The sequence below is a fragment of the Erpetoichthys calabaricus genome, chromosome 11, assembly GCF_900747795.2.
Source record: "Erpetoichthys calabaricus chromosome 11, fErpCal1.3, whole genome shotgun sequence".
Lineage (NCBI taxonomy): Eukaryota > Metazoa > Chordata > Cladistia > Polypteriformes > Polypteridae > Erpetoichthys > Erpetoichthys calabaricus.
Window position 1 is genome coordinate 11117298 of NC_041404.2, and position 61191 is coordinate 11178488.

At 39.2% G+C, this 61191-nt stretch overlaps 1 protein-coding gene across 2 annotated transcripts; it reads right to left on the minus strand.

The window, feature by feature from the left end:
• Positions 1 to 39158: 39158 nt before the first annotated feature.
• LOC114660158 (proteinase-activated receptor 3-like) lies at positions 39159 to 60335 on the minus strand. 2 transcript variants are annotated; one of them, XM_028812662.2, is made up of 3 exons: positions 60153 to 60333; positions 58067 to 58126; positions 39159 to 41609 (listed from the first exon to the last, which is right to left on the minus strand). In XM_028812662.2, the coding sequence occupies exons 1-3, from the start codon at positions 60241 to 60243 to the stop codon at positions 40573 to 40575; spliced, it is 1188 nt and encodes a 395-aa protein (XP_028668495.1). In that variant the 5' UTR covers positions 60244 to 60333; the 3' UTR covers positions 39159 to 40572. The 2 variants fall into 2 exon arrangements, with proteins under 2 accessions (XP_028668495.1, XP_028668497.1); XM_028812664.2 differs by lacking the exon at positions 58067 to 58126 and having other exon boundaries at positions 60153 to 60335.
• Positions 60336 to 61191: the final 856 nt, after the last annotated feature.

Consider the following 61191-nt stretch of genomic DNA (forward strand, 5'->3'; position numbering starts at 1 on the left):
ACTAGCTCAGGCTCCTTCCCCTTCAGAGAGGTGACATTCCACGTCCCAAGAGCCAGCTTCTGTAGCCGAGGATCGGACCGCCAAGGTCCCCGCCTTCGGCCACCACCCAACTCACACTGCACCCGACCTCCTTGGCCCCTCCCATAGGTGGTGAGCCCATGGGAAGGGGGACCCACGTTGCCTCTTCGGGCTGTGCCCGGCCGAGCCCCATGGGTGCAGGCCCGGCCACCAGGCACTCGCCATCGAGCCCCACCTCCAGGCCTGGCTCCAGAGTGGGGCCCCGGTGACCCGCGTCCGGGCAAGGGAAAACGGCGTCCAAAGTTTTCATTCATCATAGAAGGTTTGAACCGCTCTTTGTCTCATCCCTCACCTAGGACCAGTTTGCCTTGGGTGGCCCTACCAGGGGCATAAAGCCCCGGACAACAGAGCTCCTAGGATCATTGGGACACGCAAACCCCTCCACCACGATAAGGTGGCGGTTAAAGGAGGGGATATACATATCTACATATACACATATCTACATATACATATATATACATATATACATATATATATACATATACACATCCTCATATACTGTATATACATATATATATATATATATATATATATATATATATATATATATATATACACATACATATACACACATACATACACACACACATATACATATACACATAAATACATACACATACATATATATATATACACACATACATACATACATACACACACATATATATATATATATATATATATATACATATAGACACATATATATACATATACATATTTACATATCTACATATATATATACATATCTACATATATATATATACACATATATATATATATATATATATAGAGAGAGAGAGAGAGAGAGAGATATACATATATACATACATACATTCACATATATATAATAGCCAAATCCCCGCGCTTCGCAGCGGCGAAGTACTGCTTTTAAATTTTTATTAAGAAGAAAAGAAAACCTTTTTAAATTGAGGGAAAATATACCAATAATAATTTGTTACGGATCTGTTTTTTTGTGAAGCTGCCTTTACACAGCCTCTCCGCTGTTTTATAAACGAACGCCATATAAGGCCGTCCTTTCTCCTTGCTTAGCGGTTCTGTATTGTTTTAATGTTCGTTTATTACGATTGTTATAGTTATTGTGTAGCTATTTGAGACTCACTTTTCTGTTCAGGTACCCATTTCCTTTATGTAGTCTGCGGATTCTCCGCTATTTTCTGTTCGTTTATTACGATTATAGTTATTTATTGATTCCCTTCTTTAGCTGACTGCCTGCTCATATAAGGCGCTCTGCTGTTTTTTTTGTGAAGCAGACTTTACACAGCTTCTCCGCTGTTTTATAAACAAACGCCATATAAGGTCATCCTTTTTCCTTGCTTTGCCAAGGAAGCAGCCTTTTTATTTAATCCACGGGTTCTCCGCTGTTTTATTGTTCGTTTATCACGATTGTTATAGTTCTGTTTGTATACCACGTTGTTAGTTCAGCACTCCGGTTGTAATATGACCAAGCCATGCAAGCTTACTGTTGAGAATGCAATGTATAGTTGTACAGGAGAAAAGCAATCTTGCCTTAAATAAATGGCAACCTTTTGTAGGTCTATGAACTATTTAATGTTAGCTAACACCCGGCACTTAAAAGTTTCTCGCTACAGCAATTTTAACTCCGTTACAAAGTGATCCAAAGTCTCGTTTATACCTCATGTCTTCTCATTAAACTTGTATGTCGCGAATATGATATTGCAAACGGCAGCGGGAGAGTTTCTATAAACTTAATTTAAACTTACGGTTTACACCGTGCTTTGTTTCTGCAGTAGCTGCACTTATGAATATGCTTGTATGTGTCACTCGCTCGCTTCTTATTGTTTCGCTGCTTTCTCAATTGTGTAATGAATGTTTTCTTCAGCGCTCTTTGGGGCTCTTCCTTGTTTTGTACGTACTGCGTTCACAGTCAGTTCATGTGATTACATGGGAGGCGTGATGACGCGATACGCAACTCCGCCTCCCACGGCCATTGAGCTGCACTCTATTACAGTATATGGACAAAAAAGAGGTTCCAGTAATGACCATTACGCGTAGAATTTCGAAATGAAACCTGCCTAACTTTTGTAAGTAAACTGTAAGGAATGAGCCTGCCAAATTTCAACCTTCCACCTACATGGGAAGTTGGACAATTAGTGATGAGTGAGTCAGTCAGTTAGTCAGTGAGTGAGTGAGTCAGTGAGGGCTTTGCCTTTTATTAGTATAGATATATATATTTATATATATAATATTGTGGCACGCAGCTGGGGGTGGTACCCAGCCGGGACAACCAAGAGGACCGGAGGAGGGCTTGTGGGACTTGTGCCCCTCCAGACAATGAACGGGCGACCGCCTTGGTTGCTTTGGGGACCACAGGTACAGAGCTGTGCCCACTGTAGGGGCCCGTGGTCACGCCAGGGGGCGCCCCAATGCCTTTGGAGCCCTGGACCTCAGCACTTCCGCTAACCCGGACGTGCTGGGGGGAAGAGGATCAGGGACACCCGGAGTGCTTCGGGGTACACAGCTGGCACTTCCGCCACACTGGGGCACCTGGAGCACATCTGGGTGATTATAAAAGAGGCCACCTCCCTTCATTCAAGGCTGGAGTTGGGTGAGGAGAAGGACGAGGTCTGGGAGGAGGCAAGGAGGCGGCCTGAAGAGAGAGAAAAGGCATAGTGTGAGGCCTAGACTTTGGGGGAGTCTTGGGGGGTTTGTGTGTGCACTTATTGTAAATAGAACTGTAAAATAAACGTGTGGTGGTGCTTAAATACCATGTCTACCAGTCTGTGTCCGGGGCTCGTTCCACAATATATATATATCTGCATTGCATCGCAGATAGATAACTCCTATAGCCACAATAAATGCCTTTATTGAATAGACAAACCAGGGGTGAAGAAGTTCCTTTCTACTGCAGCTACAGCCCGCGACACACAAAAAAACATCAATAATAACCCATAACCTTGCCAATATTATTTAGGAAAATCGCAACATTTTACTCACCAAAAATTCAGATTATTTGTAAACAAAATCCATCCTCCTCTGTTTCCTCAAAAACAGTTCAATTACTCTGTCGTACAGATTATCCGTGCGCTTCTGTTCCATCACAAAGTCCCTTTCTATCGCCATCGAAGCTAATGCTGAAAGTCAAACCTGCCCAGTCATATTCTGGCATAAGTTTTAATTCGCTTTAGGGCTGAAAATGTCCGCGCTCGACAGAAGCAGTGGACACCGGGAATGCTCACCGCCAAACATACCAATGTGTACAGCTGCCCCATGATGCTCTCATTCAGATTTTTATATTACACCATCCTATCCAATCAACAGGTCTGAATACGGTGATGTTGCTGTACGCCTGCTAGAGGGCCCTAGTGAAACCAACTCAAAATCTGATTGGTTGAAGCAACGGTTTAATCGACATCTATTTTGTGTTAGAGGGCCTGCAGAACAGATTTTGAAGGCCTCCTGGCAGACTTCTTTGACTTTGACCCTGCCTGGCAACAAATGATGGCTGAAATGTGCTTGGTTAAATGCTTTAATACGAAAATACATGTCTGGAAGCAGCACAGCCATCAGAAAAGCTATGAAAGGAAGCGGACAGACTATTTGGAATTATTTAATAAGTATTCATGGACAAAATATGATTAACATCAGTTTGTGATTCAGATATTTTTTTAGGCCAGCAGAGAAGGCCTTGACGGCCCGCCACTGATATATATAATATATATATATATATATATATATATATATATATATATATATATATATACTGTATATATATATATATAGTAAAATCCATAACTTCATTCACATATGCAGTATATTCATTTATTAATGAATTTATGAATTATAAGTACATTTAAAAGTAACTCAAACTTTGCATGCTGTGCAGCAAGAAAGGCAACTCCATCTATTTTCAATGTTTATTATTGTTCATTGTTAATATTGCAATTAAAACACACAGCTTAATTTGGAAGTACCTAGCCAGGGTCTGAAAATAAACAAAGAAATGCATTCATACATTATATGGGTATTACGCTCTGGGAAATATCATCAAACTACGTCTTTGACAGAGGGATTTTGGCACAGGCTATTTAAAAGGAGGATGGAACTGTGTGTAGAGGAGTGTCTGTCCCTTTCAGTTTAAGGTGATCTCCATTTTCAGACTGGCTGAGCACTTCTACATTAAACGTGTATCTTCTTCATTATGCATACTTTAATATGCTTTTTGGTAGACAATTCTATAGATGTTCACAGAAATCCCACTACATATCATGCATGTTCATGCCTCACAGCATATGAACCTTGGTTTATGTCTTATACCACCTCAAGTGCATTGTGATAAGGGAATGTTTGGCTTTTGTGTGCATATTGCTTTACCAGTTAAGGTTATTGGAGAATTGATGTTATTGATAGGGTGTGGTAAAATGCCTCTGGGATGTCATCTTTCTATTCTGTAACTTACTGATTGGGTATATGATAAAAATTACAGTTTCTGCTTTATCTTTAATATGCTGTAGAAACATTTGATATTAAATATATATTACATGGGTCTTCATAATGTAACTCAGAAAAAATTGTTTTAATTGTGAGCCGTCATTTTTAGTTGCTTTCACAATACAAAATATAATTATAATGTTTCTGTTAAGTCACCTTAAAGTACAAACTTAAGAAATGTAATAAAATTACACAAGTTATTTATGTATACAGCATTGTTCTAAATCAATTTAATATGAAAATGTTTAGCCAAGGGGCGGCACGGTGGCGCAGTGGGTAGTGCTGCTGCCTTGCAGTTGGGAGACCTGGGAACCTGGGTTTGCTTCCCGGGTCCTCCCTGCGTGGAGTTTGCATGTTCTCCCCGTGTCTGCATGGGTTTCCTCTGGACACTCCCGGTTTCCTCCCACAGTCCAAAGACATGCAGGTTAGGTGGATTGGCGATTCTAAATTGGCCCTAGTGTGTGCTTGGTGTGTGGGTGTGTTTGTGTGTGTTCCTGCGGTGGGTTGGCACCTTGCCCGGGATTGGTTCCTGCCCTTGTGCCCTGTGTTGGCTGGGATTGGCTCCAGCAGACCCCTGTGTTCAGATTCAGCGGGTTGGATAATGGATGGATGTTTAGCCAATCTAATATTTTTAAACACATATGTAAAGAAAACAGTACATGTTTACTGAGTTACATATAACATATCTAGTTTTTTTGTTTTTTTTAAATATCCAAAAGTTTGTTTACTGGCCCGTCCTTTGTACTGTTTTTCTATTATGTTCCTATGAATCATCTAGCAGTAGTCTGCCATCAGACTAACATCCCGTCTCTGGTACCTCCTTTCCATGTCCTTGATATTCTGCAAGATTTTCGGGAAAGAAATTCCAAATATGAATCCAAAAAGTGAACTTTGACACTCGCGTTGCAACTCTATTCTTTAAACTTGACTTATATATCTTTGACAATTTCTTTATAACTTGGATATTTTTTGTTACTTAAAAACTTAAAAATTACTACTTTAAATGATTTACCCTCAGGCAAACCCAAAAAGGTTCGGCAGAAACACATCAAACAGGCTGCAGCTTTTGATAGTGCTTTGACAAACCTCTTTATTAAACCAAGCTTAAAATGAAGGGGTCAGGGAGGAGAATTATATATGGAACCACCAAAGGTCTGATAATGTTTTTAGCATCAAGCGGTATCTTTTTTCTAGCTGGCTATTAATTCCGAACCCAATGTAAATCCTTGGCTCTGCTCTGCTACTCACAGAGAAAATGTGGGAATGTTGAAGGCTCTGACTGCTTACCCAGTAAGACATACACAGAACTTACACATCCCCATACAGTATATGAACCACCTGTGCTATTTTATATAATTTTTGTGAGAAGGTTTTTAACAGAGATTTTTAATATTAAAAATATAAAATTTAAACAAATCATCCGGAAAAAGGTTGGAGTGCCCTCTCAGGGTTGGTAGCGAGATCCTGCCCCAAGTGGAGGAGTTCAAGTATCTCGGGGTCTTGTTCACGAGTGAGGGAAGAATGGAGCGTGAGATCGCCAGGCGGATCGGTGCAGCATCCGCAGTAATGCGGGCGCTGCATCGGTCTGTCGTGGTGAAAAAGCGGCTCAGCTCTCAATTTACCAGTCGATCTATGTTCCTACCCTCACCTATGGTCATGAGCTATGGGTAGTGACCGAAAGAACGAGATCGCGAATACAAGCGGCTGAAATCAGTTTCCTCCGTAGGGTGTCTGGGCTGTCCCTTAAAGATAGGGTGAGAAGCTCAGTCATCCGGGAGGGGCTCAGAGTAGAGCCGCTGCTCCTCCGCATCGAGAGGAGTCAGATGAGGTGGCTCGGGCATCTGATCAGGATGCCTCCTGGACGCCTCCCTGGAGAGGTGTTCCGGGCACGTCTAACCGGGAGGAGGCCCCGGGGAAGACCCAGGACATGCTGGAGGGACTATGTCTCTCGACTGGCCTGGGAACGCCTCGGGATTCTCTCGGAAGAGCTAGAAGAAGTGGCCGGGGAGAGGGAAGTCTGGGCATCTCTGCTCAAGCTGCTGCCCCCGCGACCCGACCTCGGATAAGCGGGAGACAATGGATGGATGGATGGCATTATTAAAATAAAATATTAATATTAAATATTTATTGTGATAAAACAATAAATAAAATGTAATTGACAGCTAAAAAATGTGTTTTGTGAAAAAATGTTACATAATGGTGAAACGTGTTTTTTATTTTTTAGTTCAGCACCCAACAATATATAAAAATCACATGAAATGATTAAAACAATTTGTTCACTGTATTCCTGTATTATGCATTAAGGTGTAGCCTATACTGTGATAATTTACTAGAACCCAAGTAGCGGGCTTTTTAGACAAAAAGTAAAAACAAGTCACCAGACAAAAGAGAATGGTTAGCCCAGTAATCCCAGTACCACGCATGTCAGAGTTACTTGCAGAGAGCAACAGTGCCAATGAATGTACATACTGTAGTGCCTCGGAGAACTGGGCAGAGCACAATCAGGGTCATACTGGAGTTCTTAAGGAAGACTGAGCTACACTAATTAAGGCAGTGGGCGGTTGAATTGACTTCCAGTAAGAAGGCAGTGGGGATCTGAAGTCCACTGATGGGGACATTCCAATCTAAAATAACCCCAGGTTTACCCGTAGGTAACCCCTAGGCTTATAATGGGATCTCGGAGTTAAAGAGATGGTATATGGATGCTATCATTTGTCAAAGGGTGTTGTCATCTGTGGAAGACTATTTTAGATTCTCTAGTTAGAAAGCCAGAAAAAATATGAAGGGAAAAATTTTGAAAAAGAGTTGAGAGTGAACCCCCCCCCCCCCCCCCCCCCCCCCCCCCCACACCCCCCCCACCCCCCCCCCCCCCCCCCCCCCCCCCCCCCCCCAACCACCATCTCTAGTCAGAGCTATTGAGTTCTGAATTAAAGTGACAAAAGGCAACTCCATGACAAAGAGGAAATGTAGTTAGGAATTAATGGAGAGGGAGCGAAGGGGAAGGATAAGGAGTAAAGGAAGGAGGGATGCAAAATGACAGATTTACAAAATATAAGTGGAAAGTAAACCAATCCTGCTCAGTTAGAAAGTGTCCAGAAAATGGAAGTTGATAATTTAAAAAAAGAATGTAAGGAGAAAGCAGACAAGCTCCCCTACTGTTAGAATGTAGATGTGCCACATGCTCAGTTAAGACCTGTGCTGGGCTTGTTGGTGTGCTGTTTATTTTAGTAAATCTTTACTTTGTGTTCTGTCTTAATACTCCCTTATTATGTTGGTTTTAATGGAAGATGCTACTATGATCCCATTACACCACTTGCTTTTTCCTTTTCAAATTAACAGGGCTGGTTGAAATTACCTTAATATAATTTACTTCACTGCTTTGTTTCCGCTTAATAATTATTTGGCAACACTAAGCAAAGAATTGCAAAGAAGAAAGGTGCAGAGTTTAATAAAGTGATATCTGATATTTCTGCCAAAAGAGAACAAAAAATCAAAGCTGGAGTGTGTTCTGCTTGCTGATGGGCAAACAGAAACAGCAAGGGTCAAAGACATTTACTGCAGCACATTAAAAGCTAATGGCTCTTGTGTTTGTTTTCTTTCTTGGGCAGTTTGATTAATATTACAGTCACCAATCATTTAAGTGCAATTAAGGCTTTAATGGATATGCAAGACTTGTTCAGTATTTCAAAGTGCATCATCTCACCTTTATTATGAAAAGTACATCTATTAAAATTAAATCAAAGTGTAATAAACAGAAAAACCACTGAATACTGATGAATTACTTAGATTCACTTTCTCATTCTTTGACATGGGGGTTAGGAAGGCCAAGAAACACACTGGGTCATTTATTTTTTTGGTTAGGTATGTTTTTAATAATATTTAAAAGTAAATACTTTTGTGCATTCTCTTTAGTCTGGTTGCCAAGCAGTTTCTAGGTAAGGACAATCGATACTGAGCAGCGTACGACAAGGTCAAGAGCATAAAGTTCTGCATTGTGCACTTCCTGGTTTGTCCATATTTGAGAATACCCGGCCAGGATGCCTCGATAACGGAAGAACCAGGGGAGAGAGAGCTTATTTTGGACATTATCTCCCCCAGAATGTTAGAAGGCAGCCCCCCCTGGCTTGCAGCGGGGTCACGGGTATAGAGCATAAAAGCTCAACCCTGCTGGGGCCTGTATCTACTGTCAAGGGACATTTACTGAGCCCTATTTGGCAACACTTCCACCACATCCGGAAGTGCTGCCAGAAGAAGCTCATTGGACACCTGAAGTGCTTCCAGGTGTCCTATAAAAGGAGCCAGCTACCACTACTGCGAGGAACCAGAGTCGGGATGAGGTGGACAAAGTTTGCTGGGAGAGGAGTAGAGGTGGAAGAAGAGAAGAAAAGGGCTGGGCTTTGGTGCTGTTTATGTGTTGTGCTGCTGTGGAGAGCAAGAAATGTGCTTCCCCACAAGAATAAATGTGTGCTGTGTGGCAAACTCGTGTCTCTGCCTGTCTGTGTCGAGGTTAGGGCAGCTGCAGTGCCCCTGGGCTTCACAACCTGTAAATTCAATTTTGACATTTGATTTTTGTTAGAAGGTTTCCTTTAGAAGTTGTTTTTTTGCCGTTTTGTTTTGACTTAGGCACTGTTACTTTGTAGCGCTAACAATTTCTGTTGTTGTAATAATATTTCCATATAACTCTTGAAATGTGCAGCTTGTGACATCATCATACACAACCTTTTAAATGCATTCCCAGATCATGTGAGATTGACATATGTTTAGTATTTAAGTGAGATTCTTTCTGCAAGTGCTGGTTCTAGTACCTTGCTTTTCAATCAAGGAACTTTGATTTTTAGTTTAGTGATTTTGGTTAGTTGGAAGATTTGATCAATTTTCTGGTTACAAACTTAGCTTGAACTTGACCATGTCTTGTCTTTCGGTCCCTCTCACACAAAATTTTACTGCCTCATTTTACCATTTTGTCTGTCTGGTCACTATGATTCTGTGGTGTTGCTAATGACATTTTGGTGGTCATGATGTATAAGACTGCTGCCCACACTGATCAAGTTTCCAAACCTTGTTAAGACGTAGGGAGGGGGAGAGTGTGTTGAGCAGATGGAAAGAGTACTTTGAGAGGCTGATGAATGAAGAGAACGAGAGAGAGAAGAGGTTGGATGATGTGGAGATAGTGAATCAGGAAGTGCAATGGATTAGCAAGGAGGAAGTAAGGACAGCTATGAAAAGGATGAAAAATGGAAAGGCCGTTGGTACAGATGACATACCTTTGGAAGCATGGAGGTGTTTAGGAGAGATGGCAGTGGAGTTTTTTACCAGATTGTTTAATGGAATCTTGGAAAGTGAGAGGATGCCTGAGGAGTGGAGAAGAAGTGTACTGGTGCCAATATTTAAGAATAAGGGGGATGTGCAGGACTGTAGTAACTACAGGGGAATAAAATTGATGAGCCACAGCATGAAGTTATGGGAAACAGTAGTGGAAGCTAGGTTAAGAAGTGAGGTGATGATTAGTGAGCAGCAGTATTGTTTCATGCCAAGAAAGAACACCACAGATGTGATGTTAGCTCTGAGGATGTTAATGGATAAGTTTAGAGAAGGCCAGAAGGAGTTGCATTGCGTCTTTTGTGGACCTGGAGAAAGCATATGACAGGGTGCCTCAAGAGGAGCTGTGGTATTGTATGAGGAAGTCAGGAGTGGCAGAGAAGTATGTGAGAGCTGTACAGGATATGTACGAGGAAAGTGTGACAATGGTGAGGTCTGTGGTAGGAGTGACGGATGCATTCAAAAGACAGAGCTGGAGGTAGCAGAGTTAAAGATGCTAAGATTCGCACTGGGTGTGATGAGGATGGATAGGATTAGAAATGAGTACATTAGAGGGTCAGCTCAAGTTGGACGGTTGGGAGACAAAGTCAGAGAGGCGAGATTGCGTTGGTTTGGACATGTGCAGAGGAGAGATGCTGAGTATATTGGAAAAAGGATGTTAAAGGTAGAGCTGCCAGGCTACAGAAAAAGAGGAAGGCCTAAGAGAAAGTTTATGGATGTGGTGAGAGAGGACATGCAGTCCTCTCAGATGGGTGTAAGAGAACAGGATGCAGAGGACAGAAAGATATGGAAGAAGATGACCTGCTGTGGCAACCCCTAACGGGAGCAGCCAAAAGAAGAAGAAGAAGAAGTTAAGACGTAGGGAAGACTTGTATGAGAACAACATTCAGGCAAAATAAGAAAAACTATCTAGGAATTTCTTGTTTTGTTTCTTGTCTAGATCTGCATTTACCTAAATGTCATCTGTGAAATTCACAAGTTTAGTAATTATAAAACAATGTATGGTTTAAATACAAAACAGAAAATAACAAGGGACAGACCCCTGTGGGACTCACTTGATCTCGCTTCAAGTGGAATATTCACCTATTGTCTGTATTGTTTGTCTCCTGCCAATTAATCAGCTTAAAATCCAGTTTTGTAAAATATCCCAGTGTCATGTCAGAAAGAATAAAAGGACTGGGAGAGAATGATGAGGTAAATTCCAAAATCGAAGTCTGTAAATGTGGAAGTCTCAAAGGGAATCTTGTGATTAAACCTAACTGTGAAGCAAAACTCATATATGAAAAATTAGAAATTCTTAAGCTTAAACAAAAAAATACAATTACAAGTTAACTTTGTATTTCTTTGTGGAATCCAAAAAATCAGATGAGGAAGTGTCCCCAGAGACTGGTCTTTTTAAACCATGACCCCTAAAATCACTGACTTCTGATATTGCTGTTAATAACTGCATAGCAATCATCAAGCAAAGTGCTCAAAATAGCTTCTTTTGAAGAAAACAAAATGGCATTGGTGGAAACTGAAAAAATATTAATATTTTAATTATAATCACAAGATATAAAATGGCCCTCAAAATAGCAAAATAATCTCTCTATTCTAAAAAAAAATCCTGGAGAGAAACAGTTGCCGTCGAGATGTGATCTTTACGTTAAGATCACGGAAGACAGTTAAAAGACCCGCGAGGACCTTAAACTTGAGACATTGTGCCAAGAAATTGACACAGGACCGTCTTGCGATGACGTAGAACATGAGATTCTTGCAAGACACTTACTTAAGATACTTATAACCAATATCAAATAAGACAACGGGGCAGCAAAACATTCAGTCTTGTGAAGGATTTGAGCACACACAGATCCATGGTCTCAGCGCATATAAAGCGTATAAGGACAATACGTTATAAATGAAACGTCGACTAAGCGAAGAAGAAAGCAGCGCGGAGAAAAGAGACTCAAAAGCGTTGGAGAGAAAAAGAGCAAAAAAGAAAAAATAATCTAGGTGCAAATTCAGAAAATAAGGAAAGTAATTATCAGCCTGTAACAAGTGGAATTGAAACAAAGCACGTCCAATCGGGTGCAGAATTAAAAGACAGAGTGAAAGACAAAGTAGAACTTCATAAACACGTTCACAAACGGTGGCGCTATACACATGCAGAACAGATTATGAAAGCAGTGGAATTCGAAAGGCTCAAAAAAAAAAGAAACGTATGCGCGATACAAATGTGGATAAAGTTAAAGAATATGAAAGTAGGAAAATTAGAAAGTATAAAAAAAAAAAAGTAAAGATTGCAGTAGCACAAACAAACGAAAATTATTATTCGAAAAAGGGAAAATAATCACCACGGACCAGGTATTGAAAAAAAGCAGGACAAAGTGAGGTCAGAAATAAAAGACAGAGTAGAAAACAAAGTAAAACATCATAAAGAGGTTACAAAACAAAGGGGCCAAACACATGCAGAGCAGGTTAGAGATAATGAAGACTGGAATTCAAAAGACTCAAAAAAAATGTAGGAGCGAAACACATGCAGAGCAAGATACAGAATATGAAAGCAGAAAAAAACGACAGTGTCAAAAAAAGACAGTAAACATCGCATTAGCGCAAAAAAAGAGAAATTATTACTCAGAGAAATAACTAAAAGGTGAATAGAGATCGAATATATGGACACAGGTGATATGTCAGAAGTATGTAAATATTGTAAGGCTTTGAAGTTTAAGTCAGATAATTTCAAAAAAACGTGTTTTACCTCAAATGCATTTATTGGTTACTTTGCAAAAAAAATTATTAACTGCTGATGATGTAGATCACTTTGTCTGTACTGAAATTCCAAACAGAGAAACCTATCCTGAGTTATGGTACAAAGTCATTAAATACATGTCTCACTGACCTCATTTAAAAGATTCAGCATATTGGAACTCGAAAGATTCCAAATATTGTTTTTACATAAGTACTGAAATAAAAGTGAAACTAATGAAATAGCAACAATTCAAAGAAAAAAAATATCTTAAAAGTGTGTATCCAGAAAACCAAACACGGGGGTTGGCAAGCGAAGCGAGCAGGGGGCAAAGCTCCCTAGTCATCTAAAATTATCTAACTATTTGTTGCACAACAACTAACGTCATGACACCCTGATGCTTATAGCTTTTGGTTTCAGAATCAAACTGCCACGATCCTTCTCTTATTTACAGTATGTATGTTTCTGATTATAGTTTTAATTAGAGTGTATAGCATTGTAATGGCACTGACGTTTGCATTAGTCAGTAAATGCATGAATGAGAATCACATCACTAGTGATTTAGCAATAGGCATTAGCATGAGCTAGAACAACATATTCAGATGAGCAGCTTCAGTACCAGCTGCAGGAGAGCCAGCAAGAAGGGTGAGCCTGCTGTTGTCATATGATCACTATTCTAGTATGGCATAAATAGCAAGCTACCTTAAAGAGCAGTGACAAGAGCAATAATCCATCGGTCAGTGCTATTGACAGCAATGCAGCTCTGTGTTATATATTATAGTCAGTAACTGGTACAGGGATTTATTTTGAACCATTGTTTGGTGTATCTCCTTTAACACAGTATTTGCTATTTCACTAGTATCCTTATAGTGATAAAGTATGTACTAGAAAAAAACTTTACGGTTTAAAAGAAAACTTAACTCTGTAACTTTATAGTTAATATATATTAAGAACTTGTTAGCTTCCTCTCTGCGCACCGCATAACAGATCAGAACCAATTGAAAGAGGAACTTGAGGTTGTCTGAAAAAAAAACAGAAGGCTGCGACTTGACATTAGGCAGATGAGTACAAATAAGAGAAGGTAATATTTGGGTATATAGCTATATAATAACATGAGGAAGAGGGCCACCCCTTACAGCCCCTTTTGTCTGTCTACTCACTCAACCTGGTCAATCTCAGTTCATGATGATCAGATGTCCCAAAAGAGGTTGATGCCCATTGGCTGCAGGCACAGGGCATCACATGCCATTAATTAATTGGTGTGCCTGAAATGTTAACTAAACTGCTATTCTGGTAAATGGAGAATGACATCAAAGATTTTGGGAACCTTAAGATTTGACACACTTAGAATAAAGTAGAAAACCCAGAAGAGGAAGAGTGGCTTGTTAGCCTGTTTACAAGAAATATGACGCTGTCTGACATTAACTGTGACTTTGTCCATTAAAAGATTTATGTTCTGCAAGAATGATTTTGACTGATGTTTTAATAGAATTTATAATAGACTTTATATTTGTGTATGTTCATTGTTTAGATTACTTATTTTACTGTGTGTTTAACATCATTTGAGTGTTGATTCATGCAAATGTTGTATGATTTTGTAGTTTACTGTCATTGCATTATAGAACTGTGCAAAAGTAATTTGAGTGCAGCCTACTTTAGTTTAAAATCTCCCAACAGAAATGCCAATATTTGTGGCACATTAGGATTCCCTATTTAACAATGTCATCACATTTCTATGGTCTGGCAGATGACAGAATGACATCAAAGTCTAGACCAACTGGTTCAGAAACAATGATTACTCTTATCAACAGTTAAAATCATTCTTTTACCTTGACTTATAATCATCAGTACTCTGACTGTGGAATGTTTTATGCATGCTGCACATTGTAACACTGCAGATTGGGTCTGAATCCCAGCTTGGGTGCTGTCTCTGTGCAGTTTCATATCCTCACCATGTTCACATTTTTCCTTCCACATCTGTAAGACAGGCACATTTATTCAACTGGTGATTTTAAATTCCCTGTGTATGAGGGAGTGTAGGTGTGTATGCGAGTGTACCTTATGACTGATCATGTACTTGCCTTCAGCCTTGTGCCCAATGTTGCTGGTTTAGGTTCTGGCTGAGTGTGACCATAAATTGGATTGAATAAATAAGATGGGTGAATTGGTGGACTGTGCATTGTTGCAGTTCCATGTACACTGTTTTCTGGTGAGCATTTCGTATACTCCTCTTTTATTTAATATGCATAAAAGACAAGCCCAATATATTCAGTACTGTGACCCTGAATTTAAACTTAAATCTAAAGTTGCTTAAAATGATTCAGTGATTTTGAAGATTCTCCTTCGTTTTAAACTTTAAAAAAAATAAACTTTACCATCAAACACTCCATCTTTTCATTTCAAGAACTCCTTTTGCCGGTGAGGGTAGTGGTTGTCAGTGAGACATTAGATATCAAATCATTTTGGATGACAAACAGGCTGCAATAGTTTATGAGAGCAAATTGTTTTAAAGACAGACATGCAATTGTTTTAACAGTTTGATTTGGCATTGCACTCAGTGACTCATATCAATCAATCATAATACACAATGCACTGCTTTTCCGTTATCCATCTTTCCATTATCCAACCGGCTATATCCTAACTACAGGGTCACGGGGGTCTGCTGGAGCCCATCCCATCCAACACAGGGCGCAAGGCAGGAAACAAACCCTGGGCAGGGCGCCAGCCTACCGCAGGGCACACACACACACACCAAGCACACACTAGGGACAATTTAGAATCGCCAATGCACCTAACCTGCATGTCTTTGGACTGTGGGAGGAAACCAGAGCACCTGGAGGAAACCCACTCAGACACGGGAGAACATGCAAGCTCCACGCAGGGAGGACCCGGGAAGCGAACCCAGGTCTCCTTACTGCGAGGCAGCAGCGCTACCCACTGCGGCTTTTCCATTATGTTTTGGCCAAATGATAAGATCAGTCAAAAAAACTGGTGGACTACAGTAATAGCAAACATGGGTGGGATAGCAAGTTAGAAGAACAACCAATAAATGCTCATTTGCACCCCTAAGCAGGGTAATAAAATGGATGGGTGGGCAGATGGATATACCACTTTGATTTGTGATTTAAATGATTTATCAGACATATATGCTCTATTTTTGCACTATTTACATGTAAACAATATACTTAGCTCACATTTACAGCATATATCTATATATATAACAAGATTAGTGAAATTGTGCAACATTTTCATGTGGCCTTTCTATACAACACTTATTTTTCTTCAGAACCATACATGATATAATATACCTCTATATATCTTTTTTCATCTTCATTAGGAGAAAACAATAATGACACTGTCATGACAATGCAAGACATTTAATGTGCATACGTAAAAAAAAAAATACATTATGTACATCTGCTCCACAAAAACATTAGGCACATGCTTATAAACTGTAAAACTGAATAAACATTCAATTGCTGGGAAAATTATGAATGGTGATCATGCAGGAGAAGTTGTATTCCATCCACATACTAAGTTAGATACTGGCGATACTTCAGCAATCAGATTACCATTCATCATTCATAGACGACAACTTTCAATAGTTTTATCAGTTGCTATAATTATAAATAAATCTCAGGGCCAGAGTTTTGACCATGTTGGAATATACCCGTAGACCAGCAGTGAGTGAAGCAAGCTTATCGAGTGGGGGATGAGCCGCCATAGATGGCCAGTGGGATACATCCCCTAGTACACAAATATAAAAATAAGAATTTTGTGAAAAGCTGGATCCTATACAAAACAAAATTTCAACTTAAAGTAGTGGATGCCCAACATTAAGCCTGATAAGGTTTTTGCCAAGTAAAACTTCTCCACATTTTATACAAAGGATGACTCACTTTAAGTTTGGGTGGAAGAGCGTAACTGTTACCCCCTTTCTGCCAGCCTTTTCTGAGGTCACTTTAGAATAAGCAGTCTGGGTCTCCATTTAGTCATCACCTATGGCCATCTGCTGATCAGGAGGTCTTGCAAGTTCTTGTTGTCCCTCCCTGGCCTCTATCTCCCTAATTAGGGAGTCTATCACCCCTGTTTTCTTCCAACCAGTATCCTGGGGAGCATGCAGTACTTTAACAAGGTCAATCTCTCTCTCTCTTTCTCATGCTGGCATCACTGCCTATTGTTCTTCCTGGATAATCTTCACACGTAGCAGGCATACCTCCCCTTAGCAGCCTCTTTGTTCCCTAACACTCAGTGTCTTTAACCTTCAAGAATGTATGTGGGAATGTCATTCCCAATACCATTCAGGTGGTGCCTTTATTGCTGGCAACATCTTGCTAACCATGCACCCCTTCACGGATTTCCTCTTCCATGTCCTCCAGTTTCTCAATGTGTGAAACTGAGAAAGTAATTCCACCTGCCGGTGATAAAGTTCTTAAAATATGCAAGCGATTGTATTGCAACTGTAATTTCTAAATTTGAAAATTAAATAAATAAATTAAATTTATGTAGAAATGCTGGTGGCACTGCACTAACAGATACATATCTTAGGACTGACATGAGGCCAACATTTATTCTTCTGAGTGTATCAGGAACATAAAAAATGATAATGAACCACCACTTACATTTGGACTCAGCCTGTTTTGCAAGACAGGCAGATGGTGTTGTTTTGATGTGATAGTGTGACTTGTTCTGTTCCTTTTCATCCCACTGTCTTTTGCTCAATTGATGTAAAAAATATGACTGTGGATGGCATCTGTGCAGTACACTGTACCAGCTAGTGGTTACTGTGTCAATTTATTTCCAGAGAATATTACATCTCATATATATTTCTCTTCTGGTTCGTCCTGCTTCCACTTCAAAACCGGTCCCTCCCACACGCAGCCGACACGGCATTTCTTGATTCCTATTTGTCGTCTTCCATGTCATGCACTATACTGGCCTGCTGAGCGTAATACATCCAACAAGTACTCGAGGTGCTGCCACAATGGTAAAGTAACTTTACCACCTTTGCGGGAGCCACCTGTGTCTTTACAACAGCTTCTTACACAGCAAACATCAGAAGCTAAAAATTATCGTGACACATTTGAGAATACAACTGTTCTCTAGCGTTTGCTTCCATGGGTGCATAGATAACTCAACCTCCTGGCCACGGACCATACTGTTTTAAAATACACGGGCAAATTTATCACCAAATCTCTCCACTATACGCTAACACTTCTACCTCTCCAGGATGTGGACAGTTGTATGTTTTTGACACAGCACAAGCTACTGCAGTACACTTACAAAATAAAGCAAACTCTGCATGCAGCGAAAATGTACTTCTCCAGTTAGATTCCATGCTCAGAACCATCAGCCCCTTCGCTAAATCATACAAACACATGCATGAAATCGCTCAGTCCAATCCAACAGCATCTGTACGAATGGTTTTCAAGGAAAACCCTAGGCAGGATTTATGACGATACAATGCCCCGACATTGCAGCGATTTTTGTTGGAGAAGATGGCGAAATGCCTGCCGAAAGGGACATTTGCATCTATCCCATGCACAACTCCTGTAAACAGATTTCCTCTCTCAATATGAATTGCGATCCTATGGTTTACCCACTTTTATTCCCTTATGGAGACATTGGCTGGCACAAAGATTTACAACATGTTCCCGATAAAAGAACCGCCAAGCAAATAAGGCTTACTCAATGCCAATTTTACGCGTACAGATTAGCAATGAGGAATACATTTAGTATTTTGCACTCCAGTGGCAAACTATTCCATCAGTATGTCATAGATGCGTATGTTAAAACAGAGGGTGTGCTTCTCAACTATCTCAGATTACATCAACAAGATCTGTGCATGGAACAATACAAAGGACTATCAGATGCACTGCAAGCAAATGCTGAAAATAACATCATACGTGTAGGCAAAATGATCATATTACCGTCCACATTTCCAGGAAGTCCAAGATACATGCAACAAAACTATCAGGATGCCATGGCCATAGTGTGTAAATTCGGAAGGCCTGATTTATTTATCACTTTCACATGTAATCCTACTTGGCCGGAAATTCTACATGCACACTGCATCTTTCAAGAAGTATTTATTTATTCTTGATTTCTGAATTCCTTTCTCACCGTTTTCCATTCCTATTCTTACACCGCCATTTGCTACGGCGGGCGTCAGCTATAGTAAATACTTCAAGTTACTTACTCAAGAGTGGTGTAGCACATTCATTGTACTGTTTTTATATCACTTAAAATTCTTCCAGTATATATTTTTGTCTTTGTTTTCTGTGCCTCACACATTGATGACTTCATAATGAAGCACTGTAGGCCTTCTCACTTGGCACCTCAGTGAGTGATACTGCATGGCTGTTTTAAATATAAGCAGATGATTTGCAGTTCTTTATTCTCTGACATTTGCACAACCTAAGGTAAATATTAGTTTTCAGAAAAAATCTTTGAAGTTACTCATTCATCCGTTGCACTGGACTATGAAAATTTTGCTTCCTGAACACTTTTGTGTCAGTCTTAACTGATTTTAGTCTGCTTATCAGAAAATTACTTTACATTTTCCTGTCATGTATTATTTTACTGCATTCAGCTATTTGTGTGATATTTTTGTGATATCCTCTCATAAGTATACATATATAGTACAGCAACTACAAATGGATCATCTGTGGTGGTCTCAAGGTTGTGGCACTGCTACTAGGAATACAGCTCAGATATACCAAATTATGTTTGTTCATTTGTGAATGGGACAGCCATGCTAAAGAGACTTATTACACTAAAAAGAGCTGGCTGCTCCAGTAGCATTTTGTCAAAAGTATGGCATATAATCCACTTATTGACCCAACAAAGATATTTTTGCCTCTCCATCATATTAAACTTGGACTGATGAAAAACCTTTTAAAAGTGATGAACAAGGCATATTGCCATCAGCTTAAACCTTCCTTGGGAATAATATCAGAGTATGAAGATATTATACAGAGCATAGAGCATAATCACCCACTCATATTTATATGAATTAGTTTTCTGTTTCTAATCAAAGCATGTGTCCCCACAATGAAGGCTAAAAAAAGGCCCAAAGATCTTTAATCAGTTTCATTCATTCTAAGAAGGACAGTGTATCCAGCAGAGGGCGCTAGCTCCCTTGTTGGAATGAGTTCTTTTGTGGCGTGTTACATAACCCAAATCTATATACTGTAGATATAATATAAAAAGGTGATACCCCTCCCTTGGTGATATGGCGGTAAGAAATCACATAGGAGAAATAACTTAGCTTTCTTTAATGACAGTTTACTCAGCATAACAGACGAAGGAAGCCATGACAAGAACCCATTTCGGAAGTGGAGGCCCGATGTATAGAGTCTACCATTTTTGTCTTTTGGGTTGGAAGGATTTTCTGGATCGGATGACGTTATTTCCCATCCGTCCGTCAGTTTCAAAAGTGTGCCAGGCAATTTTCCAATGCTTTATACTCTTTCTTCATGTGCAGGCCCCCATTTTGGTGAATCATGCCATTCCAAAAAAGGCAAAAGAGGATACAGTTTCATGCTGAGTTTGACATACAAAAATAGTATACAATGGTCATCAATCTGACTGCCCATTTTGCAGTTGTCCCTAACTTGTCTTGTCTTAAAATGCTGGCCTAGGAGTTCTTATATGGTGAAACCTTGTGCTAAATCTGGCTTTGTTTTAGCTGTGCATGTGAGTAGAAAGAAAAGTAGATTTATAAAATATATTTGCACAGAGCACAGTGACACATTAAACATATACATTTATTACAGACAGGCAAGACACAACTACTTGCTAATGGTCATTACATACATATTGTATAATTATTGTTATCTACCTACTTGACAAAAAGCATTTGTTGGATTTCTTTTTTTATTGTAGTGAGAAATATTTACTATCAATGTGATAAACAATCTTTTGTTAAGATTTTTTAAAAGCCCAATTTTAAAACCAAACGCAATGTCAAATGGAAGTCAATTCTAAATAAATTTTCTTTTACTTTAATTCTGTTTCTTATATTTTGAATCAAAAAGGTAGGCTTATGCTTTACTTCAAAGAAATATGATGCACTTAAATATTAAGTAGCTGCAGGTAACACCACACACTGATGTTCACTGATATTTCTAGGAGAAGCTTATCTGGTGTTGTAACAGTAAGTTCTTGTGCCACTGAAATTTTTCTACCACAGACAATATGCAACAAAATATGTAAAAACTTGGAAAAATTCATATTTACAATTAAAACAGCACAATCCAGCATTCAAATGTCAACACCTAATGGAAGAAAAAAATATTTTCATCAATAAATTATAGACATTAGAACATTGAAAAAATTTAGAAGAGAACAGGTCATTCAGGTTAACAAAACTCATCTGTCCTATCCACTTTGTTCATCCATAAAAACCTCACGTCAAGTTTTGAAGGTCCCTGAAGTCCTGCTGTCTGCCCCACTGTTTAGTAGCTTATTCCATGTGTCTGTGGTTCGCTGTGTGAAGAACAACTTCCTAATGATTGTATGAAATTTACCCTTAACAAATTTCCAACTGTGTCCCCATGTTCTTGTTGAATGTAATTTAAAATAACAGTCTTGATCCAATGTACTAATTCCCTTCATAATTTTAAACACTTCAATCATTTCTCTACTTAATCACCTTCTGCTTAAACTGAAAAGGCTCAGCTCTTTTAATCTTCCTTCATAATTCATCCCCTGTTGCCCTAGAATTAGCCTAGTCAGGGTTCTGTGGACTTTTTCTAGCACCTCTATGTTTTTGTTTGTAGCCCAGGGACCCAAACTGTACAGTAGACCACATGAGGCCTCACCAGTGCATTATAAAGCTTGAGCATAACCTCCTTTGACTTGTACTCTACATATTGTGCTATATAAACTAACATTTTGTTAGCTGTCTTAATGGCTTCTGATAATGATGAGTCCACTACAGCCCCTAAATCGTTCTCATGATGCGTACTTTCAATTTTTAGCTCCCCCCCCCATTGTGTATTCAAATCTAACATTTTTACTTCCCGCATGTACATTTAATTACATTCAATTTCTTCTGCCACAAATCTTCCCAACCCTGTATGCTGTCAAAGTCCCTCTGTAATAATTCAACAGATTTTAGATCATCTTTCACTCCACCTAGCTTGGTCTCATCCTCAAACTTAACCAGCTTGTTAGTTATATTCCTATACAAACCATTTATATATATTAAAAACAGAAGTGACCCTAGCACTGACTCCTGTGGTTCAACAGTCTTAACGTCAGCCAATTCTGGTCGAAATCCTCATACCATCACGCTCTGCTTCCTGTATTTTAGCCAATCTAAATAAATTTTCTTTTACTTTAATTCTGTTTCTTATATTTTGAAGCAAAAAGGTAGGCTTATGCTTCACTTCAAAGAAATATGATGCACTTAAATATTAAGTAGCTGCAGGTAACACCACACACTGATGTTCACTGATATTTCTAGGAGAAGCTTATATGGTGTTGTAACAGCAAGTTCTTGTGCCACTGAAATTTTTCTACCACAGACAATATGCAACAAAATATGTAAAAACTTGGAAAAATTCATATTTACAATTAAAACAGCACAATCCAGCATTCAAATGTCAACACCTAATGGAAGAAAAAAATATTTTCATCAATAAATTATAGACATTAGAACATTGAAAAAATTTAGAAGAGAACAGGTCATTCAGGTTAACAAAACTCATCTGTCCTATCCACTTTGTTCATCCATAAAAACCTCACGTCAAGTTTTGAAGGTCCCTGAAGTCCTGCTGTCTGCCCCACTGTTTAGTAGCTTATTCCATGTGTCTGTGGTTCGCTGTGTGAAGAACAACTTCCTAATGATTGTATGAAATTTACCCTTAACAAATTTCCAACTGTGTCCCCATGTTCTTGTTGAATGTAATTTAAAATAACAGTCTTGATCCAATGTACTAATTCCCTTCATAATTTTAAACACTTCAATCATTTCTCTACTTAATCACCTTCTGCTTAAACTGAAAAGGCTCAGCTCTTTTAATCTTCCTTCATAATTCATCCCCTGTTGCCCTAGAATTAGCCTAGTCAGGGTTCTGTGGACTTTTTCTAGCACCTCTATGTTTTTGTTTGTAGCCCAGGGACCCAAACTGTACAGTAGACCACATGAGGCCTCACCAGTGCATTATAAAGCTTGAGCATAACCTCCTTTGACTTGTACTCTACATATTGTGCTATATAAACTAACATTTTGTTAGCTGTCTTAATGGCTTCTGATAATGATGAGTCCACTACAGCCCCTAAATCGTTCTCATGATGCGTACTTTCAATTTTAGCTCCCCCCCCATTGTGTATTCAAATCTAACATTTTTACTTCCCGCATGTACATTTAATTACATTCAATTTCTTCTGCCACAAATCTTCCCAACCCTGTATGCTGTCAAAGTCCCTCTGTAATAATTCAACAGATTTTAGATCATCTTTCACTCCACCTAGCTTGGTCTCATCCTCAAACTTAACCAGCTTGTTAGTTATATTCCTATACAAACCATTTATATATATTAAAAACAGAAGTGACCCTAGCACTGACTCCTGTGGTTCAACAGTCTTAACGTCAGCCAATTCTGGTCGAAATCCTCATACCATCACGCTCTGCTTCCTGTATTTTAGCCAATCTAAATAAATTTTCTTTTACTTTAATTCTGTTTCTTATATTTTGAAGCAAAAAGGTAGGCTTATGCTTCACTTCAAAGAAATATGATGCACTTAAATATTAAGTAGCTGCAGGTAACACCACACACTGATGTTCACTGATATTTCTAGGAGAAGCTTATATGGTGTTGTAACAGCAAGTTCTTGTGCCACTGAAATTTTTCTACCACAGACAATATGCAACAAAATATGTGTGTAATAATTCAACAGATTCTAGATCATCTTTCACTCCACCTAGTCCAATTCTGCATCCATCTACACACAACACCCTGAACTTTTTTTAGTTTGATGCCCAACCTCTCTGGTGAACCTTATCAAATGCTTTCTGAAAGTCACGATAAATAATATCATGTGCACCAGTTTAATTGTATTCTTTTGTTGCTTTCTCATAGAATTCTAGCATGTTAGTAAAAAACGACCTCCATTGCCTGAACCTAACCGTTGACTGTTCGGTAAAACTTCTTGCCATGTGTTGCTCAATCTTTTCTCTGTTAATTTCTTCCATTAATTTACTTGTGATGCACATTAAGCTTACTGGCCTGTAGTTACTTGGATCTGGCCAAACACCCATCCATCCATCCATCCATCCTCTTCCGCTTATCCAAGATCGGGTTGCGGGGGCAGCAACTTGAGCAGAGATGCCCAGACTTCCCTCTCCCCGGCCACTACTTCTAGCCTCTTTTGGGGGAATCCCGAGGTGTTCCCAGGCCAGCCGGGAGACATAGTCCCTCCAGCGTGTCCTGGGTCTTCTCCGGGGCCTCCTCCCGGTTGGACGTGCCCGGAACACCTCACCAGGGAGGCGTCCAGGAGGCATCCTGATCAGATGCCTGAGCCACCTCATCTGACTCCTCTCGATGCGGAGGAGCAGTGGCTCTACTCTGAGCCCCTCCTGGATGACTGAGCTTCTCACCCTATCTTTAAGGGAAAGCCCAGACACCCTGCAGAGGAAACTCATTTCAGCCTCTTGTATTCGCGATCTCGTTCTTTTGGTCACTACCTATAGCTCATGACCATAAGTGAGGGTAGGAACATAGACCGACTGGTAAATTGAGAAGTTTGCCTTACGACTCAGCTCCTTTTTCACCACGACAGACCGATACAGAGCCCGCATCACTGCGGATGCCGCACTGATCCGCCTGTCGATCTCACGCTTCATTCTTTCCTCACTCGTGAACAAGACCCCAAGATACTTGAACTCCTCCACTTGGGGCAGGATCTCGCTCCCAACCCTGAGAGGGCACTCCACCCTTTTCTGGCTGAGGACCATGGTCTCGGATTTGAAGGTGCTGATTCCCATCCCAGCCGCTTCACACTCAACTGCGAACCGATCCAGAGAGAGCTGAAGATCACGGCCTGATGAAGCAAACAGGACAACATCATCTGCAAAAAGCAGTGACCCAATCCTGAGTCCACCAAACCGGACCCCCTCAACACCCTGGCTGTGCCTAGAAATTCTGTCCATAAAAGTTATGAACAGAATCGGTGACAAAGGGCAGCCCTGATGGAGTCCAACTCTCACTGGAAACAGGTTCGACTTACTGCCGGCAATGCGGACCAAGCTCTGACACCGGTTGTACAGGGACTGAACAGCCCTTATCAAGGGGTTCGGTACCCCAGACTCTCAGAGCACCCCCCACAGGATTCCCCGAGGGACACGGTCAAATGGCTTTTCCAAGTCCACAAAACACATGTAGACTGGTTGGGCAAACTCCCATGCACCCTCCAGGACCCTGCTAAGGGTGTAGAGCTGGTCCACTGTTCCACGACCATGAAGAAAACCACACTGTTCCTCCTGAATTCGAGGTTCGACTATCTGATGGACCCTCCTCTCCAGGAACCCCAAATAGACTTTTCCAGGGAGGCTGAGGAGTGTGATCTCTCATTAGTTGGAACACACTCTCCAGTCCCCCTTCTTAAAGAGTGGGACCACCACACCGGTCTGCCAATCCAGAGGCACTGTCCCCGATGTCCATGCAATGTTGCAGAGACGTGTCAACCAAGACAGCCCTACAACATCCAGAGCCTTGAGGAACCCACCCTCTGCTCTGCCACCAAGGAGTTTTTTGACCACCTCGGTGACCTCAATCCCAGAGATGGGGGAGCCCACCTCATTGGAAGGCATGTTAGTGGGATTGAGGAGGTCTTCGAAGTACTCCCCCACCGACCCACAACGTCCCGAGTCGAGGTCAGCAGCACACCATCCCCACCATATACAGTGTTGAGACTGTACTGCTTCCCCCACTGAGACGCCAGATGGTGGACCAGAATCTCCTCGAAGCCATCCGAAAGTCGTTCTCCATGGCCTCCCCAAACTCCTCCCATGCTCGAGCTTTTGCCTCAGCAACCACCAAAGCCGCATTCCGCTTGGCCTGCCGGTACCTATCAGCTGCCTCCAGAGTCCCACAGGACAAAAGGGTCCCGTAGGACTCCTTCTTCAGCTTGACGGCATCCTTCACCACCGGTGTCCACCGGGGATTGCCGCCACGACAGGCACGACCTTACGGCCACAGCTCCGGTCAGCCACCTCAACAATAGAGGCACAGAACATGGCCCATTCGGACTCAATGTCCCCCACCTCCCTCGGGATGTTGTCGAAGTTCTGCCGGAGGTGGGAGTTGAAGCTACTTCTGACAGGGGACTCTGACAGACGTTCCCAGCAGACCCTCACAACACGTTTGGGCCTACCAGGCCTGACCGGCATCCTCCCCCACCATCGAAGCCAACTTACCACCAGGTGGTGATCAGTTGACAGCTCTGCCCCTCTCTTCACCTGAGTGTCCAAGACATGTGGCCACAAATTTGATGACATCGAACTGAGGCCTAGGGTGTCCTGGTGCCAAGTGCACATATGAACACCCCTCTGCTTGAACATGGTGTTCATTATGGACAATCTGTGATGAGCACAGAAGTCCAATAACAAAACACCGCTCGGGTTCAGATCGGGGGGGCCATTCCTCCCAATCATGCCCTTCCTGGTCTCACTGTCATTGCCCACGTGAGCATTGAAGTCTCCCAGCAGTACGAGGGAGTCCCCAGAAGGTATGCCCTCTAGCACCCCCTCCAGGGACTCCAAAAAGGGTGGGTACTCTGAACTGCTGTTCGGCACCTATGCACAAACAACAGTAAGGACCTGTTCCCCCACCCGAAGGTGGAGGGAGGCTACCCTCTCGTCCACTGGGGTAAACCCCAATGAACAGGCTCCAAGTCGGGGTGCAATAAATATGCCCATACCTGCTCGGCACCTCTCACCGGGGGCAACTCCAGAGTGGTAGAGAGTCCAGCCCCTCTCAAGGAAATTGGTTCCAGAGTCCAACCTGTGCGTCAAGGTGAGCCCGACTATATCTACCCGGAACCTCTTGATCTCGCGCACTAGCTCAGGCTCCTTCCCCTTCAGAGAGGTGACATTCCACGTCCCAAGAGCCAGCTTCTGTAGCCGAGGATCAGGCCGCCAAGGTCCCCGCCTTCGGCCACCACCCAACTCACACTGCACCCGACCTCCTTGGCCCCTCCCAAAGGTGGTGAGCTCATGGGAAGGTGGCATAAACACTCTTTTTTTTTTTTTCAGATTTTTGACACATATTTTAGGAAGTCATTGGGCACTGGGGAAATTCCAAGGGAATGGAAAATCCAAATATCATCTGGTTATATAAAAAATGTCTGAACACCCTTTTTATTTAGTTGAAATGCAAAACATTACCAGCACATAATTGTGTTACATTTCAAACCAAATGTTGAAGATTCTTAGTAAATATTTTGTAACAATCAGCACCAAATAGAACAAAACATTATGTAAAACAAATATAGTAAATTAGAAGTCCTGTCTAACCCTAATTTGTATAGAACCCGTTTACACGGTTTTAAGTTTCTGAAGTCATTGTCTGCAAAAATTCACTTGACACTCCAGTTTCCATTTAAAGGATCCGGATCACAAAACCGTTTGCTCTTTCTTGGTACATAATTCAGCGTAAGTGATTTTTATTCAATATCAGTTTACTAAAATCATGCTCTGTCTCTTTTGCAGTGTAAAGTGCAAAAAAACTTTTGTGATCCATTTTTCACGTAAGTGTCTTTGTGTTCTCCATGATGAATCAAATGCAATCGTCAGATTAGGTCCCCCTTAGTGAATTGAGTGTAATCAGCAGAGCATCCTCCTTTTTGAACTGAGCATGGTGATCTGAGTGGGAGGGAGGATTCTTTTTATTGAACTGAGCGCAATCGGCAAACCAAACGCAGCAAACAGGTCACTACCAACCAATGGCAAACCAAACAATGAAAAGACATTGCCACACATATCAAAGTAAGAAGTTGGCCTGAATATAGATGCATTGAGCAATGTACTGGCAATCTGGCCCATCCACATACAAGACTGAACTCCTGAGACAGACTACATGCACGCTAACATGTCTCCCTGGATACTAACAGATCTTCCACAATTCACCACTCACACCCAATTGTGAACATTGCTTTTAAAGCCCCACTTTAGTGTTTGTTAGATAAACACTTCTTGTGACACTTCTATCAAATATATCCTCATTGTGGGGCACTATTTTTCCTGGAGGAATACAAAAAACTATGTTGCCAAAATGGAAACGTGTTGCTTACTCTGTATGAACCACCACACATTATCACTTCCTAAGGAAGTATAACAAAAAAATTATTGGAACAGATTTGCAGTATCAACAGCTCCTTAGCTTTTCTGTCCATTGAAACATCTATTGATAATTCACCAGGACATAGTGCTTACATGTTCAAAATTCATAATCAGCTTTATCATTATATTTGTGGACTACACCCCTGCAAAGGCCAACCTCCACCATATGCCAATCTTTACATTATAGGCTCTCATGAAACAATTAGACAAAAACTTTACAGACTGGAAAATACACATATCTCTCCTCATTTACTTCAAACACTTCAAGATGTCATCGACGTTAACAATGTTTTTACTCAATCATTTAAAAATAAGACAAGTTGAAGAAAAACATAAAAAACACAAACAACAGGCAAACACATTCAAGAAGTTACAATGTATGTCATAACCGATTTCACACAAGACCACCAACATTGTAATGTTCCAGCATTGAACGAAATTACTGTTGTCTTCATTGCACATAGTAGTCATTTACCAGCACAAAGAGATTTAGTCATTTACACCAAACGACAAAACCAAATGCCTTTCCATTTTGAGTCCTACGTCCAATTGTCTATCCTTTGCTTTTTCGACTCCATTATCACAACTGGAGTTCTCTTATTAAAACAGTAAACAAGTAAAACTTAACAATTGTTTGATTGTATTTGCATCATTTGACCATCAGACAAGACTTTAGTCTCATTCATAGTTCTGGAAAACATTTTTCAACAGTATGTGATGTATGAAATATGCAACAAAACTTTCAAGATATGATAGCAATTGTTCATCAGTTTGAAAACCCAGTATGTTTATTACTTTCACATCTAACTGCTGTGCTAAAGAAATTCAAGGAAACACACACACATACTAAGACGATGTTCATCACCCCGATTTAGTTGTTCAGGTCTTTCATGAAAACTTTCTCCATTTAAGAAGGATGGATATGATGCCATTGAATCTTACACTTACTCTATAGAGTTTCAAAAAAGAAACTGGAGAAACACATGTACAGTATCGTCAGCTCCTTATCTTTGCCATCCATGACAGCCTGTATCGATACTTTTCCAGTACATGGTACCTATGTGATCAAAATTCATATTCAAGATTTTCATTATATTGGTGGACTCCACCCCTTTCAATTCCCTTATATTTGAGGATTGGAGGTCTGTGCGTGCCACTAGTATTTTAATAATTTTATTACGTCAGGGTTTCTTTTCTAATGAGAAAATGTAAAGATGCCACCATGCTGTTGTAGGCAATGGCTCTTCTTAGATAGATAGATAGATAGATAGATAGATAGATAGATAGATAGATAGATAGATAGATAGATAGATAGATAGATAGATAGATAGATAGATAGATAGATAGATAGATAGATAGATAGATAGATAGATAGATACTTTATTAATCCCAATGGGAAATTCACATATTCTTGATCATTAATGTAGTGTGTTTACCCACGCGGTGTTTCTGTGTAGTCAGTCATACCAGTAATGCAATGTGTAGCCAATAATTTTTTTCATTGTACTTAAAAGTTATAAGATTTCAAGCAGTGTGTTAATCAGGCAGGTTATATTACTGTGGTATTAAGGAATACAGAACAAGTTTGCTATGGAGAATGCTATTTCTTTGGATATGGATATCTTGGATGAATTGCATCATACACAAATATGCACTCTGCCAAATAAAAGTCACACCAGGTTGAACTTACGATCATTTAGCACAGCACCATTTTTCATGACACTGCGTGCGAAAGACATCCTCTAATCCTTTCTTCCTGCTGAACGATGACTAACAATGTGCTAAATGGTTTCCTCCCTGCATATGTGCGCTGGCTGCTTGGAATTAAAGTCCTATGGGTGAGCTCTTACACAGATTCACTGCAATAAAGGGCTTGTCATGTGCCACTCAGCTGGACAAGGACCTTGTCTTTACTGCCTTACCCTATTACTTTTCTGTGCTGCTGATTGGCTAATGAAAAGCACATTGACCCGAATCAGGGGACAAGGGAACAATCCTCCCAGGGTGCTGTTAGAAGACACTCCACAGCACATACAGAACACTCTGACTGCCAGTAATTTATAAATTTGGATTCTTTTTGTTTGAAATAAAACAGCCCAATTCCTGACAAAAACAGTGTCAACTTTCTTTGTGTTATGCTTACCCCTGGAAAAACAAGCCAAAAAGGTTGATTTTTTTTCAGTGTAACAGAAGCATGTCAATTCCAAAACATCAACATACTGTAAATACCATAGGAAAGATATCTCTGTTATCCATGACTGCACTAATGCAAATTTAGCACACATCCTTCTTGTGATATGTTTTTGAAGCAATCATCATGGCACAGCCTGATATTGCAATCAGGACAGTAGAAGCATGTTTCTTTGTGAAATTTTTTGTGTTGCTTTTACATGGGAGGGTAAAATGTCAGTGCCTGATCCGCACGATCGATGCTACCCATTGGGTTTATTGTAGGCAACTACAGCTCAAGGCTTAGTGATTTTTACATTTCCCCTGACACAAGCATTGGCAGTCACTGCACTGGGAACAGTGCTTAGGAGGTTAATGTCTTTCTTGTCCTTTGACTTGATTGCATTTATTTTGCCCTTTTACCACATGGAAGCTTCACACAACCAAATTCACCAAGCCTATCGCAATGGTTTGGTTGTACAGTGCTGTATGCATTCACATTGTCATCACTATCGCTTGATTCATCTAATGGTTCAGTTCAGTTTTTTCCAAAACTGGCTTTACAGCTTTTTGCTTAATATCATTACTGTATGTGTATTGGTTAAAGGCTCCACCTAACTCATGAATATTGATAAGTTACCACAGAGTTTCTAAATGCATAGAAATATTCATGATTTTCTTGTAACTAGGTGTTATTTTATCAACTAGATGGCAGTAGAATACTGTCTCATGAAAAAGATCCCCCATGCATTATTCGGGGATTCATGATGTACATTGGATCATAGCAGCTTAACCTGTGTGGTGGGGAGGCACCCTAGCCCCCATAGTCAATGAAATGACACTGCTCTTCCTTGTCTTATAATTAGAGCATGCATGAGGCATAATGTCATCACGTTAATGTTAATGTTATTTGAGATGGCTTAAATGAAAGGCACTTTTAAAAAGAAAAAAACTAAACTAAATTTGCCATTAAATCTATTCTTTAATTTATTGGCTTTTATTTTGATTTCAATTTTGGCTTTGGTGCTAACTCTAAAGATTTTCCCTTTTAATTTGGTTGCATCTCTGCGGTTCTATTCAATAAGGGCACACACAAAAAGGTGAGCTTCAAAAGGGCAAGCTCAATTGGGTGCAGCGAATAAAGGCAAATGCAACAAAATTATTACAGAAAATTTATTAGATAAAGGCAATGATTGAAACTATAAAAAGGCGAAAGCAAGAATATTAAAGCATCCAATTAATTAATGCATGAACTTCTAACGAACTATTTCTAAAGCTCTCTATATTTCGTTGTTTTCTGCTCTTACTCATTGTTGTGTTACACTTGAAGCTGTAGATTATGTGCAATGCCACGTAGATATTTTATTATTATCTACTATTATTATCTATCTATTATTATTTAAATTATCTATGAACGCCTTTATTTGCCGCGCTCAATTGAGGTCGCCCTTTTGAAGCTCGCCTTTTTGTGCGCACCCTTATTGAAGGATACCGTCATCCTTGACACTCTATTGTAGCAAACTTTCTGCATAAATTTTGTGCAGTTGATGAGGAAGAAAAAAAGAAATGAATTAACTGCTTAATCTTCTTAATCTGAAACAGGGGAATAGTTCTTTTAAGGATCTTAAGCATCTTTAAAATCATTAGCAGTAGATATGAACTGGGAAAAGAGAGTACTACTCACTGCATTTGGAAAATGTTTTGAATTAGGGAATTAAAAATGTAATAACCAAATTGGAAGTAGAAAATCATTTAGAGGATGTTACGGTCCTGGTGTCAAGATTGAGAATCTTTGAGGAAAAAGCAAAAAGATTAAAAAAACAAACTGTTAATTTCTTGGAAAACGGGATATGAATCAATGGAAAAGTATTTTTCAAGGGGTTTATATTTGTTTTGTGGAGAGGATGTGCATTTGTTAAGCAGTTGTTATAAATTACTGATGAAGTTAGGAAGGGTTATTGAACCTTTGACATTTAAAATGATTAGTCCAGTTACTATTGACTAGTCAAGTATGTCAGTATTATTCATGCTGAATAATTTAATCCATGATGAAGCACTTATCCACTCCTGGGTAGCCAAACATTTTGATTGTTTTTGATTGATCAGATAGTCAAGCTGACAATACAATTCAAGGTAATAAGTCAGACTGTGGATAGGGAACTAGATGGTTTATGGAGTACACTAACCCACAAATGGAAATGAGTGCTGAGGTTTTTCACAAAGAAAAAAATCTCCATAATAAAATATGATGTGCATGCACTGAAATGGCATAACAAGATATGCAAAGAGTTGGAATGTTTGATCAACTATTGTTGGACAGGTTGCACAAACCCAAACTATTAATTGTATGTATTAGTACATTTCTTGGCCTTAGAGGAAATTATTGTGAATTTGAGTCTTTTTAGTTCACAGGGTTCTTAGAATTACCTGCCAAGCAATTAATCAATTACCTGGAGCCACCGTTAACAAAACGTATAATCTATGCACTTGCTCGTCCCGAATCAAGCACTATGGATAGCTACATAACAGAAAATCTAGCTACTGGATCTATCTGCCTATCATCTAGTCCAGCTGTAGTTGTGTTTTTCTTTGAGATGAAAACATCCATCCATCCATTTTCCAACCTCTGCTGGATCCCAGCCAACACAGGGCACAAGGCAGGAACCAATCCCAGGCAGGGTGCCAACCCACCACAGGACACACACAAACTGGCTCAGCAAATAAAAATCACAGTTAAGAATAACCACACTTCTTTTAAATCAAATAATACAGTATACACAATAATTTTTACTAAGGTCAGTCTAAGAAATGCATATAATCTCACTTGAATTAGAGAAGGACACAAGTGGGAAAATATGCAGTTTTATTATTTAATTTCAATGTGTTTAAATTTGTTCTGCCATGCCCCTTGTACTTTGTGGGTGGAGTCCCAAGAGGCAGGGCCACAAGTTAGTCTCTGTTGAGGGACTCCTTCCAGCCCTATGGAATAAGAAATTCTGTGAATAAATTCTCCTTTTATGAAGATTTTTCATTGCCATGCTCTGTACTAGTCAGAAGTTGACGAACATCTATCTAGGTTTTGTGTGTATTCTCAGACATTTCAGAGTATATTTATGATAAGTGTTAAGTGCATTTTAGCTTGTTGTGGGGCCAAGTCAGCCACTCAAGTAGAAGCTAGGCTGCCTTTTTGTGCATGTCCTTTAGGCACACTGGTGGGATTCAGGTCTGCTTCGATAGCTGTTTTTGATGGCCTCACAGTTCTTTGGCTATTTTGTGTGAGTGGATCCAAACATATTTGGCTCGGTGTGAGTAACAATATGACCTGTGAATGAAAAGTCTCTATGAATGTACCAGTGAAAGAGTTAAGATTTATTGTATTTCTGAGACCTATTAGGATTTGATTTCTGTTAGGGTTCTGGCCTGTTTTCTGTGTTTTTTTTTAAAGGCCTCACCCATTTTGTGTTAGTAGAGTCACAGAATTTAGAGCACAAAGGCTCACATGGTGCAACTAGAGGTGGCAACCACCTGTGTAATGTAATAGAACAAATTAATTTCTGTAGATCTTTAGTGTTTGAAACTCATTTGGGAATGAGTTGTAATTATTTAATTCTTCCCATTTACTATTTACAAATCACGGGTCCATGTGGCTACAGTCATTGTGTCTGTAATATCACCAGAACGGCTGAGGTGCAAGTCGAGATTATGCTTCACCTCTAGTGTTAGTTTCAATTCTAGATAGGAAGTACTACGTTCCTTCAGTTTCAATCTATTATTTCCCTTTAGCTTTGATTTTTGGTTGGCCCCAGTGCTTCAGCTGCTTGATATATTTTTGATCTCCCAGTTTTGACCTTGCCTGGTGCTGACTATGATTCTGGTTCATGTTATTATCTTTTGGTCCTTTCATTGCTCACTGCAAATCCACAGACTATGTCTCATCACACCTAGCCTTTAGAACAGAGTTTTGTGAGCAAGTTGAAAAATGAATTTATCATTGTAGAGACAATCCTAGTAAACCTGTTATTCCCAGTCTTTTCATTAACACTAGTGTAATTTGAGGAATGTACATAAATGTAATTACTAATTAGCAGGAGCGTGGCACAGAATGTTGTCACTTAAGAGTAATTGGAACTCAATTTGAATTTTAGCCTGGCAGTCGTCTTTTAGTTCTTTTTAAATTTCGCAGCTCAGAATGGTACAGTTAGGTTGACTGGCAAATCAAAAATAGCCAAGTGTGTGTAAGCATGGTGAACATTGGACTGGGGTTCCACCAAGTGGGAGTTTTTTTTATATACAGTCATATGAAAAAGTTTGGGAACCCCTCTCAGCCTGCATAATAATTTACTCTACTTTCAACAAAAAAGATAACAGTGGTTTACCTTTCATTTCCTAGGAACATCTGAGTACTGGGATGTTTTCTGAACAAAGATTTTTAGTGAAGCAGTATTTAGTTGTATGAAATTAAATCAAATGTGAAATACTGGCTGTGCAAAAATTTGGGTCCCCTTGTAATTTTGCTGAATTGAATGCATGTCACTGCTCAATACTGATTACTTGCAACACCAAATTGGTTGGATTAGCTCGTTAAGCCTTGAACTTCATAGACAGGTGTGTCCAATCATGAGAAAAGGTATTTAAGGTGGTCAATTGCAAGTTGTGCTTCCCTTTGACTCTCCTCTGAAGAGTGACAGCATGGGATCCTCAAAGCAACTCTCAAAAGATCTGAAAACAAAGATTGTTGAGTCTCATGGTTTAGGGGAAGGCCACAAAAAGCTATCTCAGAGGTTTAAACTGTCAGTTTCAACTGTAAGGAATGTAATCAGGAAATGGAAGGCCACAGACACAGTTGCTATTAAACCCAGGTCTGGCAGGCCAAGAAAAATACAGCAGTTGCATATGCACAGGATTGTGAAAATGGTTACAGACAACCCACAGATCACCTCCAAAGACCTGCAAGAACATCTTGCTGCAGATGGTGTATCTGTACATCGTTCTACAATTCAGTGCAATTTGCACAAAGAACATCTGTATGGCAGGGTGATGAGAAAGACGCCCTTTCTGCACTCACGCCAAAAAAAGAGTCGCTTTTTGTATGCAAATGCTCATTTAGACAAGCCAGATTAATTTTGGAACAAAGTGCTTTGGACTGATGAGACAAAAATTGAGTTATTTGGTCATAACAAAAAGCGCCTTGCATGGTGGAAGAAGAACACCGCATTCCAAGAAAAACTCCTGGTACCTACTGTCAAATTTGGTGGAGGTTCCATCATGCTGTGGGGCTGTGTGGCTAGTTCAGGGACTGGGGCCCTTGTTAAACTCGAGGGTTGGATGAATTCAACCCAATATCAACAAATTCTTCAGGATAATGTTCAAGCATCAGTCACAAAGTTGAAGTTATGCAGGGGTTGGATATTCCAACAAGACAATGACCCAAAAAACAGTTCGAAATCTACAAAGGCATTCGTGCAGAGGGAGAAGTACAATGTTCTGGAATGGCCGTCACAGTCCCGACTTGAATATAATCGAAAATCTGTGGGATGATTTGAAGCAGGCTGTCCATGCTCGGCAACCATAAAAATGAACTAAACTGGAGAGATTTTGTATGGAAGAATGGTCAAAAATACCTCCATCCAGAATCCAGACACTCATCAAAGGCTATAGGAGGCGTCTAGAGGCTGTTATATTTGCAAAAGGAGGCTCAACTAAGTATTGATGTAATATCTCTGTTGGGGGGCCCAAATTTATGCACCGGTCAAATTTTGTTATGATGCATATTGCATATTTTCTGTTAATCCAATAAACTTAATGTCACGGCTGAAATACTACTGTTTCCATAAGGCAGGTCATATATTAAAAGGAAGTTGCTACTTTGAAAGCTCAGGCAATGATAAACAAAAATCCAAAGAATTAAGAGGGGTTCCCAAACTTTTTCACATGACTGTATTTAAGCACCTAAAGATGCTGTAATCTTGGAATGCAGTGGGAAAATGGATAAAATGATAAAAGTCAATGTTTACATAGTTGGGGCCCCAATCCACAAAGCACCATCATTATTCTTGTAGACTTTTCAAAGCTGGCAGTGGTAGGAGCAGATTTGGCCAGAGATATAGTGCATAAAGCTGCCTTTTAGTCTCCAAAAGAAATAAAACATGCTTGGCTCGAGTGTCCAGGGACTAATTAAGTCGAGTTTGTATTATTATAGTGAGCAAACTTTGAAGTTCACCACTCCAGCATTGTAAAACTGAGTAGCTGGTGTCATTCTTTCAGTACATAGCACATTGTAAAGTAAAAACCAAAAAGTCTCCAACGTCATCTATTGCTGGCACTGATGTTACAGTATCTGACAAATTTATTCGTTTATTCCAAGTTTTATTCTGGTTTTGACACAGATGTTTACTAACCTTTTTTTAACTTAATGTTTTTATGCCATCAGTTCCCCTCTATTTGCTGTGTTGCTTTTTCCCATTTGTTTTTATTCCGTTATGTCCTACATGTACAACTTTGGTTACTTTTATAATGTGCTGCACACTGTATAAAAAGTTTGTTACTTTTTAAGATATGGTTGGTCAAATACCTCAACTAATTTAAACTCTGTATTCCCAACACTTGGTAGGAGAACTGAAATGGAGCAGGACTACTTTTGTGAAATGTTTATCCTGTGTTTAGAAAGGGGGATTACTCAAAAATTAAACAATTAACCACCATTCTTGCATCAAGTGGCTAGTAAAAAATAAGCCATCATCTCATGCTATAAATTGCATGTCAATGTTTTTGGATAGCCAGAAAGAAAAATCTACATTTCCTATAGTGATGAAATTAAATGAGGCTAATGCAGAAGCAAATACAGTTGTACATTAATACATATACAACTTTTGCATTGAACTTTATCTGTACTTTATGTCTAATTGTTCGGTGAAGTGTTTTGTGACAGAGTCTGACTATAAAAGATGCTATTTGTGTAATTGTGACAGATGATGTAGGAGCACATAATGTTCTTTTCTTGCTCCTTTTACTGCTCTGAACAACAAAAAATTGTGCATCTGGAAAATAGATAGTAAGCACTGATAGGATGATTAAAAATTATAATCCTTAAATGAAAAATTGGATCAGTTTTAATATAGAAAAAAAAACAATGTCTACCCTTTATTTTATTTTGATTGTGGTGAGGTTTTGCTACTGGCTCATAGATCCAGAAACCTGGATTCAAATCCCCCTCTTGTCATTATAGGTGAGATTTACATTATTTTCATATGTGCCCATATACAGGTATGCTGGATTCTACACAACCTAAAGGGACACTGGATTGGTTAGATGGCAACTCCAAATTAGCCAAATCCCCATACATGACAATATACCCAAAAAGTGGCTTTACACACATCTAAGGCTAATTCTGACCAGATATGCTACAGTATAAATACAGCTCTATATAGGAGTAGATCAAACAATCACTCAGGCCATTTACTCAATTACTGTTATGCTCTTGAGACTTGAGACATCATGCATCAAAAACCTCCTTTGAATAGAAAATGAGACACAAAAAAAGAATTAAATTAAAAGAGCAAGTCTTTTATCAACATAAAGATCAATATCATAGTTCTATAAGAATTAAACCAAGACATGATTTCCTTTTGGAGCCTTTATAATGAAGCAAAGCATTATTATGAGTTATGAGTTAACATATGACTATCTTCAGCAACCAAGCCCACAGGATGTTGACTCATGCATGTACAACACACCAGAAACACACAATATCGCCAGCATCTGAGCCTAACTTGGTGATGGGATTATGTCTTCCAAACAAAACACACTAGCGAGACAGTACTTCCTAAAAATAATAAATAAAAATACAGTACTTCCTAAAAATAATAAATAAAAATAATCCATATCACACAAATACTTGTAATTAGCCTTACAGACCCAAATATTGTCCCAAGAATTTACCATTAAATTGCCAAATGTATGAACAAAGCTGTGTCAAGCACCCCAGGAGAGTCAACCCTTTAATTTTCCAGATCACAAATTACATAAATTGTCACGGTGTTCTCACATATACTGACATACAGTGTATCAAATCAAATCAAAATTGTATCATAAAAGTATTTAAAAAATGACTTCACACAGGGGGCACAAGCAACTTGTTTTTTTTTTGAGATAGAGTCTGTAAAATGAATCTGAAATAAGGCAGCTTCTTGTCATCTACGTCAAGAATAAAACTGGAGGGTCTGGTTGCCATCGGGTATAGGACTCTCCTATCCAACTTCCAGCACGTGATTTCTATTAGTGATGGAAGCAGCTATAATGTGACTGGGGAAAGTGCATTTATTTGAAGTAGATCTTTTTCCAATTTTTCAGAACAGTGAAAACTGTAGAAACCCTACAGTATGTCTTTGAATCATGCTTTTCTCTTAACTCTGCCATTTATCTATTAGCACTTTTTTTAATTAAACAACATTGAAAGAATACAAACATTACAATAACTTACCTTGTCCAGTTTTCCTGTTTACACAATAAAAGTATGAATTTTTAAATTTGTGAAAAAAATCTTGACTACCAAAAATAGGTTTATTAATTTACATTTTTATTAATACACATCAATAAAAAAGAGCCACAGTGAACAATTCGTACAAAACATTTTAACACTGACATTAAACCTTAGGATTTTTTTTAATGAAAACCATTCTAATCACATCAAACTGTGTGTGTGTAACCAAACACTGAAACATACAATTGAACCTTTTGGGGAAATAACAATTTAAAGCAGGTGTTGGTAAATTCCATATCCTCCAACTGCATTACCACCAACACTATGGTATGGTATGCCACTCAGCACGGCCATTGCATTTGCCATTGCCAGGCAACCTCAATTACTTACAGGTCACATTAACTTGTTTTGTTTTGTTTTGTTTTGTTCTGTCTACACTTGTAGTCTAAAGGTTTTTTTTCTTTATAATCTTGGGTTTATGGCCTTTGCTTAGGACTTTCAGATTTGTTATCTGATTAATCTTCTTGCCCTTGGTAAAACACTGTGTTTCTTCAAAACTTGTCAGCCCATTTTATTTTGGAATTAACAGCTACTAACCTTTACTATTATGCCACTATCTCCATATCTTCTAGACACCCATTTCACTAAATCTAAGTTCCTATGTTTAGAGCTTTTCATATACAAATACTGCAAAAAGTACATTATGTTCTAGTCTATGTTCCTTCCATTAAATCTGTTTTATCTTACAGTATGAACCAATCAAAAGTAATAGAAATATAGATAGGAGACAGAAAATAAAAGCTGTTCAGATGTTAATTTGTTTAAGCTAAAACCTGCCAATATCTGTCACTGACAAATGGAAGGCGGTGCAGTGGCTATGATAGAAGAGTAGCATGACAGTCACTCGTCCCGTCTCTGCTGTAATGTTCAGTAAATTCACCCTTTTCTATATTTACTGTATTTCTCTTAATTTAAAGTCCCTTTGAATGACTAGCAGCATAAGCAGGTACAAAATAACTTATTGAAATCTTAACAGTTATCTTTCTTTATCTCGCTTTCTTTCTATTTTTTGACAACACTGAATTTGACTTTACAATACAACATAGAAGAATAATAACAAAGCATTTAAAAATGAGTAACTCTGGATTGTAAATCTAGATAACATTTCTTCTTTAGGCTATCCTAAAGGTCAAATTGACATGACAACACTGAACAACATTTCCATTTATCTTTTTTAGCATCATATTGCTAATAAATACAGTGTTACCTTTTCACCTCTGCAATGTGGGCATACAAAACAGCAGCTAAATAAAGCAGTACACAAACACTAATGATAGACCATTGCATGAGCCCGCTGGTGATGCATATTACCCTTTTTTGTTTCCTCAGTAGACTGGGAGGAAATGAAGAAAGCTGAACAGCATGGTAAACTGAAGATAGCAAGTTAGTTTCACACTTGCTTTTTAGTTCCTATATTTGGTCATAAAGCAAATTAACTGCTAACTGGGAGAATTGCCCTTGTTTTACTCACCATCACTTCTCATAATGCTCTCACCCAATAGGTTATTCTTTTAAAATATACATTAAAAGAACGATTCTGCAGCACGGTATTCTGCTGTGTAAATGAATTAACAACTGAAATTAACCATAAGCTGAATGTTGAATAAATTGTGTTTAGATGAGATCCTTCATTCAGATGAGTTAGGGGGCTGTCATTCCTCTTGAGCTTCTCTTTCTTACAAGTACAGTACTAATAAATTAATATTTCAGTCCATATTCCATTTTTTATTTTTAATGTATATTATTGTTACATCTTCAAAAACTGTCATTTTTATCCTTCTTTACGCACTGAAGACTCCAGTAGTTGACCAACGTCTTGCTTCATCTGCAGGACATCTGTTCGTATCAGTATCCATCACCTATCAAATATGTACACAATCATTTTACAAATGCAGTCAGCTCCTCACCTTAGTACTAACATCCTCAAGCTGGGAATCGCTTGCATGTATCTAAAGATGACACTATGGTTCCTTTAGACTTTAATTGTGATGAGCTGGTAGCTTGGTCTGTTACCTTGTACGACTTTTTGCTACACTTGAAAGCAGATCTAACCCTGGATCTGAACTCCTCTGATATGTAGTAGTAAATAAAAGGATCAAGGCAGCTGTTGAAGGAGCTGACAGCCAGGCTAAGCATATAAATATAGTACAAATAGTCACTGTTTTCATGTTCACTCTTATCTGAATAGTGAAGGATAAGAATAATGTTGCTGGGGGCAAAACACACAACAAACACCACCAGCACTAAAGCTGTAACCTTGGCTGCAAATACATATTTTTTTTGATTCCTGATTAAAGTTTGGAGAACTGAACCATAACAGAACAACATGATACACAAGGGCAGAACAAATCCCACAACAAAAATGCTTATGAAGTAAGGAAGCAAGAACACTTTTCCATTATTTGATAAGGCATCATGACAAGTGGTGATCTTCATATTGGTGATACTGTAGGTCTGTGTTATTATACAAAATGGGATCACAGAACCAATCACAGCAACCCACAGCACAAGGCAGACATAGCCAGCCATTTTCTGGCTTCTGAAAACTTTAGATGCAAATGGATGGACAAGGGCAATGTATCTGTCAATGCTGATGCACGTTAGACAAAGAACTGAAGCATACATGTTTCCATAAAAAGAAGCAGTGACCAGCCGGCACATGAGTTCTCCAAAGATCCAGTTGTTCCCTGAGAAGTGATAAATAATCTTAAATGGCAGCATCAGGATCAGAAGGATGTCAGCAACTGTCAGACTGACCAGGAAAGTGGTCGATGGCATCCTTTTGGTTTTTCTTACTAGGATCCATAGAGCCAAGATGTTGGCAGGCAATCCAGAAATGAAAACGATGAGGTACAGAGAAGGAATTAACACTGTGGTGTATTTCGAAGTCAGAGATTGCACTGTAGTGTTGCCCACAGTTGTATCGTTGCAGTTCTCAGTTACTCTAAAGGTGCGAGCTCCTTAAATGAGAAAGAAGATAAAAAGAAAAGGGTAAGCAAAACAAAAAGTAATATAGCATAGATAAGTTTTTTTAATCAAATAAAGAGCCTCGAGTGGAGTTTTGGCATATTGGCTGAGGTGGGCATCATAAAAAGTAACCATAAAAAAAAATTATATTTTTTTAGAGTCACAACCATACTAGATAGAGCAGAGGGGTGGCTTTGAGGCTGGGGATCTGCACTGGTAATCTGAAGGTTGCCGGTTCAAATCCTGTAAAAATGCCACAAGTGTCTCTACTCCGTTGGGCTATTGAGCAAGGCCCTTAACCTGCAATTGCTTTGTCCTGGGCATGATGTTAATCTGCAAGCAGGTCCTCCAATTTACAGGGAAAAACTTGGGGGTTGGTGGCAGAATCAGCACACCTTCCACTGTATAAACCTTACACTGCTTCGGTTTGGTGCCGAGTTGTCACCCACTGCACTCGGGTCCCAATCCAGGTGGTTCGGTGTGTGGTGGGCATGGCAATGCGCTATCAGCACATGCTCCCAACAACCATACTGCTATATATTTACATCATAATCCCAAGTCAAAAATCAAATTATTTGTAATATGAACTTACAATATAAACTAAATGTTCAAAGACATACAGGTTAGGTGCATTGGTGATTCTAAATTGTCCCTAGTGTGCGCTTGGTGTGTGGGTGTACCCTGCGGTGGGCTTGCGCCCTGCCTGGGATTTGTTCCTGCCTTGCACTCTGTGCTGGCTGGAGCTGTGACCCTGTGTTAGGATTTAGTGGGTTGGACAATGACTGATTGACGTACATTAACACAAAACTTTGAAATTACAAAGAAATACACAATTACTGTGAACAATATTTAAATAATACAAAACTTTGTTTATTTACTTTTTGTATTTGTAGCAAAATGAGTACAGTACTGTCTTATTTTTTAAGCAGAATGTATGCATGGTGTTAACATTTAAGTACATTCTGGAACTGGGTTAATCATTTTGATAGCTGGAACTATCAGCTAACAGTAGGAGTTCAAATGTTTTGGTTTTTAATTTTTTTACAATATCAAAGAGACGGATCTCATTTTTGCTTACTAAATATTTTTTAACAGCGACATGTGCAAGCATGTTTGTACAAGTGGAAAATTTAGTCATAAACCACAGACGCATGCACACTGCCATTTCAATAGCTTGGACTCATTGTTGAGGATCTGTTTTCTGGTGGGAGCTGCTATTGGGTGTATAGAAGAGGAAAACAAAATCTGCAGGGGTTCCAAGCCCCAAGGGTGTCCATCATGCCACCCTAATGTAAAAAATAAGAGCAACTCCCATCAGTTTATAAACGAGCTCAACCATAAGCTGAAACAGATGTCTTGCTTCTAGAAGAGGCAGAAAATTCATCACACTCTTAGCATTACCTGTAATATAATGAGTACAAGGATATTCATTCTATTCTAGGTCAAATTATGAATCAATTGGAAGAGTTCCACAACTTTAGAAATGGCTCTATAAAAATAATTAAGCAGAGCTCTTCTCCTCAAAGCCTGATGTAAGCCGCTTGTATTCTGTAGCTGCAGGCCCACAAGCCAAGAGGAGGTACACATGTAGGAACAAAGCAAGTACATCCACAGTATTTGTCTCCATTTGGAATCCCAAAATACACGAAGGTTTTGAGGTAATAAAAATAAATAGCATTCTGTAATGATATGATCAACCCTGAGGACAGTGGCAAAGTTCTAAGAGGAGATTCCAGTCCCTATATTAAGTAATAAACTAAAGTCAAAATGTAGTATAGTAATCTGTCACTGAGAATTGTGGTCAACATCATATTGTAGGTCCAGCACATGATTACGTGAATCCCACACCTAAGAAAAAAAGGGAGAGGGAGGTCAGGGTCTTCTTTGAGGCAAGGAACTTTTTAACTAGTCGATATCCCCTGTGTGGCTGGGGGATGCTAGGGTACAGTAGTCCCACTTACATAATATGCCTTGTGTGTCCTTTATTCATGGCAACAATAGGCAATAAGAAGCATTTGGTTCTTTAAGTGGAAGCAAGAAACTGTTCAGTCCAAAGAAGGAGTGCTTTGTTAATTTTGAGACCCTTCAAGGGACTTTGGCAAATATTCAAAAGTCAAGCTTAGCCTGAAGTTGGAATATCTGCTCCCTACCAGAAGTAGTGGTTAGCAAGTTTCCATTGAAATGGAAGTTGAGCAGGTAGTCAGGGATTAGAGATAAGTGGGAAAATGGTTTAGACATTTGAGAACAAACTTTGTGCATACATCTATGAGTTGTCAAAGGAGGCTGGGCGTCAGACCCGGCCGGGATGCCTGGAAGGACCAGGTGAGTCGGGTGCAGGAGCAGGACGAAGCTCCTGGAGAGAGAGAAGGAGGCACCTGGAGTTCATCCGGGTGAGGATAAAAGTGGCCGCCTCCCGCCTATCAATGAGCTGGAGTTGGGAGCAGGACGAAGCTCCTGGAGAGAGAGAAGGAGGCCCAGGGACAGTGAGAGAAAGGCCCAGGAGAAAGGTGACTGGAGCTAGTGGCACAGTGTGTTGTGCGGGACAGTGTTGTGTTGGAGAAAAGAGCAGAAAATAAAGCATGTCTTTTATAAAGATGCGGTGTCTATCTGATGGTTTCCGGGCAAATATCACAGAGTCCTCACACACTCAAATGAAAATAAAAATAGTTGTAATGTTTTGGGCCTGGGGAAACATAGTGGACAACACAAACAAAAGTACACCATCCTTTAAGCCATTCAGTTATTTATAAAAACAGAATAGGCTCCAGTTAGATTTGGCCCATTTGAAATGCTATCTTCTTTATACTAAACACATTCAGATTTTGCTTGCACAGTAGTTATTTTTGCTGCCTTTCCCCACTTATTCTGATTTTCTCTTACACCCCAAAGACATGCAGGTTGGGTTGATTATAAACTCCAAATTGGGTGTGAGGATGTCAGTTTGCCTATTGCCCTGATTTCTGCCCAGTGTTAGTGGCACACATTCTGCCCACTTGGGTTTCTATAGTGGGCACGCTGCATATGGAATATATTGTAGATTGGCAGATGGACCAGGCTGAGCCTCTGCCCACTCCACTTTCAGCCATACTGGGATAACGGGCTAAAGAAATGGGTGCAGAAGGTCACTGATGGTGTCTCTCTTGCAGTACGCTACATTACTGACTCATATATCTTCTTCTTTAGATACCTTTAAATGAGGTCACACAGGATATGTAATTGAATGGTAGTCCAGAAGTTACTAAGACTGCATCATTTCTACAGTGACTGGGGTTTGAATACCAGTACAGTCTTCCTGGGCTTTGCATTTTCTTCCCTCCCCATCTGGTTCCCTCCCAGATCACAAATATGTGGATTGAGTACTTTTGTAATTTTACAGTGGACCTTTATTAGTGTGTGTGTGGATTTATGTGCCCTAGGATGGCCTGGTATCTCACCCCGGGATTGGTTCCTGCAATGCATTTCATAATTGAATATGTAGGTTCAGTAAGTCAATGAAGTAATGTTCATGTATTGTACACTGCAACTATATAAACACTATGCTGGCCAGTGCAATCCCTGGTGTCACTTCACACTGATAGTATAGTACACTTAGGTGTCCTCATTCTACCTGTTTTAATCTACCCTGGTCTTGGTATAACCAATTCATTTAATCCTTTCTATCTAGTACTAGCAAAATACACATGCTTTGCAGCAGAGAAATAGTGTGTTAAAGAAGTTATGAAAAAGAAAACATTTTAAAAATAACGTAACATGATTGTCAGTGTAATTGTCGTAGGCTTATTTTAGTATTGAGAGTGAATTTGATGATTGTGAAGAGTTTAATTTATGATTGTAAATGCTGTGTATGAGAAATGCACATTTTAGGATGTAAGGATCTCTTTGTAAAAGACATCTGCAGTTCTTCCCTCAGGCTGTAAAATGACCAAGCTGTCTGCTGAGCTTACTCTTCAGCATGCACAGTTGGCCATGTGAGAAGCCATCTTGTGTCAAGTCAATGTCAACCTTTTTTAGAGTCTGGCCCTGTGACTTATTTATTGTCATAGCGAAGCAGACCGTTACTGGAAATTGGAGGTGCTTGAATTGGAATCAGTATGGGTGAGTTTTAGAGGTAGACTGAAAGAAGAATGAGCAGTCCTTCTACCCTTGAAGCGTTGGAGTAAAGAAGATGGGAGCAGTGAGCACGACGAACAGCTGAGGAAAGTAAGGAAGCGAGTGAGGAGGCACATGAGTGCAGGATGACGTTAATGTATATAGGCCATGTGGTAGGTGAGTGGTCAGCGGCCGTGCAGAAAAAAGGAAGGGGGACCAGGGGCGGCCCTTGTGCGTCTCTGCCGTGAAATAAATCCTCTGTTAATGGAAATAAGGAATGAAACCGCCAAAAGGAGAGAGTTTCAAAAGTTCCTTACGGCATAATGGTGAGAACCGCCAAAAACAAGACGTTATTTTTGAAAGTTTGTTACGGGGCACGGCATGAAATGAAACATACTTAACGTTTGTAAGTACAGTGTAAAGGATGAGCATAGGAAATTTGGGCTTTCCTATGTATATTGGAAGTTGTAGAAATAGTGAGGAGGAGTTTCCCCTATCTATATATACAGATTAGGGGGTACACCCGCTTCCCCCCTTGGGTGTTGCAATAGGACTTGAAACATACCTAACTTTTCTAAGTACACTGCAAGGAATGAGCATGCAAAATTCCAGCTTCCCAACAATATTGAAAGTGGGAGAATTAGTGTATAGATTACTTTTTCCAGGAAAAAGCATCCCATCCAGAAGTCTAGTCTGTTCTGCTCTCTTCATTTCTAGTTATGATCTCTTTCCCAGCTCCTGCAGTAAGACACTTATGGAAGCCTGCAGAACTGATCTGTGCTTACTGCTAATTCCTACAAGTACCATTTTTCCATTTTGAATGTACTTGCTGTCTCATGTTATTATGAGGACCCTCACTGAAGTTCTTCTTTTGGCATGAGATCACTGCCCTTCATTTTACTTTGACTTCTTCGAGATGAATGAGTCACATTATACGTAGCTGGTATGCTGAAAATTGCCTTTTGCTCCAGCGACATGGGAGTGGTCATTAGTCGAATGGTCGTAAGACGCATATATCGTAAGTCAACAACTACCTGATACTTTGGTTCCCTCCCACACACCCAAGACATGCAGGTTAGGTGGGTTGGTAATGCTAAATTAGCACTTGGTATATGCGTGTGTATGTGTGTGCATGTCTGTATCTGTGATGGACTGTCTCCCTGTCCAGTAGTGTGTACTATATGTGTGTGCATGTCTGTATCTGTGATGGACTGTCTCCCTGTCCAGTATTATCTAGGAGGTTTTGCTGGTTAAGAACTGAACTAACAACCATGTAATTTCAAACTTATTATCTCAATTTTTATGCTACAAGTCCTTGAGTGACCACTTTTAGAAGACACACTGAGCAGAAAATGAACAGCAAGTAGGCAACCAAATTGTGCTACATACCTCTGGTATTAATTTATCAAACATTTTCAGCATTCAGCATAATGAGCCAAAGCCACTATGGTGTACATATTTTTTTCATGTGATGCTGATCTGTGGTTGCCATAGGCTTTATTATCTGGTTGCAAGTGGTTGCCATAGGGTTATTATCTGGTTGCAAGTGGCACTTGTTTGATCTTCATCATGCACCTAATGCTACTGATGCTATTTTGAATATTGACCTGCAAGACTGACTGATAATACAAAAAAATTAAATGTTGTTAAAGAGTCAGAACCCAGCCACATTTTTTAACATTATTTTACCAGAACTTAAAGTACAAATGTTCACAAATTGTCTTTAGCGGTGGGTACCAAGAGATTATATTCATAAGAAAAATAAAAAGCAGTGGACATTCTTTCATGGAAAACACGGATGTTGGGAAAACAGGTATTTCTTGACGAGTCTTCAAAAGGTTGCGTACACATGCTGAAGTACACTTCAGATGCCTCATTTCACATAACAAGGTTAATAACCGTAAAAGAGAACTTTTTTTTAGAACTGCTTGGTGCAGCCACTTTCAGATTCTAAAGTGACTCTTTATCTGTTATTACAATGATGACTTCTCCCTGGTCAAGGTTACTGGATGTTGGAATCTTTGGGCATAAAGGCAGAATGTAACTTCATCGAGGCCACTCCCAAACATGTCCACAGACACATGCCCATTTTAGCCAGAACATAGATCTATTCTAATTCAGTGTTATTCTGGCATCATCTGCTATAAGGTACCAACCAACCCTGGATTGGACACACTATTTTAGTTTAAGGATAAAGTAAATTGTCTAGCTTCAATGATGAAATTTCTAACACATGGATGCAGTGTCATCTCAAGAGGATAACGGTACAACGCCATCCATCTCTTAGTGCCTTGCCTTGACTTCTGAGGCAAAAAAGAATGTCATCAATGGATGACCATAAGCTAAAATCTTAGATTTTAAGTAAGTGGACAACAAAAGAAGAGACTGCAGCTTGGTTTAAGTTTGCACTAGGGAGCAGTGAAGTGTTACATGTTCATCGGACATTTTCTGTGCAGAAATTCATTGCTTTTGTAGTTGCACCATCAATATCAATATTGGCTTGAGTGGACAGCTACATGGCTACAGAAGGTGGAAATGTATAAAGACTTGATTAAGAGGGGCATAATGAAAATCAGCTCTCTGCTTCTAGTGCTCCAAAGCAGTAGTCATTTCAGCCAGATTTCATGTGTTCCACAGTGGCTGTTTAAAAACAGCAGTCTAAATTCCACGAGAAATATCAAGAAAGACTGAAAAGTCTTGCAATTCTGTCTATTGAACGGGAGTTTGCACATCAATTGAGTTTTGTGGATGCAATTAATGAATTTGAAACTGAAAGTTAGGATGTTGATTATATAGAATTAAGTGCAGTACCTTAAGTGCAGTTATTAAGTGCAGAACCTGTAATTTCCAATATTTGTTTTACATGCTGTTAAAATGATAATTTTGTTGCATTTGGTTTGCAATGGTACTAAACACAAGCTGATATTCTTTTGGATTTGGCTTGAAATGCAAAAAAATACATAATTTTGCATTTGAGTTGAAATGCTACATGATATGTGTTGGTAACGTATTGCATTTGCTTTGTATTATTATACAGATGTGGACAAATTTGTTGGTACCCTTACAGCTCATTGAAAAAGTGCTACTGTATATGCCTCCTGAAAAGTGATTACATGAAAACCAGTTGTCCCATGTATGCCTACATGCCTCTGATGTCATCAAGTAAAGAAAATAAGTGTGAAAAGGGATAAATTATTGCTTATTCTATAAAATTATCCTAAAATGGTCTGGACACACTTGTTGGTACCCATAGTGATCATAAATAATTGGATTAGAGGGATTTTTCAAACTAGCTGTTTTCTTTAATTATGTGTCTCCATTCGTGCACTCAGTCATTCAGCCTATTTAACACTAGAATCCCTGAACCCTACGAAAAAACTTGCATTCCTGGCCCACCTTAAATTCCTTCACACCTCTCCATCAGCATTTTTTGTTTTGTAAATGTGTCGATCAGCACAAGCAGCAAGCAGCCTGCTCTACCATTCCCCCACCGCAGCAGAAAGGACAAAAATTTCTCCCAGCTCAAGTCATGTTTCTCTGGGAGTGAGGTGCCCTGGAGCTGTATTGGGTAAATAATATATCGATCGTTATTTGGAACACATATATTTCATGTGTGTTCCATGTCTACAATGATCTGTGTAAATGTAAGATGACAGGAAATATTGAACACATAACTAGAATAGAAACTTTTTTCATGTTCTACTAATAATATGCCAGATGCTGATGTGAAGTGTATAATGTGTGAAGGCTGAAGTGCAAATATCAAAAACTTTCATAAAAGACACAGATATAACAAAAGTGTACAGAGCACACATGACATATTATTTACCCTATACAATTCAAGGCACCTGACATCCAGATAAACAGACTTGAGCTGGGAGAAGTTTGTGTACGACTAAAGCTGCATCAGTGGGGGATGGGATAGCAGGCTGCCTACTGCCGGTGCTGATCGACACATTTGCAAAACAAAAGACGCTGATGAGGAGGTGTGAGGGAATTTAAGGTGGCAAGTTTTTTTTTTTTTTTACAAGTTTTTTCGTAGGCTTCAGGGATTCTAGATTTAAATGGAGAAAAGTAGTCCACTGCTGCCTTGTATCACTGTGTCCCACACTCAATACAGTCCAGACAGAATACAAAGGAGAGAGTTGTCTGAGGAATTCAGAAAGAAAATTATAGATAGGCATGTTAAAGGCAAAGGCTATATAAAAGACCATCTCCAAGTAACTTAATGTTTTTGTGACAATTTCAAATATGATTAAGAAGGTCTTCCGGACTGTAGCCAACCTCCCGGGACATGACCACAATAAGGAAAATTGACTCCAGAATGGAAAGAAGGCAGGTTTGACTATGTTTTTGGGCTGCTTTACTGCATCTGGCACGGGGGTTCCATGAGTCTGTGCAAGAAACAATGAAACCTCAAGACTATCAAGACTTTCTGGAGTAAAACATACTGCCCAGTCTTAAAAAGCTCTGCCTCAGTCACATGTCATGGATCCTCCAACAGTAACACACAGCTAAAAGCACTCAAGAATGGCTAAGAACCAAACATTGGATTATTCTGAAATGACCTTCTATGAGCCCTGATTTGAATCCTACCAAACATATATTGAAAAAACTAAAACATGCAGTCTAGAAAAGGTACCCTTCAAACCTGACACAGCTGGAACAGTTTACTTGGGAAGAGTGGGCCGAACTACCTGTTGACAGGTGCAGAAGTCACACTGAGAGTTCCAGGAATCGCTTGTTTGCAGTGATTGCCTCGTAAGATTGTGCAACAAAGTATTTAGGTTAAGGGTCCAATCATTTTGTTCATGCCATTTTCATTTGTGTTAATGATTTGAAATATTCTGTTGAATCTAAACTGTAAAGCAAAGTCTGATTTTTGTTAAAAACAGAATACACAATGATGGATACCAATTACTTTTGTCAGTTTCAAGTTGTTTTAGAGATAATTGTGGGTTCTTCTTTTTTCATGGAGAGGTAACTGCAAATTTGACAACGTCTGTAAAATCTATGTTAGTAATGGTGTTGTTAAATGGCTAATATGTTATGAGACAGAGGCTGAGGCTGAGAAGGGGACCATTACTCCAGTTCTGTACTGAGCCCTGACCATATAATGGCACCCATGCTGGAACTACTAATATTATTAATGGACTTGACATGGAAAACAAAAAACTCTATAAACTAGAGATGTGCTTGTTTTAGATGGAAGTTGATACGAAGAAAGTCACAATCAGCCTCACAAGGGCTAAGGAAAGTTTTCATTGTTAAAAAGGTACAAATGCCTTACTTAAACAACGGCAACAGTAAAACAAAAAGATCATCAGATCAGCACAATAATATATTATACCCACCAACGCAGAATGTGTCTTAAATGAACAAAAAAGCCTTCAGGTGCACAATGAACTTTACAGACTGCTGGTAACAGCAGGTGAAAGATTATTCAGGAAGAGCAGATTTTGATTAAAATGTAGGGAAGAGACACTTCCTGAGTTTCATTCTGAACACAAAATTAATTACGGTAGTGAAAAAGTCACATACATCAGGGCAAAAAAATGTGTTCAGTTCAACTTTTAGTAGAAAAAATGTCTACTTATAAACATCATATCCTAAATTAATGTTTACACAGTATAGCCAGTTTAGAAAATGACTGCATAAACTTTGACAATAAACATTCTCCCTTTAAATACTGTGTGTGTTTAGGTAAGCAGTATGCAAAATGACTAGCTGGCTTTTTATTTTAAGAAACTGAAAATCTTTAACCAATGTTATAAATACATTATTTATTCCGTTTGTTCTTGTAGTAAATATTTATGAATACAGTCAGCATATATTCTGTTCTGACTTGTTCCACATTTCAAATGCTACTTTAGCTACTTCCTAGAGTGGGGTCATTTAGGGGATGGAATAAATGGATTAGTGACTAAGATTTGGCGTTACCAGACTGGGACAAGTGACAGTAACATCCAGGCTAACTGAACCTTCCTTACTTCTAGGCATGGAATTTTTTTCACTCTGGAACACATCTTGGCACATACTGCAGCTGATAGTGAGAAAAAAATTAAATTGTTTAACAAGGCCGACCACATAAATTCTAAATGTAATAAGCTATAAATGTTTTTTATTCCTCTTTATAATTTTCTTCCATATTGCAAAGACATGTGGGTTAGAGTAACTAGTGACTTTAAATTACACCTATATGACAGAATGAAGGTGAGTGTGTGAGCATTATTATGGATTTAATGCCTCAACCAGGCAGGCAGGCACTCGTCTAGTTCCCACCTTGCCCCCAATGCTGCCAAGACAGGCTCTTATGTGCTTGAATTTTGAAAAGTGAGCACAGAAGACAAATGGATGTTAAGGATGTACTTTAAATTATATTTGAGCTATTGATTTCAATATCCTAGTCTCACTTTAATCATTAGCCCACAAACCACAAGTTTTTATTTACTGGTAACAAGCTGTGCACTAATGTCCTCGTATGATTTAGCACTCAACAACAACATTTATTTATATAGCACGTTTTCATACAAACAATGTAGCTCAAAGTGCACTCACACTTTGTACGTGTTATGCATATTTCATTGCATCAGTATATTAGCCCAGAGAGTAACGGTGTCCCTGAGGGCAGCTTTCTCTTTTCATCACTGATGAACCTTGGTGTGATTCCAGATTGCGGTGCCATTTGTATTCCCTGTGTTTTTGAACGTTTATCTCTAAAGTCCGTCTGATAGGTACATTGATAAGTTGGATGAGTGATGTAGGTCTGTCTGTTCAGGTTTGGCTCAAGGGGGGCACCACCAAATAGATAAAATGCAGAACTGTCACTCTCCTCTCTTTCATTGAAATCATGTCAAAAGCCATGTCATTGACTTTCTAACTTTATCCTCTTCTCTGCTTTTTTGTGCTCCACTTTTCCTCTTTAACATCCCAACATTACCTTTTTTACCACCCACACTAAAGCTATGCCACATTAAGCTACTTTTCTAGTGATTTTCATAGCCTTCATTTGCATAATTTTAGCAGTTGGTGGCATAAAGTCTATCACGTAATGTGACATTCCCAGCAACTCACTCCAACTGGTCTGCCACTCACTCCATTCAAACCGAACAGGTTTGGTTTTGCCTTTAGTTGTAGGGAAGGGTTTTGTTTGCATGAGACCTGAAAAGCAATTAATGCTCATCCAGAAGTACAAATCATAGGTGTTTTGGACCACACAAACAGAAGAGAAGTTTGTCTGTCTGATGTATTCTGTTTTATGTACCACGAAAAATGGAAAAAAATAAAACAGCCAAGCATGTGTCTAAACTCACAGCTCTGTCAGGCTGTACATTATTTCCTGCCACAAAAATGGGTGAGCACTGCTATGCAAGAAGGTCGGCACTCAGTCAGTAAATGAGGCTTAGTCAGTGATTTTCAGTCATTTAAATTGACATGGTCCAACAACAAGATCAGTAACTGAGGTTATTCTGACATACCCCACAACGAGAAGTTACATAATATGATATCGGATTTAATCATTGAGCTCCATAAGGAGGAAATTTAGTCATGACTTGAACCTCCCACATGGAGACACCCATATGAACACTAGCAGTATTAGATTATGAGTTACATGTGTTAAAAATAGATTGAAACGCATTACTGATCAGATTCTACAGTCATTTTTGGAAGGAGAAATAAGAAGATTGATCATAAAAGGTAACTGGCCAAGGTCAAAACTGTTAAGACAACATTTGGCAGCACAGCCTAGAACATCATAGTGAGAAAGTCAGAAACCAAAAATGCTGAATGGAGCCAAAGCCAAAGCCATTAGATGTAAATCTTCATCAAGGAGCTGAAGAAAGCTTAAAAGCAGAGATTCTTTTAAATTCAGTACTCAAACAAAAACACAAGATACTAGATTGTATTCATGCATGCAACACATGATCACGTACCTAACTACAGATGCTCAAGACAGGGGTATTTACTTTTAAACACTTAAACACTATTAAAATTTGTTAGATTCAAAAAGCAAAGTGACAACCATTCTTGACCTCTAAAACCACCCCTGAAGTAAGAGGCCAAGGAGACACTAAAAAAGTTAAAAATAAACTACAGGTTATGACAGATCTGTAGTATCCATTCAGAAATGGAATCAATTCATGACTGAAAATGAGTTAGAATGCAGGGGGATCTTCAGACACCTAAAACAATAGCAAACATTAATTAACACTGTATATACGGTGTCTTTGGAATTTATCTGAGGATTCCCATAAAAATCAATAACCATTTTTAAACTGATAATAAGTAAAGAAGTGGTGGCAGATTTAAAAAAAAACAAAAAAACATACTCTTAGCAATGCCACAAGGCAATGTAAAGCATCTAAGGATGAAATCTAACCTACACCATATAATCCAACTGTATGAGGCATTGTCTTTAACCCTTAAAAATAATATTTTCCTTTCATTCATACTCTATGTTTGGATACCAGGAATTTTCCGAAGCATATTTAATTATTGTAATGACTTTTGTTTTTTTCCATTGCAGGAAATAAAAGGTCATTTAGCTGGACTCATTAATATACAACTATGTGCCAATCAAACCATACAGTCACAATGAGAATGAGGTATAATGAATTTAGCTGGCTCTATCACAATCTAACAGTAGCCCGATAATAGAATTTCAGTAGGCTACTTCCTGTAATTTTTCTCCTCATGTTAACAAATTTCTAATTCAGATTTTGCTTATTAAGTACTACATCTGAATTTAATTGACATTGTTTTTTGAAAAAGAAAATAACAAACCGTTTGAAATCTCACTGGCAAAGTTGCAATACACCTGTGTTTTCAATAACGTCTCACAATTTCCACTGATTTGTTTTAATTTCCAGCTTGGTGTTGCACTGAAATATAAATAATACTTTATATTTCAGTATGTAATTTCCTAGATAATAATTATGGTTGTCTATGGGGAACACTGCAAACACAACTGTGTTCAACAGTGACACCTTCTCAAATTATTTTACTATTTCAATTTTGCTTTGATAGCAGTAACACCAACTTGTTTACTTTGTATATTTTCCTCATCTTTACCTCTAATGGCCGCCACTAATGGCACATGGATCCCCAACATAAGTTAATGAAACATCCGCAGACTATGTGCATGGGTAGGATGTTACTGTCATGCTGCATCAGGAAATTATTTCTGTTTCGTAAAGTAATCCCAGTTAATGTACTGCGAACGGGACAGAATGAGTGCATCAACATCTCACTCCTCCTGATGCTTTAAGCTGTTAATATGTAAGTTAAATTATCTTCCTTAAAAGTATGCTATGTGTACATTTTCTAACTTGTTGTATTTTGCAGTGTATTTCAAATGTGGCATATTAACTTGGCTTTACAAATATTAGCCAACAGAAAACTCACATGTGTTTCTTAAACTGATATATTTTCTAGAAAAAAATCACACTCTGGCACAGCACTACCTATAAACCTATTAGCCTAGTATATAAGGCAGATTGAAGCATACAAATTTTTCATGGAGCTACAATGGACATTCAAAAAGTTTCCTCACATTTTTTTAACTCTGTTAATTTCTAAAACAAATGATATCACTTATCTACATAGTTTGCGATAAAATTTTCCCAGCATCATACCAACTTTTTAATGCCCAACTGCTACTCCCAGTTTCACCTTTTCCAACGAAAATATAAAAGTGCTGAAATGTTTTGAAATTTGACTTTACAATATCTAATTTAACAAAACAAACAGAAATGCCATTTCTATCTATGAAAAAATACACCCTTATTGCCCCCTTTGGCACATTATTAAAGTACCTCAAGTAGGCATTTCCTATTGACATTGACAGGGAGAAAGGCAGATTTGTTTTCAACTGGAGAAAGGCAGATTTGTTTTTAACTGTGTGATGTTTGAGGGGTGTGCACTGCCCATTTCAAATCACCCCCACAGCATCTCGATAAGATTCAGATCTAGGCTTTGACTTTCTTCATGGCCATTCCTTAGTGGATTTACTGGTATGTTTAGGGTCATTATCATGTTGCAAGATTCACTTTCAGCTGAGCCTCAATCTTCTGACAGATGGTCTCACTTCATCCTCAACTAACCTCTGGTACAATGAAGGATTCATAGTGTACTCTGTGATGGTACGTTTCACAGGCCCTGATGTGGCAAAGTATCCCTAAACCATAATGCTTCTATCAAGATGTATTAGAGTTGTTTTTTACCAAACATGTTTTCTGGTACTGTGGCCAATTAACTATCTCTAGCCTCATGTCTAGAGTATATTCTTCCAGAAGTCCTGGTCTTCGCCTAAGTGTTCATGGGCAAACTTTAGTCTTTCTCTGATGGTCTTTCTGGACAGGAATGGTTTCCTTTATTAGATTTAGATATAATTTGTGCAGCCAGTTCTTAATGGTAGAGTCGTGCAGTTTGACATCAACAGAGGCAGAAGCTACCTATAGGTCCCATGATGAAATTTTGGTGTTCTTTGATATGTCATTCAGCATCTTGCATTCTGCGGTTGGGTTGAACTTGCAGAGGCAGCCTGGCCTGGACAAGTTGACAGTTGTTTGAAATGTTCTTCATTTAAAGAAAATTTTCTGGACAATAGAATGGTTCATTTTCAATTGTTAAGATTTTTTAAAATTTCTTTCCAGACTCATTCATAATCATCTATAGCCTTTTTTCTGAAGGCCTCTGAGACCTCTATCACTCTAGGCTGGATGATAACACACACTTCAGCTTCAAAGAGAAAACCAGGCTAAATGTCTGAGGTTTAAAAATACAGGTTCAGACAAGATCATCTCTAATAATGTTGTAATCATGTGTACATAATCTGATTCTACTGTTAGGTATTTAAGGTAGTGACAAATGTAGGGATGTACTTTTTCTACATGCAAAATTTGTATTTTTGTTTATTTAAATTATACACGGCTCTACAAAATGCAAATGTCACATGATGTTTGATATATTTTATCGCCTTTATGTATAGATACTGTTTAAATTACAATATGACCACATATGCTAAAATAAAAAAAACATTTCTTAGGGTGTATTTCACTTGTCTTCTTAGATATTTGTTACAATATATCAAGGGAAATACTGTATATGTTTCCATTTATTTATCAGATAAAATACATATTTGAACTACATATACAGCATGGAGCATTTATTTTGAAAGATATATTCACACAAGTGCATAGCTCGAAACTGTTTAAGAGTAAATTTAACACAAAAGTCATAAAATATATATTGTGGTAAAAACAGTGTGAGTCCTAAGGACTTAAAACCCGCTTCAGATAGCTTTAATCTTCAGTGGTGTGTCTGTGTGGGTGTGCAATTTTTCACAATTGCCTGGGTGTGTGTTTATCTGATCATCTGATGTGAATATCTCTGTACAATTATACTGGTTTGTCATTTTGTAGGTGTGATTGTCTCAGGGTTAGGTGTGTATGATCTTCAGAGTAGAGTATATTTGTGTTTGTATGACAGCGATTGTAAAGGATGTTTATGTATAACTGTGCATGTCTCTGTATATGTGTGTGGGGTTTTTCAGTTTCTAACTAAGGATGTGTGTCTGAAAGAGCTTTTCTGGGTTGCGTATATGTCATCCTGTGGGTGTATGTTTGTGAATTCTGTCTGTGACAGAGGGTGTGTGTACAGGGGAATTTTTTATTTGTGTTAGATTGTTTGCCTGTTTGTGGTGTGTGTATCATTCTCTCTCTGTGTGTGTGAGAGAGAATTTGCTTTGTTGTAGCAAACTGATTTATGCCTGTTTCTGTCAAAAAAGACTCCTACGAGTGTGACCAGAAGAAAATGGCTTCAGAAAATTGATGGATGTAATGTTTCTATTAGTGAGAATAACTGGCCTATAATTTTTATTGCATCATCGCAGATGTTTTTATTTGCTACTTGAGCAAACAAGACCTTTGCTGCTTTTTTAGTAAATGTTGGTTTGTGTGTACCCATGCTTTAAATCACCTTTCCAGCAGAAGCATGCTGAATATTAAATATTTAAATTTCATCTAAAAACTAAAACAAGGAACAACTTCCAAAGCGTACAGTCACAGAAAAAGAAGGTTCTACATAGACAATGACAAGACCAAGATGTAAATGTAGATCCCTGGAGAGTCAAAGTAACAAGGTTAATTACTGCACAATGATACCTCCCACTTTAAACATGCTAAATAAAAAAGACTGAATGACTGATAGGGTGATCAGCTATGTTCACATTAAAGATCCTGGAGTATCCTTAACAAAAACAACACTTTTTAAAAGTTAGTTTATATTTAGAGAAGAATGTTAATGTAGTATAGGATTCATTTAGGCTTGTGTCCAATGCATCTGACCATGGTTTCCTCACCTATGCTTTGTTCCTGCCTTGGTCCCTTGCAGCAAGGAGAGCCTCCAGCTCCACACGACCCTGTAATGAAAACAAAAACAGAGTTTTAAAAAACAGAAGGATGGATGATATAATTCAGTCTGCACTTGACTGTCATCCAGTCCATATGTACAGTATACTGTATCCATCCATTCATTTTCCAACCCGCTGAATCCGAACACAGGGTCACGGGGGTCTGCTGGAGTCAATCCCAGCCAACACAGGGCACAAGGCAGGAACCAATCAGGGTGCCAACCCACCGCAGGACACACACAAACACACCCACACACCAAGCACACACTAGGGCCAATTTAGAATCGCCAATCCACCTAACCTGCATGTCTTTGGACTGTGGGAGGAAACCCACGGGGAGAACATGCAAACTCCACGCAGGGAAGACCCGGAAAGCGAACCCAGGGCTCCTTACTGCAAGGCAGCAGCGCAACCACTGCGCCACCGTGCCGCCCAGTATACTGTATATTACACACATATATACTAATTTTATATATAATATATAGATACTTATTTATTCATTTCTTCTTGTACGTGTGTGTGTTTCTGCAGTATTTTCTGTCCTCGAGTTTTGTCCTTCTGCGTCAATTCACCCCTCAGTTAAATTAACTAATTTCTCAATATTTATTAATGATAATCTCCCTCGCATTTTCCTCCAGTAGCCTACTCGGTCTGTAGGCATATTCTGCTCCGCTGATCTTCTAGTCCTAAAATATGATGCGCCGCTCTCGAGCTAACGGCATTCGCTGGCATAACGTTACCAGAAACAAACAAATCATTCGGCTTAAATTGTGTTGCAAATTGAACATTAACAGGTAAGGCGCTGTGTTTTTCGATGTTTAGTGATTTGTCCTTTCTTTATAGATATGCAGGTAAAAAACATTAATGACAGTCCCACGTTACTTTACACATTTTCTGTAGAATCAAAACACTTGAACAAGATTGACGTGTGCCTTTCGGGAGAGTCTCTTAATGTTTAGCAACAAACAAAACCCTGCTGCTTCGCCATGAAGCGAAAATGTCACATACAACGAAAGTTTGTGACATAACAGTCGCTGGTATTACACTTTTATTTTTAAAATTAATTTTATAAAAGTAATAAAATAGGGAAAAATAGAGCCCCGTACCCCTCAACCCCGAGTCACCATCGATTTTCGCAAAACGTTTTACTGGCCGGACATCCCCATCAGTCCAGAAAATGAATGGATGGGATGATTTTATTCGCGCTGTTGGCTTTTGAGTCTTTTGCTGTCGGAACAAGCACACATTCCGCTTTGAGCCAGAGATCGGTCAAGGAAGTTCAACAGATGGACAAATGTAATAATGCAGTTTCCAATGTACTGGCGTTCAGTCCTACTTTTTGCCCAGCGATTTCAAAACCGACTCTTGCTCACGATCACCATTAAGTAAAATAGCAAAATAACTGGATGTACAATTTCATATATCGAAAATATGTTAGCTCGGTGTTTACATTTCGCATTAAAGGTGAAACTCTAAAGTCTTTTTAGTGTGTTAAAGCTTACGGAAAAACGATGCAAAGATCTTTATTATAACTAACATTTTCAAATCCCCTAATCCAGTTAAATTTGGCGATAAAGGCTCAAAGTGACGAAAGAAGCAGCCAGTTAATAAAATGTGACATGCCCTCATATGATCGAAACGTAGCTTCAAAGTGGAGGTGTTCTCATTTTTGACTGTATGACATGGAGAAGCAGAAGTGTATCCGATTCCTAACTGTAAAGCTCATGCATGTAGCAGCCTACAGTTCACGACGCCAGTGTCGTTTATCACTTTGCAAGCTGAAACATTTGAATATAATCATAATAATATATTAAATTTATATAGCCCCTTTCCCTAGCTACAATATTGAAGGAATCTTTATTTTAAATTCTTAACCATGGGTGTTTTAAGTCTGCTCATTCTGTGAAACTTTTCGTCAAAGCAAGGAGGCTTAACTGATGCTATCAGTTGCACTTCGCAGGAGAAAGAAAAAAACAAAACGGGTAAGTGTTATGTCACAAGAGAGGTGAACACAAAGCAAATGAAACTCACTTACTAGGTCTGTTGACGTTCAGCTCGGTACATGAGACATGCTGAAATAACATTACTGCACACAGTAAGCCTGTCATAACGCCAGCCAAAGACATGTCTGCTGCGTTAGAATCCTCTCTGCTCCGGTGAGAAAATGAATCTCCAATTTTTTTTTCATTCTCTTATCGTTAAGTCTGACAAACAGGAAGTCAGCGCCGCTCTGACCACACGCACGCAATTGTTCTGGACCTGTACATTTTTTTCATGTTTTTACTGTGGTCTCTTTAAAGAACACTTGACACAGATATAATTATTGCTTTAGTCTTGTGTAGTGTTTCTGTTTAAAAACACGCTAATTTTAATGATAATGCTCAGATATAGATATTGTAGCGACTAGGGAGGGTGAGACACAAAACAAGTGCTGGAAAACGTGGTGCTCCAAAAATGCTGAGTTTATTAAACAAGACTGGACAGAACAGCCATAAAAAAACCTTCCGCTCCTTTCTTTTTTTTAGGGTCCTACACACACCCCCACCACACCCCCTCCTTCCTGTCTCCACCTTCCCCCTGCGCATGCACCTTCTATCTTTCTATGTAGTTATAAAAAAACACGAAGCCTTCCCTAAACAGAAAACATTAATTACAGTACGTCACACTGCCCCCCCCCCCAGTCCCTCGCCCCGAGGGATCACAAAATCCAATAAACGTCTTGGTAGCCTTCTTCTGCGTCTGGGCCGTGGAGGGACATGTTCCTGAGATCCAGATCTGCCATCATTATGCTCCCCTGAACCGGTGCTTTCAATTGGAATAGGGATGGGAGTCAATGGTGGGGCATCTTCGGGATCCATGTTTGAAGGAGAAACTAAATGGGCACCTAAATATGGTGCAAGCCGATCTCGATGGAGAACAAGTTTCTTCCCTTCTGGTGCAATTTGTACACGATAAACGACTTCCCCTAGGCGAGCAAGGACCTGACAGGGGCCTACCCATGGGCTATCCAGCTTTGGGCAACGCCCTCTTCGACGCCGAGGGCGGTATACCCAGACCTGTTCTCCCTCTCGAAA

Excerpts from the sequence above, each read along its gene's own strand:
- LOC114660158 (XM_028812662.2), bottom strand. The coding sequence starts at position 60,243 with ATGTCTTTGGCTGGCGTTATGACAGGCTTACTGTGTGCAGTAATGTTA. Across the intron at positions 58,127-60,152 it reads GCTGAACGTCAACAGACCTA|GGTCGTGTGGAGCTGGAGGC; the intron begins GTAAGTGAGTTT and ends TTTTCATTACAG. Across the intron at positions 41,610-58,066 it reads AAGGCAGGAACAAAGCATAG|GAGCTCGCACCTTTAGAGTA; the intron begins GTGAGGAAACCA and ends TTCTCATTTAAG.